The following is a 72,089-nucleotide window of genomic DNA, read 5'->3' as shown; positions in this document are numbered from 1 at the left end:
GGAAGACTTAATTCGTACCTGAGAATAAACATGCTTTAAAGTGTCAACCAAAAGGTTGGTGAGTTCATAGGTTTATCATAACAATCATTTCAATATGTTAATAGACCACAAGATTTCATAATCATAAACATAATACACTCGCAAGTATATGTAAAGCATTCTAAGTGGTTGAGCACTTGGTAACCATACTTAACATTTAATCAACGTCGCATATTCCCTTTATTATGAAATCTCACTACACCGTACCAAGTGTAGTCACCAATACGAAGTACTGTGCAACCGTTGAATACTGGTCGTCCAGTCCGGTTGGGGTTGTCAGGCCCGATAGATCTATCAACAGGATTCGCGTTTACAATACCCATGTAAATAGTAGTTACCAAGCTACAGGGAAATATGCCAGTGGTACAACTCAATGTAGAATATATTTTTAAGTACTTGTGTCTATTTTGTAAACATTTATAAAAGCAGCGCATGTATTCTCAGCCCAAAAATATATATTGCAAAAGCAATTAAAAAGGGAGCAAATGAAACTCACTTTTGCCTTGAAGGTATTTAATTCGACTTGGTCTCCGATAGATATCACGAACCTAACCATATATATAATATATCAACATATTTTCTTTTTAAGTAATCGTTACATATATATATACTTTTAATACTTTTAATATTTTCTTAGTCCGTAGTTAGCAGTCCGATGTTAGTGGTCCACAATTAGTTGCTTAAATAAAATAAATAAAGGCCCCATCGTATTCGTATTGATCAGAATTAATCTTGACCCATGGTACCATGTTGTCAAATGACGTGTTGCGTACATAAAGTACCGTGTTGTCAAATGACGTGTTGCGTACAATCATGAGGTCTTATGATTAATCTTCTCGTGTTGTTTACGGGTGGTCCTGAAATATATAAAATCAAATCATAAGTAATTATATATAAAATATCATATTAATTAGAAAAGATATGATTAATTTACTTTTTCTCCAAATATTTTCGTAGCTAAACTAGCTTCAGATACTCAATCTTGTTTTAGTCGTAGTTTCTTCATTACAACTCCGTTTTTGTTGGTTCAACTTGCCACTTCCTTGGATCGAGTCAAATTTTAAGAATATGAACTAAAAATACCTTAGTTTGTGTTCGAAATCATAGGTTATAGGTCAAACTTTGGTGAAACTTATGAAAGTGATCATTTTCCATCATAAAAACAACATTTAATGATCATTTTTCTAAAAATACTTACACTTTGAGTTAAACCATGAAATTTTTATGTGTTAACATATTCATAAGAAATATCATTTTTCCAGAACATGAACTTCTAATTCAAAGTTCAAGATGGTTTTTGATTATCCAACCCAAAACAGCCCCTGGTTGCACTCTGACGACGTAGATTCAGTTTTTAAGATGTTCTTTGTAAAACCAAGTTATATCTTGTTAGGTTAGCATATCATTATGATATATTACAGGTCTTGAAGTGTTTTAAAATTCAAGTTATAAGGATCTATTTAGTTTGCGAACAAGTTTGAAATCATTCAAACTATGTTCTTGTTGTTAAAATTGTATACCACAAAATAAGATAGCTATATGAATATGAATTGAATAAGATTATGAACAAGGTTACTACCTCAAGTTACTTGGACAAATTTACTACAAAAGATAAGAAATAATCTTGAAATCAAAGAGTGGTGGAGTTAGATCAAAAGGTTGGATGTAAACTTCTTCAAATGGGTGGTTATTTTGATATGTTCTTGAAAGAGTTTTCTTATGGTGTTTAAGGCTTGTAATTGAAGCTAAATGATGGGGAAAATGCTTGGAGATGATCAAGTATCAAGTTAGGAGTATTTTGAGAGATAAATGAGGGTGTAGATATGAGAAAATGGAGTGAAGAAATGGTGTTCATTTATAAAAACGTTTTTAGTTTATAAAGAAAGAAAAGGATTCCTAATTTTGTTTTCTTACTAATAATTCATACTACTTGACAAATCCTAGTTACCTCATATCTAGGGCAGTAATAATGTTGATTAGGATGTTAATTTGATGTGTATATACCAATAGTAAATACGTATAGAAGCTGGATATGATACGGGTACATATACCCTAGATATACGTATAGAAATCTTGAGGAAACGAAATGAGAATTCAAATATAGCTATCTTTTGTGAATATACTTATATTGTTTTATGTATTTAAGTCCTTAAAAAGTGATTAAATACATTATATATACGATACATGTATAAGCATTATAGATTATAAGTATATATATCAAAGAATGTTACGTATAGTTATCGTTTTGAAAACTTAAGTTAGTAGTTTCAAAATATACTTATAACTCATTGTCATTAGTACATAATGAGATGTTAAACCATCCATAAATCATGTTAAATATATATAAATACATATATATACACAAACGTATAATTATCGTATGTTATATAGTTCGTGATATCATCGGTCATATTGGACGGTCAAACGTTGTGTAAAACTCCTTTCAAAAACACAAGTCTCAACAATTTGGATTGCTTATCATGTTGTTATGGTTTAATTTATGTAAATATTAATCTCATAAGTATAATTTGGTCGGAAAATTCCGGGTCATTACAGTACCTACCCGTTAAAGAAATTTCGTCCCCGAAATTTGATAGAGGTTGTTATGGATAACAATAAGAAGGTTTTCATGACAAATATAAGGTGATAATGGAGTTTTATCATCATTTAGTAATGTAGATAAAATGATTCGATTATGCGAAGAATATAAATGAGACTATCGTAAAAGAGTGAGATGAGTAAAATATATTCGTCTTAACCGATGACGTAGTTATGATTGATTTTCGGGATTTAAGGGATTTAAAGAGAATCTAACGTAATAAGATTTGGTTCTTTGGTGATTAAGGAAATCAGGATCTTCTTTGATTATATGCAATAATCTGTTTCGATTGCTCTGTCGGATATTTCACTATAACTTCACCCCTTCGTTTCCTTATTTTCTACGACTCACACCTTCTATTCTTTCTCCCTTGATTCTTACTTTAAAGCATTCATCAATATGCTCCATACAGTCCTGATTCTTGATATACTCCTAACTTTTATATCTGTCATTCTTATTTTTCATCTACCAATAGAAGAATCTATTTACTTCTACTATACTCTTGTGTTTATAGTGTTTCTAATTCTCCCGTGTCTCTATATTGCTATCTGCATCGATATACACGGTTTGTAATTTCGGGGTTATTATCGGAGTTTATATTCTTCATTATTTTTCGGAGCTTCATGCTTTCGTTTTCTCTTCCCGACTTCGAGTCAAGCGAGTAATGGTCCGGAATTCGTAGATATGAAATTCAGAATGAACATAGCTAATGCCCTAAGAAGAAAATGGTAATAGAACAATTTTAATTTGTTAAATTACCAGAATACCCTGGAGATGACCGAGTCATCCAGAAAAATATTCTCTTGATATGTTTAGAGATTAGATAGAATGTAAGAGTCGTGTAAATGGCACATGATGACGGTACTGTGAATCATCATGCTTCATTAGAAACTCAGCATGACTTACTGTAATATAATGACGTTGATCAAGTGTCATTATATTATACTAATCCATGCTTCAGTTCCCAACACTACTTCAAAACATTCATATTTTAAACTCGAAGATTTCAGAATTTAGAAACTAACACAGTTTCTTTTATGTTGCAGATATTACGGAGAGATAAATGATCTCAGATAAGAATAGTTGTGAAAATATCGCCAGAAATATGGAGGATATTTATAATAGAACATACGAGAATATCTTAGAATTTCTAATATCAATGGATGATGAAGAAGATTTGTCTGTGAAAGTTTAGAATGAGAAATAAGATGTTTGCTAACGATTTCAGCAGGCACAGAATCATTTGGATTCTTTGAAGGCAAACTTATTCTTTGTGATTTGTCCACGGCTTTCTTCATAGTTTCGCATAATCCGCTTTTCGGTACTAAATTTTCTATCGAGCGTTCCTAACACTCCTTTCTTTATCATCAAACTTTTGGCCATTAAGATCATCTACTACATGCCGCTTCGTCAGCATTTTCAAAGTTAACTGATCTGGGTCATCGGTTATCAAACCGAGGTAGTTTCAGGAGAATTGTGTTTTTAGAATGATTAATCGCTGATGGTAATATTGTGGAATATAAAAGGTTCTCCAGTAACAATAAAGAGTACGCATATATATCGCGATTGTAATAAAGTTGTTTCGGATGAAAAGTCGGAGTTGACTTACTGGAGCTGTGACAAAATTAGCTACTTTGGAAATGGATTGCAAAACGATCTTCGGTAATAACAATGTCAAAGGAACTAGAACAGATACGTGTCAAACGTTTACTCAGTTTCCGAGGGTTTTTCAGGTGCATAACTATATGCATCAATCTTTTCTTCCGTAGATGAAGTGCGGTTGGTTTATCCTCTCGATTAATTTGTTTTTAAGAATCATGATAGATTTGAACGTTGATTGTAATCGTCGAGATACAATGAGGTTTAAGATGAAATCAAGTGGCAATCTTGAAGAAATGTTTAGTTTCATATGTTATAATCAATATTTTAATTCATTTTAATTGTTCAATGTCATTAGTCCACAGTCGATAGTCCACAGTAACAGTCCAATAATTCATATATAGTTTAATATATAATATACGAATTAATTAATACGTGTCGTGGCCCGTATACGTCTCAGACTCGATCACAACTCAAACTATATATATTATTGTAGAATCAACCTCAACCCTGTATAGAGAACTCGATCATTACTGCATATAGAGTGTCTATGGTGATTCCAAATAATATATATAGATGCGTCGATATGATATGTCAAAACATTGTATACGTGTCCCGATATTTAAAGTGCGTAAAATAATTACAGAAATTAAATGATGATAAATAAAAGTGCGATAATTAAATTGCGATAAATAAACTGCGATAAATAAAATGTAATCAGTTAGCTAGGAAGAGTTAGCTGGAACAGTTAGCGTAGATTCTTAACAAAATTTTTCATAGTTAATTTGTTTGTTTCTAACAGATTTTATTTTGTCATATGTTTTCTTCATATGCCACTTGTTGGATTCTGGGAAGTCAAAATCCAAATATGAAATTAAATGAAAATGGTTATTCTGCGGTGAACGGATACGTATTTCGGTGGTTGTAAGTAGGATAGTAAATGACTGTTGAATCAGCTTCGACGAATGTACAATGTAACTTATTAAGATGAAATCTAATAATTCCTCGGGTATTACCTACCCGTTAAAAAAAAATTTCACCATTATTATTTTGTACAAAAGAACTTTTAATTACAATCTTTATGAAAACATATATACATATATATTTTCTTCAGATGAAATCATGAATTTAATGAGTTAATATGATATTAATCTCATTTGCTTTTCGGTTTGAGCTAGAATAAGAAATCTCTAAAACTTTTTGAAACCACATATTCTTCGCAGAATATCAATGAAGTTATGGATCAATACTTCATCGTTCATTATTGTTGGTACTCCTTGGTATCAATGGTGCGTATGATGTTGATGTTTGTGGGACAGATTACGATGTCGAGACGTGTGATGCAGATGTTGTTTGTTAGTGGTGATGATGGTATTGTTGATGTTATTAATGGTGGTGCTGATTATGCTGCTGGTGCTGCTGCTGGTGTTTGCAACCTTCGCACCATGTTCTCCAAAGCCGTCACGCGAGCGCGAAGTTCGTTAACTTCTGCTAGTACACCGGGATGATTGGCGGTTGGAGCGAGCGAATGAACAAGATTTGTAATATGGGATAGTATATAATCGTGACGAGATACTCTAGAAATGAGAGAGAAAATGGTGTTTCGAATAGGTTCGCCGGTAAGTGCTTCAGGTTCATCGCCAAGAGGGCAATTTGGTGGAAGGAATGGATCACCTTCTTCTTGTCTCCAGTGATTTAGTATATTACGAACCCATCCCCAATTCATCCAGAATAGATGATGGGAAATTGGTTGATCCATTCCGATGACGCTGCTTTCGGAACCCGAATGGAAATTCATATCAGCATAACTGTCGGAATCTGAAGAATTCGAACTAGTTGCGGAATCCATCTTGTATAATGGGGAAAATGAATTTTTGGTATGGAATAGATTATAGGAGTTAGATTTCGTACTCTTCAATACATAATTTACATATGTATATATAATACCAAAATCCAGTAAATTACGGAGAATCTTTGAAAAGATATCAGTCAAAGTTCGCAATAACAGATATGCTATGATAAGAATTCGTCTAAACACTATTAATGCAGTAAATGCAGTAAAACGTGTCTAGACTTATGAATGATAAGCAGGTAATTTCCTAAAGATGATAAGCAGATGATTTCCGACTAGAAATGATAAGCAAAACTTTTGACATGTAGACACGGTCGAAGTCCAGACTCATTAATGCATCCTAACAACTACTAGTTAGACACACTAATGCAAGACCTGGTTCTCTATGACCACCACTCTGATACCAACTGAAAGGACCCGTCCTAATCCACCTGGACGAAGTCATCAACATTTGGTCCCATTGCGATGATCGGCTCCAAGTAATGTCCTTATATTGAGCAAATGCACAGCGGAAGACTTAATTCGTACCTGAGAATAAACATGCTTTAAAGTGTCAACCAAAAGGTTGGTGAGTTCATAGGTTTATCATAACAATCATTTCAATATGTTAATAGACCACACGATTTCATAATCATAAACATAATACACTCGCAAGTATATGTAAAGCATTCTAAGTGGTTGAGCACTTGGTAACCATACTTAACATTTAATCAACGTCGCATATTCCCTTTATTATGAAATCTCACTACACCGTACCAAGTGTAGTCACCAATACGAAGTACTGTGCAACCGTTGAATACTGGTCGTCCAGTCTGGTTGGGGTTATCAGGCCCGATAGATCTATCAACAGGATTTGCGTTTACAATACCCATGTAAATAGTAGTTACCAAGCTATAGGGAAATATGCCAGTGGTACAACTCAACGTAGAATATATTTTTAAGTACTTGTGTCTATTTTGTAAACATTTATAAAAGCAGCGCATGTATTCTCAGCCCAAAAATATATATTGCAAAAGCAATTAAAAAGGGAGCAAATGAAACTCACTTTTGCCTTGAAGGTATTTAATTCAACTTGGTCTCCGATAGATATCACGAACCTAACCATATATATAATATATCAACATATTTTCTTTTTAAGTAATCGTTACATATATATATATATATATATATATATATATATATATATATATATATATATATATATATATATATATATATATATATACTTTTAATACTTTTAATATTTTCTTAGTCCGTAGTTAGCAGTCCGATGTTAGTGGTCCACAATCAGTTGCTTAAATAAAATAAATAAAGACCCCATCGTATTCGTATTGATCAGAATTAATCTCGACCCATGGTACCATGTTGTCAAATGACGTGTTGCGTACATAAAGTACCGTGTTGTCAAATGACGTGTTGCGTACAATCATGAGGTCTTATGATTAATCTTCTCGTGTTGTTTACGGGTGGTCCTGAAATATATAAAATCAAATCATAAGTAATTATATATAAAATATCATATTAATTAGAAAAGATATGATTAATTTACTTTTTCTTCAAATATTTTCGTAGCTAAACTAGCTTCAGATACCCAATCTTGTTTTAGTCGTAGTTTCTTCATTACAACTCCGTTTTTGTTAGTTCAACTTGCCACTTCCTTGGATCGAGTCAAATTTTAAGAATATGAACTGAAAATACCTTAGTTTATATTCGAAATCATAAGTTATAGGTCAAACTTTGGTGAAACTTATGAAAGTGATCATTTTCCAGCATAAAAACAACATTTAATGATCATTTTTCTAAAAATACTTGCACTTTGAGTTAAATCATGAAATTTTTATGTGTTAACATATTCATAAGAAATATTATTTTTCCAGAACATGAACTTCCAATTCAAAGTTCTAGATGGTTTTTGATTATCCAACCCAAAACAGCCCCCGGTTGCATTCTGACGACGTAGATTCAGTTTTTAAGATGTTCTTTGTAAAACCAAGTTATATCTTGTTAGGTTAGCATATCATTATGATATATTACAGGTCTTGAAGTGTTTTAAAAGTCAAGTTATAAGGATCTATTTAGTTTTGCGAACAAGTTTGAAATCATTCAAACTATGTTCTTGTTGTTAAAATTTTATACCACAAAATAAGATAGCTATATGAATATGAATTGAATAAGATTATGAACAAGGTTACTACCTCAAGTTACTTGGACAAATTTACTGCAAAAGATAAGAAATAATCTTGGAATCAAAGAGTGGTGGAGTTAGATCAAAAGGTTGGAAGTAAACTTCTTCAAATGGGTGGTTATTTTGATATGTTCTTGAAAGAGTTTTCTTATGGTGTTTAAGGCTTGTAATTGAAGCTAAATGATGGGGAAAATGCTTGGAGATGATCAAGTATGAAGTTAAGAGTATTTTGAGAGATAAATGAGGGTGTAGATATGAGAAAATGGAGTGAAGAAATGGTGTTCATTTATAAAAACGTTTTTAGTTTATAAAGAAAGAAAAGGATTCCTAATTTTGTTTTCTTACTAATAATTCATACTACTTGACAAATCCTAGTTACCTCATATCTAGGGCAGTAATAATGTTTATTAGGATGTTGATTTGATGTGTATATACCAATAGTAAATACGTATAGAAGCTGGATATGATACGGGTACATATACCCTAGATATACGTATAGAAATCTTGAGGAAACGAAACGAGAATTCAAATATAGCTATATTTTGTGAATATACTTATTCTGTTTTATGTATTTAAGTCCTTAAAAAGTGATTAAATACATTATATATACGATACATGTATAAGCATTATAGATTATAAGTATATATATCAAAGAATGTTACGTATAGTTATCGTTTTGAAAACTTAAGTTAGTAGTTTCAAAATATACTTATAACTCATTGTCATTAGTACACAATGAGATGTTAAACCATCCTTAAATCATGTTAAATATATATAAATACATATATATACCCAAACGTATAATTATCGTATGTTATATAGTTCGTGATATCATCGGTCATATTGGACGGTCAAACGTTGTGTAAAACTCCTTTCAAAAACACAAGTCTCAACCATTTGGATTGCTTATCATGTTGGTATGGTTTAATTTATGTAAATATTAATCTCATAAGTATAATTTGGTCAGAAAATTCCGGGTCATTACACTTATTAAACTGTAACATGTTATGCATTTTGGTACTTATGTCCTATAAGTTTATGTCATTAGGACACGTTATATGACGGTCATATGAAATGTACCTTTATAGAATGTTTATTTTGTGAGTCGTGTGATAGTAGATCATAATAGGACTTAATATGACTGATTGATTTTTTTGTGTCCTAATTGTCATATTATTTCATAGGACATTCTAATTGTGAACCATAAGATAGTACTTTATAAGACTTTTAACTGCATAGTGTCATATTATATGTTAATTTAATAGAACACTTTATATAAAAGTCATATGAAATAAACTCTCATTGGACATTTATTTGTCATAGTCGTATTATAACATAAGCTAACAGGACATGTGATATTTATGTTGTATCATTGTAAATTTTAGGACACTTTAATTATTTAATATTATGGAGGAGTTTTGGGGATCCTAATTATCATATGATTTCTTAGGACACTTTAATTGTGAATCATCAAATTAAACTTTATAAGACATATAACGATTTAGTGTCGCACTATGTGTTAATTTAATAGGACACTTTATAAAAAAGTCCTATGAAATAAACTATCATAGGACATTTATTTTTCATAGTCGTATTATATCATAAGCTAATAGGACATGTGAAATATATATCATAAGCTAATAGGACATGTGAAATATATATCATATCATTATAAATTTTTAGGACACTTTGATTCTTTAATGTGACGGATGAGTTGTTGGGGTCCTAAAAATCATATTATTCCATAGGACACTTTAATTGCGAATCATAAAATGGAACTTTATAAGACATTTAACGGTTTAGTATCACATTATGTGTTTATTTAATGATTTTAAAAGAGTCATATAAAATAAAATATCATAGGACATTAGTTGTCATAGTCGTATTATATCATCAGTTAATAGGACATTTTATATTTATGTCGTATCATTTTAAATTTTTAGGACACTTTGATTCTTTAATGTGACGGATGAGTTGTTGGGGTCCTAATTTTCATATGATCTCATAGGACACTTTAATTGTGAATCATAACATGAAACTTTATAAGACATTTAATGGTTTAGTGTCCCATTATGTGTTTATTTAATAGGACACTTTATAAAAAATTCATATAAAATAAACTATCATAGGACATTTATTTGTCATAGTCGTATTATATCATAAGCTAATAGGACATGTGATATTTATGTCGTATCAAAGTAAATTTTTCAGGACACTTTGATTTTTTAATACGAAGGATGTTGTTGGGGTCCTAATTGCCATATCATTTCGTAGGACACTTTAATTGTGAATCATAAAATGGAACTTTATAAGAAATTTTACGGTATATTGTCGTGTTATGTGTTTATTGAATAGGACACTTTATAAAAAAGTCATAAGAAATAAACTATCATAGGACATTTATTTGTCATAGTCATATTAGATCATAAGCTAATAGGACATGTGATATTTATGTCGTATCATTGTCAATTTTTAGGACACTTTGATTCTTTAATGTGACGGATGAGTTATTGGGGTCCTAAGTATCATATGATTTCATAGGACACTTTAATTGTGAATCATAAAAGAGAACTTTATAAGACATTTAAGCGTTTGATGTCGCATTATGTGTTAATTAAATAGGACACCTTATATAAAAGTTATATAAAATATACTATCATAGGACATTTATTTGTCCTACTCCTATTATATCTTAAGCTAATAAGACATGTGATACTTATGTCGTATCATTGTAAATTTTTAGGACACTTTGATTCTTTAATATGACGGAGGAGTTTTTGAGGTCTTAATTATTATATGATTTTATAGGACACTTTAATTGTGAATCATTAAATGGGACTTTATAATACATTTAACGTATTGGTGTCGCATTATGTGTTAACTTAATAGGACACCATATATAAAAGTCATATTAAATATTCTATCATAGGACATTTATTTGTCCTAATCGTACTATATAGAAATATAATAAGAAATTTGGTATTTGGGTCATATCATTGTATGTTTTTAGGAGACGTTGATTGTTTAATAAGACGAATGAGTTTTTTGTGTCTTAACTATTATAAAATTGAGTTATAAGAATTGAAATTGGTGATTTTATGAACATTGCTAGAATAGTACATAGTATATATATAAAGCATTGCTAGTGGAGTGGTTTGTGTTTTATGTTTGTCAATAGTTTGACATGGGTTCAAATCTGGGCCTATTCGTTTTTTTTCTTCATAGATTACAAACACTAAATACAAGAACAAACTGGTCCAATCTACCATAAAACATACTTCTTCATGATCAAATTGTGTAAATTATTTTGTTAGAGTTACATGAAGTTTAATCTATTCCCCATTTCAGTTTGATGAGATACAATTTTATTAATATTAATAGTTATACATGATAAGAGCACTGGGTGTGGTGACGAGTCAGTTCAGTGTTAGTTCAGTGTCTTGCATATGACTAGGCGCTGACTGGACTGACACTAAAAACTGACACTGGTGGAAAAACAGGGGAATTGGGAAGAATGTCAGTTCAGTATCAGTTCAGTGTCTTGGAAAGAGAAAATATTGTATTTTATTATTTTTTAAAATTATTTTAATTATTTGATAAAATATGAATGATAAATAAAACAAAACTTGCACAAATATTAAAAGGCCTAGTTTATTGAAATTAAGAAACCTAGTACAACAAATACGATCGTTTAGAGACAAACACAATTATTGAAACATAAATAACAATAATTCAAACACAAATATGATTCGTCATTCTTCATCATCAAAGTCAGAGTATGAGTTTTCCAATGCCATTTCTCGACGAATCCTCTGCTTCTTTTTCTCGATTGCCCTCCTATCATGTTCATTCAAATTCTCCGTATCAATAGCCAAAATCCTCAACTGCGACTCCATCTTCATTTGAGAGTAGTACGATTTCTTTTCTCGAGACACATCTTCAAAGTGTTCCTTCATGGATGCGTGTAAAGACTCACGAGATGATGCGGCTGAATCACTTGAGGTCTTCCTTGATTTCCTTGAGTCAGTCTTCCTTGGTTTGCCGGGTGGACGTGGCAGTCGATCTCTGCCAAATAGCTCCTCATGTGGGTTTGTTTCAACTTCTTCATCTCGGTTCAAGTCAAAATCAGTTTCAGCTATAGTTTCATCAACAACCGGGTCAGGCACTCGCTTGTTTTGCCTACCAATAACAACGGGATCAGGATGTAGCCACTTTGGTTTGTCTTGCAAAAACTCCCACGCCTTATAACTTGGAAAAATCTTCCCCATCTCGAACCTAAACTGATCGTCACACCTAGTGCGAAAAATGTTATCATTTTCCACGCTCCTCCACGCTGCCTTCAAACGGTTCACAATACCATTATACTTATTGAAATCATTATTCAACTTGGTCCACTTCGAAGACAATGCATCTTTCGTACGAACACATGGTGGATTACGTTTGTTGTATTCTTCGACAATTTGGTACCAAAAGGTTTTCCCTATACGTACAAACGTTGTCAGCGTACATATATAATAAATATATAATATACACATACATATATAATAAATATAAACGCATACATATATAATAAATATAATAAAGGTAATAAATATAATAAATGTAATAAATAATGCGTAAATATATATATATATATATATATATATATATATATATATATATATATATATATATATATATATATATATATATATATATAATTTGTATATACCGGTCATTGAGCATCCTACAATCGAGTTCTCGGAAACATGTATCCAACATTGAGCCAAACGTAACTCGTCATCCGCATCCCACGTGGTTTGGTTGCGGCTCGAACCTTCTTCGTGCATCGGCTTCTTTCCTTTTCTTTGCTGACACTTCATCGGATTGATTGTTTGATTGATTATTTGAGTAATGTTGTGAGTCGCTTCTTCCTTGAGTGTTGTTAGCTTTCCAAGCCAAAAATTCGCGGTACTCATCTTGGGTTTGTGGCACTTGAGTTTGATTAATCGAACCATATTGATTACCTAACGAACCATATTGAGTACCACTTTCATTTTGCGTATTAACCCAAGCATTCGGATTGCTCTAATTCCAATTTTGGCCAAACGCATTGTTTGGATTCAAAGGGTGTTGTGGGTGATTGGTGTTGTTTGGATTCATATTGTAGAGTGTATGTTTTATTTGAAAGAGATTGTGTGAATAATGATTGTGTGAATAATGAAATGGGGTAAGGTGTATATATATAGATGAATGTTAAAAATGTATTTGAAAAAAAAAAAAAGGAAAGCAGCAACAAAACGGTCGAATTTTTCAAAAAATGGGACCCACTAACGGCTACAACTCAACGTCTTGGGCTCGACTTCGGGGGTGAAGACGCCGAACCGACGCCGGAGAGGTGTGGGTGACGGTCGGTGGTGGCGATGTCGGATTCCGACGCTGGGCTGCTGGTCTCCCACACCGCATGCTCTAAGAAGTTATCTTTTATAGAAGTTATTATAAATATAAATATAAATATTCTTGATATGTTAAAAAGATGATGAAGTTGGTTGTTGCTGTTTCGTTTTCTTTGTATCTCTGTATTTGATTTCTTGGTGTTTGGATGAGTATAGATTCCCAATGAACATATCTTAATTTCCATTGGCATCGGCCATCAAGTACGAAAAAAAGACTAGAACCAATTTTATTTATATTCACATAGCAGATGCTTCACATCACAAGGAGTTGTAATAACAAATCAAAATCAATATACAGAGAAATGTAATTTCTAATCATACTTCTTATATACAACACTGCAAAGTTTAGTACAACATGTATACTCGAGCCTTAACTAACAAAGCCATAAACATATGTAACACGATTAGTCAATACTCACATTCATCTCTACTTATTTTAAAAATTAAAATAGAAAATAAAAATAGAAATGCAAACATTTAATATTATGGCAACTTGCAATTATTACTGATTATACATGATCATCATATAGGTGCAGAACACGTAGTTTTAAAATGACCGCACCGACTACAATGCACAACCTGTTTAACGAGCCCTCTATCTTCTGATCGAATCCTCCTTTTTCTCAGTCTTCCAGGTGGCCGAAGTGATTTAGGCAGGTTAATAACAATTTACGTTACACCACTTTCACCTTGATTAACCATTTCTTTCCAAAGCGTTTTATCTGGAACTGGATGAATTGTTTGTGAATACGCTTTCCTGTAAGTTGTAACTCTAAAACAACTTTCAGTAAATCGATGAACGTTTTGTCTACACAAAAGAAGAGCTGCAACTGCAAGAGCACATGGTAGCCCGTAAAGCTGCCATCCTCTACACAAACAACAACGGTTCCTAATATCAACAATATTTGTTCCTTCATGCGAAATAACTTCAAATTCAGCCTCGTTCACTCTAAGAACCTGACAAGTTTGGGCTCGATAAAAAGAGGAAAAAAACATCATTATCGTGAGGATGTTAGATATGGATATGTACCTGGAGTTAATTGGACTGGTGTTGCTGGAGTAAATGGTTTAAATGATGGATCTATGTCAACAGAGGTGTTGATGTTGAATGATTGATTTAGAATGAACTCTGGTATCTCGCTACTGTTGCTTTGATTGAACCAACATTGGTCACAGGTTCGTTAGCTAAGGCACGTAGCTGAGCATGTACATCTACAAACATCATCAATCTTAGAAAATCAATTATTAGAATTTAGAAGAACCCCTACCAAACATAAGCTACTGGCCCAAATAATAAACACAAAGAAGATTACATGGTGCATCCGAGGTTGTTCCTGGCAGCGCAGATACTACCACTTACTGAGAATGCAGCTGAGGTCCTTTTCTTTTTATTACAAATATAGAGATGATCATATTGATTCCGCAATTAAATAGTAATTACAACATAAATTTGCAGATTGAGAAACACCCAAAGAAAGTTAACTCTTTAATAATCAATAAACAATCATATATACATTGGTTGTCACACACTAAGGTTCAACACCCTCGATTTACAAATCAATAGACTAAATGTCTAAATTTGACTTTCCAATTAAGTTGGACCATGCAGAAGACTTACAAATCTTTATCAAGTAGATTCGTTGCAGAATCGAAATAATCATGAACAATCTCCATATCATCTGCATTCAACAAAATGTCTGTTATTAGCATCTCATGTTTAGCCTACGTTTTACACTTCGTCCCATTTAACTCGTTGAAGACAAAACACGGTCCACCTTAAACCATACTTGATATAAGTAAAATCCACTTTACAGAATCCTATTTATATCTTAAAAATTAACATAGTAAAACTTATATAGAATCTGTCCATTACTTGACTTCAGAAACTAAATCTAAATCACAACTAAATAACAAAAAAGTAAAACAATCAGTAGAAGGTAAAACAAAGAGTAACAAATGCACTCACCATGAAGAGTAGATTGATCAGTGCCCCCAACTGACTGATTATAACCTACCACATTAGACACAACCTGATTAATTAGAAAAAATTAGTAAACAATGGAATCATCAATACACAATGGAATCATCAATACTATTTTAACGATCAGCACGCTGCAAAAAATACTTACTCGATACTTGACATGAAAATACAAAGGGGAAAACCCTCCCCACACCAACATGAGTTGGTTCACTAGGAACATTACCACTACAAATACCTCTTTGACGTTTTTTTCTGTTCGACATAATATAAATCAATACTAATAGAAAAGAACACAATAAATTAAACATTATAATTAAGCACATTTAGTAAGTGAACAACGGTTAAGAAGCAACAACAATAAAGCAACATACAAATAGAAAAACAATTAAAAAAAACAAAAAATAACGCATTAAAATAAGAACCAACAGTAAAAAAAACACAATACCTCACACACTATATAAAGCAGAACAAATGCTGAAGACCAACAAGTCAACAACGAGTGAACCTGTGGAAACAACACCCAGAAATCAGCAAGAGGAAAAAAAACATTCAAAAACAGAAAACTTAGAAAAAAACAAACAACATTTCTTTCAGTAAATATGTGCTTAATTTATACATTGTGTGACATATTTTTCAATCATATAGTTAGTCATGGTTTTGAACATATATTTTACATCTATTTAGTATATTTTTCTACGCTTGATATTTCAAGCTAAATAAGTTACCAACGTCACTTTTACTTTCATTTGTGTAAAAAGAAAATAACTTCAAAAGTCAACTTATATAAGAAAATTTTATATTATTTGGAACAACCATAGACACTCTATATGCAGTAATGTTGGAGTTAGCTATACAGGGTTGAGGTTGATTCCAAAAATATATATACTTTGAGTCGTATCTAGCCTGAGACGTGTATACACTGGGTCGTGAATTGGGTCAAGATAATATATATATCAATTTATTTCTGTACATCTAACTATGGACAACTAGTTGTAGGTTATTAACGAGGACAGCTGACTTAATAAACTTAAAACATTAAAACATATTAAAAATGTTGTAAATATATTTTGAACATACTTTGTTATATATGTACATATTTGTTATAGGTTCGTGAATCGACCAGTGGCCAAGTCTTACTTCCCGACGAAGTAAAAATCTGTGAAAGTGAGTTATAGTCCCACTTTTAAAATCTAATATTTTTGGGATGAGAATACATGCAGCTTTATAAATGTTTTACAAAATAGACACAAGTACATGAAACTACTTTCTATGGTTGAATGATCGAAGCCGAATATGCCCCTTTTTGCTTGGTAGCCTGAGAATTAGGGAACATCACTAATTTTGAGAATTAGTGTACGCCTAATTGACGCGAATCCTAAAGATAGATCTATTGGGCCTAACAAACCCCATCCAAAGTACCGGATTTTAGTACTTCGAGTTTATATCATGTCCAATGGATGTCCCTGTTGGAATTTAACAAGTTTGAGACTCTTAAAACTTTTAAGAATCATAAAAAACGGAAGCGTGTAATTACCAATTAAACTTGTTAATCTTTAAACCAATTTAAAGCTAAATCCCAATAGGATCAAGTTGTGAAATCATGCTTACAAATGAACAAGAAAGGAAGTGATTTATACCTCCTCAAAACCAAGTTTGAGGGCTGTTTTGGTTCAAGAAGGATGAAGGTGAAGATGAAAAACTCCAAACTTTTGTTGCACAAACACACCCTTGACTTAGTTAAAGCTTAGAGCTAGATAACCAAGCTTGAAACCCAATTCCTTTACACCTTATTTTCTGGACAGCATGAACTTCAAAGATGATGATGAATGTAAGCTCCAAAACTATGGAACCTCAAGAGATAATACCCAAACTCTTTACCAACACCTTATGCAATAGTTAGGATATATTGACACTTGATTAATATGAGATTAAAAGGGCAAAATGCTCCCTCTTCTTACCATATACAGCCACGGCCAGCAGGCCTTTTACAGCAGAAAAATGCTGTATTTTCTTAGTTGTCTATGGCTTGTATTGGTCTCTTTCTTTAGTCAAGTAAACTCTTGGTTTAAGGGAGACTTTATGCTTAGGGAATATGTTGTTTTAAGCAACCAAACAAGCATGGGAATCTCACCTAGGAGTCCCAAAATTTGCATGCTAATATCTTTTAAATAATAAGTATATATATATAAAACTTGACATATTTTTATATAAACTTGTTATTAAAGATCAATTTATAAATATATGTTACTTGTACTTTATAAACCAATTTATGAAGTATAACACAGCATAATTATTTATACATATAAATAATCAAATCCTTAATATATAAATTGTCCAAACAATTTATCTCAAGTGATAATATTTTAGAAAACCGATTTTCTAAAGTTCAAGTGTCGCGTATTTATTTAATGATCCATTCATTAAGAATAAATACGATTAAGGTGTCGGTAAGTTTGTTATTGGGTATGACCCGACTTGGATCATAACATATTAGCCACATTAATTTAATATGTCCCTCGGGCATATGAATTACCTTCAATCTCCCACTTGCACGAGAAACATAAGAAATTAATGCAAATGATGGATACCACCTAACGACCGTCCATCACCTCCAATATGTTATGACTTTTGCCATTCAATAACATCATCCCTTTCGAGTTCCCATCTCGAATATGAATAGGTGAATCTTTTCATTATATCCTTTCATCCTAGATGTCATGTTAAATCCAAGAGATACAGAGTGATCACTCCCTTATAGATTTAACTTTATCAGGCCTTAGACATCTGACTCTCAACGAATAAGAGGGACAAATTCCTTCTTGATTACATACATTCTAAATATACACCTTGCATTATACCTGAGCTCCTCCTTGTGAACTACCATATTTCAGAATAGCGAAGGAAAGAATCAAGACACAATACTTGGTGAATATCCGAACCCAATATGTATCTCAGGTCAGAGGATACAATGATATTCGCCTTTAATCAAGATTACATGTGCTCAATCACAAAGGCTCCATTTAGTAAATCTTGAGGGCGGGTCTTCCCATATTTGTATCCCATAAATATCTATGAACCTTGGTTGCAACCTTGCCCCACATTCATCCCGTGAATGTATACCAATCCAAGTTCATAATAGTCTAAACCTCACACTTGCTCCCATAAATGTGATCGACTACGGAATTTAGAATAATTACTTATTCATGGATAAGATATGCAAAATAGGAACATAACTCAAAATAACTTAATGCCACAATTATATTAATGAGTTTGAACAGATTTCGTTCCGTTAAAATACTTAAAACAGATCATGACCAATCACTAGAATATCGAAGCCCTAATGCACAAACATGTCCTGCATGTTTTGATCCATGTAAGAGCTTCGTGAGAGGATCCGCTATATTAAGATCTGTGTGAACTTTGCGAATACATATATTTCCCTTTTCAACTTCATCCCTTATGTAGTTGAATCTCCGCTCAATGTGACGGGTCTTTTGGTGAGCACGAGGTTCCTTGATTTGAGCAATCGCACCCTCGTTGTCACAAAAGATCTCAAGAGGGTCCTGAATGGAAGGGACTACTCCTAAGTCATTGATGAATCTCTTCATCCATGCAGCTTCCTGAGCTGCCAATGATGCGGCGATGTACTCCGACTCTGTAGTGGATAAAGCAACAACATCCTGTTTTGAACTCTTCCAAGAGACCGCACCTTCATTTAACGTGAAGACATAACCGGACTGTGATCGAGAATCATCTCGATCAGTTTGGAAACTCGCGTCCACGTAACCTTTTACAGTGAGTTCCTCCTCACCAGACCCGTATATAAGAAACATAACCTTAGTCCTCCTAAGGTATTTCAATATACTTTTAACAGCAATCCAATGACTGTTTCCTGGGTTATTCTGGTATCTACTTGTCAGGCTAAGAGCGCATGACACATCTGGTCTAGTGCATATCATTGCATACATGATTGACCCAATAGCAGATGCGTAAGGGACCTTCTTCATTCTCTCTTGTTCATCTTTCGTGGTAGGACACTGAGATGAACTGAGAGGCGTTCCTCTTTGAATAAGTACCAAACCTTTCTTAGAGTTGTCCATCTTGAACCTTTTCAAGATCTTTTCAATGTATGCACTTTGATTCAAACCTATCAGTTTCTTGGATCTATTCCTGTAGATCCCAATCCCCAAAACGTATTGTGCTTCTCCAAGATCCTTAATGGAGAAGCATTTACTTAGCCAAGTTTTAACTCCTTGCATTGCCGGAATATCATTTCCAAATAACAATATATCATCCACATATAGTACAAGGAACATGACAGTGCTCCCACTAGCTTTCTTATATACACAAGCTTCATCACCATTTTTAATGAAGCCAAATTTCTAGGCTTCTTCATTAAAACGATGATTCCACATTCTAGATGCTTATTTCAATCCGTAGATTGACTTCTTTAACTTGCATACCTTTTTAGGATATTTCGGATCAACAAAACCTTCAGGCTGAACCATATAGACATCTTCCACAAGATATCCATTTAGGAAAGCGGTCTTGACATCCATTTGCCATATTTTATAATCATAATGAGCAGCAATGGCAAACAATATCCTAATAGACTTTAGCATTGCCACAGGCGAAAAATTTTCATCATAGTCAACCCCTTGAGTTTGAGTGAAACCTTTTGCTACAAGTCTTGCTTTATATGTATCCAAGTTTCCATGTATGTCTGTTTTCATTTTGAAAAGCCATTTACAATCAACTAGCCTTGAGCCAGTAGGTTGTACAACCAGTTCCCAAACTTAGTTGTCATACATGGATTGCATCTCAGCGTTCATGGCTTCCTGCCATTTATCCTTATCAATCCTTGATAAAGCATCTTGGTAATTTGTTGGTTCATCCAAATCAATCACATAGCAACCATCCATGAGAAACCCATATCTCTCAGGAGGATTACTAATCCTACCAGATTTGCGAACGTCTTGTGTATTTTGATCATCCATTTTATCACTCTCAACATTTTCATGTTGAGTGCTAGTGTCAGCCAATTGTGTATCATCTACTTGATCTTGAACCTCTTCAAAATCTATCTTCCTTTCACTATTACCTTCCATTAGGAACTTAGTTTCAAGGAATTCCGCCTTTCGAGCAACAAATACATTTTGCTCGGTCGGATCATAGAAACAGTATCCCATATCATCCTTGGGATATCCTATGAAGATACACTTCGTGGATCGAGCATGCAACTTATTAGCATTATAGCGCTTTGGATAAGCTTCACATCCCCATACTTTCAAGTATGAAAGAGAAGGAGGTTTTCCAAACCACATCTCGTGATGAGTTCGTTCCACTTTCTTGGTTGGGGCCATATTTAAAATACGAGCCGCAGAGCATAGACAATAACCTCAAAATGATAGAGGTAACGAGCTTATTTCCATCATAGATCGAACCATATCCATTAGGGTTCGGTTCCTCCTTTCGGAAACTCCATTAAGTTGGGGTGTTCCTGGTGGAGTAAGTTGTAAGATAATCCCACAACTCCTAAGATGATCTTGCTGGTGGAGTAAGTTGTGAGATAATCCCACAACTCCTAAGATGATCTTGGAAAGCATCGCTTAGGTATTCACCTCCTCTATCGGTACGAAGTACCTTGATTGTCTTGTTGAGTTGATTTTGTACTTCGTTTTGATATTCTTTGAATGCTTCAAAAGTTTCATCCTTATGTCTCAACAAGTAGACATATCCGAAACGACTGAAGTCATCAATGAATGTAACAAAGTATCTTTCACCATTCCTAGTCATGGGATTAAAGGGTCCACATACATCCGAATGTATTAATCCCAATAAGTCTTTAGCCCTTTCATAGGTCCCTTTGAAAGGTGCTTTAGTCATTTTGCCTTGCAAACAAGATTCACATACATCAAATGAGTCCATCTCATTTGATTTCAAAAGTCCATTCTTTTAAAGTGTATGCATTCAGTTCTTGTCTATGTGACCAAGGCGACAATGTCATAAGTAGGAATCACTCAAATCCCTTTTGAGTTTCTTGGTGCTAGTATGGTATATTGAGCTACTAGATGATGTGTCATCATGAACCAATTCATAAATTCCATTTGAAGGCGAAGCCTTAAAATAGAATACATTATCTAAATAAACGTGGATATCATCATTAACAAAACTAAGATAAAAACCACAGTGTTTTAAATGGGAAACTGAAATAATGTTTCGACATAAATCCGGTGCATACAAAACATTGTTCAAAATAAGTTCCAAACCACTTGGAAGCTTTAATACAAAGTCTCCTTGAGCCTTCACTTGCACTTTGGCTCCATTACCCATAAAGAGACTTGATGTTCCCGTTTACTTGCTACTTCTTTTGAACCCCTGCAAAGAATTGCAAATGTGAGTTCCACATCCAGTGTCTAATACCCATGTATTAGAAGAAGTAATACTAAGCTCTATATATACCATATATATATTACCTAAGGTTTGCCCCGCATCCCTCTTTTCCTTCAGCTCCTTAAGGTAGACCGGGCAGTTGCGTTTCCAGTGACCCATTTCACCGCAACCGAAGCACGGGTCTTCCTTGGGGTTTGCTTGTCCAGCAACCTTTTGCTTCTTGTTCTTGTTTTTGGTTGGGGTAACCATCCTCCCCTTTCCCTTGCCTTGATGGGCGGGTCCTTTCCTCTTAGCCGCCTTTGGCTTAGAGGTGTTGTAACCTTTGGATCCACCATCATTGATCATTAGCACGGGTGAAGCCCTCTTACCCATGCTAGTTTCCGTCGTCCTAAGCATGCCATGAAGTTCGCCAATGGTCTTATCCATCCCATTCATATTGTAATTAATTACAAATTGGTCAAACCTCTTTGACAAGGAGTTTAGGATAAGATCTGTGGCTAGCTCATTAGATATGTTGAGATTAAGACGGTTTGCGCGATCAATGAGGCTTTTCATCTTAAGGACATAAGATGAAACAGATTGGGAGTCGTCCATACAACATGCATGAAGCGCTCGAACGGTCTCAAAGCGCTCGACACGTGCTTGTTGAAGGAACATCTCCTTCAATTGCGTGATCATGTCGTATGCAGTATGATGCTCGAAATCCTTTTGGAGTTCGGGTATCATAGTCCCAAGCATTAGGCAAGCGACTTGCACCGAATCGGTGCAATACTTATCCCAATAAGCCATGCCTTCCGTATCATCCTCGTCGGGTTGATCGGGAATGGGTCTTCCAACACATACGCCTTATCGTCAAGTTTGAGGATAATCCTAAGATTGCGGAACCAATCCATAAAGTTCGTATGGTTGAGTTTGTCTTTCTCGAGGAGAGACCTTAACGATAGGTTGTTCAAGTTAATAGGTGCGTTTTGCATGTTGTTGTTATTGGCGGCCATCTACAAAATTTAACAAAGTTCATTTAAGTATCGATTTTAAATTTAATAAACACTACCCTTTTAAATTTTAATTGACTTTATTAAATATTAGAATCCAACGGTAAATCAAATTTCGGTTAGGTGACCTTTATCCCGTTATTTGATTTAGTTAGGTAGTCATTTATATGACAATTGCAATCCTTTTGCAACTTCTAAATTATGGGATCATGCAATCCTTTTGCATGGTATATTTATCCCATCAATGCCTATTTGTTCATCATGCTTCGGTGACCCTAAGTTCATGATTCCCAAATCAAGTCGTCCTACTTGTGTAAACATGTAAAATTAACATACAAGTGGTTAGGTGACCTTTATCCCACAAGCATGCGAATTTTACCTTAACCATATTAGTTAGCTCATAACGGTTAGGTGACCTTTATCCCATTATGAGTTCCCTACTATGTTTAAGTGTCCCACAAAAGGATGGCGTTAAACTTGTTTACCTTGTCGATTAAGGGATTTTAAGTTTTCGTTAATTCTAGTTTAAGAAAACATTTATGCCATACACCAACATGCATTTAGTGTATGGTTCATTTGAAATCCATTTTCAAGTCTTGTAATTTTAGCCAATTACTTGATATAAACCATTTTATATATATGATCCTTATCATGTTCTTAATAACCGTTTATTAATGTCCTTTTAGCCGTTTTTAATTTGGCCATTTAAATTGACGTTTTGCATGTCGTTAATAATTTAACCAATTAAATTGTAGTTATGCTTGTTGTTAACTTGAGTGATAATTTGTTGTATTAACATACACAATCCACAATCATACAAGAAATTAAAACAACCACGCATGCAAAACAAATGTGTTCACAATCAAGCCAATTTGGTAGACATTTGTTTAGCCGAAAACAAATGTCACCGGTTAAGGGTTATAACACAAAGTAGGAGATTTCAAATCTCCCACTAAATCTTGCATCTTCCTTGTGTTCTTCAAGTCTTCATCATGCATCTTCATTTTTACAAAATATATATCCTAATACATTTTTATCTAGAAAATGAAAATACAACCTAATCTATTTTACATACCAAATATAAAATAAATTACATAACCAAATAAATAAATATTACAAACCAATTGAATGAATTAATATTACATAGCAAATGAATATTACAAATCAACCAAACATACAACCATAACATGCATTCAACACAAGGTCAAGGCTATGATTGTGAACATGAACATGCAACCAAATATGACCAAATGAAAGAGCCCAAAACCCACTTTTGGAACCCAAACAATTCGGCCTAATACATAAACCCATCCAAACCCATTGATTTTTGCAATCTACATTCATGCATGTTCATAGATTGCAAATATATTGGGTTTAAAACAACATTTCGAAGCATATTTCAACAACTTCGGCTCTAGATACCATTGTTGGAATTCAACAAGTTTGAGACTCTTAAAACTTTTAAGAATCATAATAAACGGAAGCGTATAATTACCAATTAAACTTCTTAATCTTTAAACCAATTTAAAGCTAAATCCCAATAGGATCAAGTTGTGAAATCATGCTTACAAATGAACAAGAAAGGAAGTGATTTATACCTCCTCAAAACCAAGTTTGAGGGCTGTTTTGGTTCAAGAAGGATGAAGGTGAAGATGAAAAACTCCAAACTTTTGTTGCACAAACACACCCTTGACTTAGTTAAAGCTTAGAGCTAGATAACCAAGCTTGAAACCCAATTCCTTTACACCTTATTTTCTGGACAGCAGGAACTTCAAAGATGATGATGAATGTAAGCTCCAAAACTATGGAACCTCAAGAGATAATACCCAAACTCTTTACCAACACCATATGCAATAGTTAGGATATATTGACACTTGATTAATATGAGATTAAAAGGGCAAAATGCTCCCTCTTCTTACCATATACAGCCACGGCCAGCAGGCCTTTTACAGCAGAAAAATGCTGTATTTTCTTAGTTGTTTATGGCTTGTATTGGTCTCTTTCTTTAGTCAAGTAAACTCTTGGTTTAAGGGAGACTTTATGCTTAGGGAATATGTTGTTTTAAGCAACCAAACAAGCATGGGAATCTCACCTAGGAGTCCCAAAATCTGCATGCTAATATCTTTTAAATAACAAGTATATATATATAAAACTTGACATATTTTTATATAAACTTGTTATTAAAGATCAATTTATAAATATAGGTTACTTGTACTTTATAAACCAATTTATGAAGTATAACACAACATAATTATTTATACATATAAATAATCAAATCCTTAATATATAAATTGTCTAAACAATTTATCTCAAGTGATAATATTTTAGAAAACCGATTTTCTAAAGTTCAAGTGTCGCGTATTTATTTAATGATCCATTCATTAAGAATAAATACGATTAAGGTGTCGGTAAGTTTGTTATTGGGTATGACCCGACTTGGATCATAACATATTAGCCATATTAATTTAATATGTCCCTCGGGCATATGAATTACCTTCAGTCCCGGAATGATGGGGATATTCTTATATGCATCTTGTTAATATCGGTTACCAGGTGTTCACCATATGAATGATTTTTATCTCTATGTATGGGATGTATATTGAAATATGAAATCTTGTGGTCTATAATTATGATTTGATAATATATAGGTTAAACCTATAACTCACCAACATTTTTGTTGACGTTTTAAGCATGTTTAGGTGATTATTAAGAGCTTCCGCTGTTGCATACTAAAATAAGGACAAGATTTGAAGTCCATGCTTGTATGATATTATGTAAAAACTGCATTCAAGAAACTTATTTTTGATGTAATATATTCTTATTGTAAACCATTATGTAATGGTCGTGTGTAAACGGTGTATTATAGATTATCATTATTTGATAATCTACGTAATGCTTTTTAAACCTTTATAGATAAAATAAAGGTTATAGTTGTTTTAAAAATGAATGCAGTCTTTGAAAAACGTCTCATATAGAGGTCAAAACCTCGCGATGAAATCAATTAATATGGAACATTTATAATCAATATGAATGGGACATTTCATGATGTGGACGTTGTTGGTAGTGGTGGTAATGGTACTATTGGTGTTGCTGATGGTGGTACTGTTGATGTCGGTGTTGCTTGCGATGCCTACAAGTTGCGCATCATACTCTCCAAAGCCACTACTCGAGCGTGATGCTCGTTGACTTCTTCTATTACACCGGGATGATTGGCAGTTCGGACAAGCGGATGAATAAGATTTGGAATAGTAAATATTAGGTAATCGTTGCGAGCTATTCTGGAAATGAGGGTGAAAATGGTGTTACAGGTTGGTTCGCCGGTAAGTACTTCAGGTTCTTCGCCCAGAGGGAAATGTGGTGGATGAAAGGGATCACCTTCTTCTTATCTCCAATGATTAAGTAGATTACGAACCCATCCCCAATTCATCCAGAATAGATGATGGCTAATTGGTTGATCCATTCCGGTTACGCTACTTTCGGAGCTTAGATAGAAATCCATATCGGAAGAGCTATCGGAATCTGAGAAATTTGAACTAGATGCGCGATCCATCTTGTATAATCAGGGAAATGATTTTTGATATGAAATAGATTATAGAACTTAGATTGGTATTCTTTAACACATAATTTACATATGTATATATAATACCAAAATCCCATAAATTACGGAGGTATCTTTGGAAGATGTCACGCAAAGTTTATATTAACATATATGCTAAGATATGAATTCGTCTGTACACTATCTATGCAATAAATGCAGGAAAATGTGTCTAGACTTAAGAATGATAAGTATGTAATTTTTGACAAGAAATGATAAGCAAAAATCGGCAAAAACAGATACGGTCATAGACCAGACTCACTAATGCATCCTAACAATTACCAGTTAAACACACTAATGCAAATTCTGGTTCCCTATGACCTCCAGCTCGGATACTAACTGTAACGACCCGTCAAAATCGCTATTGACACGGTACGTTATTCATTGATTTCATAGTGAGGTTTTGACCTCTACATGTTACGTTCTGTAAACATTGCATTCTTTTAAAAAGGCACACCGTAAATGAATATCTAATTCCAAGGTTTTTGACATCTGATGATTTCTACATATAGACAATCACCGTAAATAATAGTTTACAATATTACATCCGTTGATAATGCAGTCAAAATAAAATACATGGTGATGATTTTGTGAATGCAAAGTTTTCTCAAATAAAGCATGTATGACTCCATGAACATAGCTTGTATAACGTATAAGCAAACAACGGAAGACTTCTAGGGACCTGAGAATAAACATGCTAAAAGTGTCAACACAAAGGTTGGTGAGTTCATAGTTTTAATATTGCGAATAATCTGTATATAAAGGTGGATCACAAGATTTCAGTTATTTCATCCAAAACGTTTATCAAAATATTATATGAAATTGAGCACCCTGGTAACTAAACTTAACGTATATATAATAAGTACCCCTGTTTTAACATACACGTAACCAACGTGTACAATACACGTAAACCAACGTGTACTAAACTCAAATATCATACGTCTGTTTTATAGTTCAGGCTAGGGTCTCTATACCTGGAATGGACGGGGATGTCAAGCCCTATGGATCCATATACAACTACTCACGCCCACCAGTTCTTATAACCGGCAGTTACTAGTTACCAAAGCTAAGGGATTTTTGGTTCAAACTCAGTGTAGAATTAAGTATGTACTTGTGTCCATTGCGTTTAAAATAAAGTGCATGTATTCTCAGCCCAAAAATATAGATTGCAAAAGCAATTAAAAAAATCGATCTATAAACTCACATATCAATATTGTGGTTCAATATTGTAGGAAAAGTATGCAGCCACGACGGAGATGACAAATGAAAGGTTAGCCTTTGATTCACGATCAAAACCCCCAAGCAATACCCATAACCCATAATTTCCTTAGCTCTATCCCGCTCGAAAAGCAATTTTGAAAAAATAACTCGCTCATGACCTCGTTGTAATATTTTATGTATAATAATACTAATAATATTAATAATAATATCGGTAATACTAATAATATAATAAAAATAATAATAATATAAATATAAATATAAATATAATTACATATGGAGTAATTGAGAGAGAATGAATGAATTCAATCAGGCCAGAATTCGATCGATTTATATAGTAAATATAATAATATAATAATTAAAGAGAATCAAACGTGGGATTTAAAAGCCGCCCATGTTTTGTCATTTCTACCGACAGTTTTTACGGACCGGTATTTCGTACTCTGTTGCTAATAATTGACAGATAAAAGTATAAATAAAAAGAATTTAACTTTTTATAATTGAATACATATATTTATTTTGGTCTTAAGCTTTATAAAACTAGTTGTCAAAAGGTCCATTTATTTATAAAATTACTATATACGTTCGATATAGAGTGTACGTACTAGTCTGCTGATCATTCTGTGCCACCGTAAATTACTGAATTTGTTTAATTCAATCGAATTTTAATATTTTAAAAAGTTGTATTTATTAAATACTTTAGGGGTATTTTATGTAACTTATAATTAATAATTTCTATCATGTCGCTTTTATGTGAATAGTAAATTAATTAATTTCATTACATTTACTATTCATATGAATAGTAAATGAATTAATTTCGATTCAACTATTTAAGTTACATTGTTGTACATTGTGCTTTACATCTTGTACATCTATGATTTAATTGCGTTTCTTTTTATAAATTAAAAAATATACATCATAAAAAAAACGATCATATACATAAAAATTTTAATTTGAAATTGCATCATTCAATAGTAAATTTTTATCATTTCGTATATAAATATTATTCGCATGTTTCCGTATATATAATTATCACAAGTTATGACGTTCGTGAATCGTTAGACAAACAGGGTGGTCAACCGTTATATAAAACTCATTTACAAAAGTTATAAAACTTGTCAAAATGCATTGCTTATCATGACGAAAATATTAAATCATATAGAGAATTGGTTTAAATAAGTCGAAATTTTCCGGTCATCACACAAGCAAAGGCGACCGATTGAGTTTCAAGAGGGCGATATGGTGATGCTTAAAGTGTCTCCATGGAAGGGTGTGATTCGGTTCCGAAAGTGGCGAAAACTTGCTCATCGGTTTATTGGACCTTTTAAAATTTTGGCACGTATGGTGAAGTTGCTTATCGATTAGAGTTACCTAAAGACCTTGCGGGGATCTATAACACATTCCATGTTTCCTACCTTTGCAAGTGCCTTGCGGATGACTCGGCGTGGGTTCCATTGGACGAAATTACTATAAATGACAAATTGGAGTATGTGGAGGAACCAATAGCGATTCTTGATGAGAAAGTTAAGGTAATGCATAATAAGCGGGTTAGGCCCTTTAAGGTGCAATGGCGGCACCGGAAAGGGTCGGAGTTTACTTGGGAGACGAAAGAGTTTGTGCTGAATTATCTTCCCTCATTACACGTGGCTTGGATCGCGGGGACGCGATTGAAATGTCCCGTTCATATCAATTATAAACGTTCCATATTAATTGATTTCGTTGCGAGGTTTTGACCTCTATATGAGACGTTTTTCAAAGACTGCATTCGATTTTTAAAACAAACCATAACCTTTAAAATATTACGACGATTATCAAATAATGATAATCTAAAATATAGCGTTTTCACACGACCATTACATAATGGTTTACAATAATATTACACAACAATATATATGTCTTCGAATGCAGTTTTTAAACAATATTATACAAGCATGCTGACTCCAACTCATGTCCATAATTTAGCATGCAACAGCGGAAGCTCTTAATAATCACCTGAGAATAAACATGCTTTAAACGTCAACAAAAATGTTGGTGAGTTATAGGTTTAACCTATATATCAAATTTTAATAATAGACCACAAGATTTCATCTTTCAATAACATGCAATCTGCATAAAAATCATTCATATGGTTGAACACCTGGTAACCGACATTAAAAAATGCATCTAGAATATCCCCATATATAAATATTGAAGTACTAAAGTTGTTCAAATTCTCTGACTGTGGCGTGTCAAAGCCCATAGATCTATCTTTAGGATTCGCGTCAATTGGTGGCAATTATAATAAACACCAATTATTAGGCTACCAAGTTCAACAAGGGCGATATCCGGTATAACGATTCAACATAGAATGTAGTTTCAATACTTGTGTCTATTTTGTAAATTATTTTCAAAACTACATGTATTCTCATCCCAATAATATTAGATAGTAAAAATGGGACTATAACTCACTTTCACAGATTTTCACTTCGTCGGAAAATAAGACTTGGTGACGGGTCGATTCATGAACCTATAACAAATATGTACATATATATCAAAGAATGATCAAAATACATTCACAACATTTTTATTACGTTTTAACAATTTGAGTTTATTAAGTCAGCAGTCCTCGTTAGTAACCTACAACTAGTTGTTCACAGTTAGATGTACAGAAATAAATCAATACATATATTATCTCGAATCAATCCACGACCCAGTGTCTACAAGTCTCAGACTCGATCACAACTCAAAGTATATATGTTATTTTGGAATCAACCTCAACCCTATATAGATAACTCAAACATTACTGCAATTAGAGTGTCTATGGTTGTTCCAAATAATATATATAGATGGGTCGATATGATATGTCAAAACAATGTATACATGTCTATGGTATCCCAAGATTACATAATATATGTTAGAATACATGTATTATACAATATAAGTTGGTTAAGTTATGATTTGTATAGATTTGTTACAAATTTCACGTAACTACAACAAGCAAAATTATCCAATCTTGTTTTACCCATAACTTCTCCGTTTTAAATCTGCTTTAAGTGATTCAAGTTGCTATGGTTTCATATTGAACTTAAGTTTATGAATCTAAATAGAAAAAGTATAAGTTTATAGTCAGAAATACAGGTTACAAGTCATTTTTGTAAAGGTAGTCATTTCAGTCGAAAGAACGACGTCTAGATGACCATTTTGGAAAACATACTTCCACTTTGAGTTTAACCATGATTTTTGGATATAGTTTCATGTTCATAATAAAAATCATTTTTCCAGAAGAAAAGCTTTTAAATCAAAGTTTATCATAGTTTTTAATTATCCAAACCAAAACAGCCCCCGGTTTTACTACGACGGCGTATATCCGGTTTTACGGTGTTCTTCGTGTTTCCAGATTTTAAATCATTAAGTTAGCATATCATATAGATAAAGAACATGTGTTTAGTTGATTTTAAAAGTTAAGTTATAAGGATTAACTTTGTTTGCGAACAAGTTTAGAATATAGTAAACTATGTTCTAGTGATTACAAGTTTAAATCTTCGAATAAGATAGTTATATATATATGAATCGAATGATGTTATGAACATCATTACTACCTCAAGTTTAGTAGGTAAACCTACTGGAAGTGACAAGAAATGATCTAGCTTCAAAGGATCTTGGATGGCTTGAAAGTTCTTGAAGTAGGATCATGACACAAAAACAAGTTCAGGTAAGATTTTTACTCGAATTAAGATAGTTAATAGTTATAGAAATCGAATCAAAGTTTGAATATGAATATTACCTTGAATAAGAAAGATAACCTACTATAAATAACAAAGGTTTCTTGATCTTAGATGATTACTTGTAATGGATTAGAAAGCTTGGAAGTAAACTAGTAAACTTGAAAGGATTTTTGAAGTGTTCTTGAAGTGTTCTTCCTATGATGATTATAGCTTGATTCTTGAAGTAATTTTTGATGATGATGATGATTAGTTTACTGGAAAAATTCATTCATAATTGTGTGTAGGTGTTGAGAGAGAATTAGAAAGAGAATTGGAAGTGAAATGGATTGATTGGTGAGTGGTGAATGATGAGTGGTGAGTGGGGTTAAAAGGAGTTCTAGTTAGTTAACTTGTTCATGGTAGAAGTTAAATTTGATTAGTCATGCATGACATAATCAAGATTGGAATCCCATGCTAGTTCCTATTGGTATATACTCATAGTAAGTACGTCTAGAAGCTGTGTATAATACGGATACGAATACTGGATGACTACGAGTAGAATTGTTGATGAAAATGAATGGAAATGTAATTGTAAGCATTTTTGCTAAGTAGAATTACTTTGATATGTGTCTTGAAGTCTTTCAAAAGTGTACTAATACATCTTAATACACTACATGTATATTCATTTTAACTGAGTCGTTAATGTGACGACCCGGAAATTTTCGACCAAATTTAAACTTAATCTTAATATGATTCCGACACGATAAGCAAAGTCTGTAAAGTTGAGTCTCAAAAATTTTGAGCTGTTTTCATATATGCAATTACCCTTCGACTATCTTCGACGATTCACGAACAATTAATTGTAAATAGATATGTGTGTATATATATAGATAATAAATAGAAATATAAATAAAAAATTAATTATGTATAATAAAATAAAAATATGATATTATGATAAATATTATTTAAAACACATCTTTATAAATAAGTATATTAAATATATATTTTGTCATTTCGAATCTATTTAGTAAACGACAGTAACACTCAATTGTCATTCGTTCGATATTAAGCAAGTTAAAATTCGAACTTATGTGATTTAAAAATAAACTGTGATTCGAAAATGAGTCATATAATTTATAGGCTTATTCAATATGTATTTAGGAACTATTTGTTAAGTTTTAAAATTTTTCATATTTTATCTGAGATCGGGCGTGGACAGTGAGTTAAATTTTTTGTTTAATAATTATAAATAGTTAATGATCGAATTTTATACTATAATGACCAAAATAAGTAAATATATTTAATTTAAAAATATGAGATTTTTCTGAATACTTTTATCCGCCACTGATTAACCACGGAATACGAAATTTAATCCGAATAGGTGACGGCTAATATATTCACACGTTTGTTATTATTTTTATATTATTAATATTATTATATTATTATATTTCTATTCTATATCCGTAAATTGAATAATGATTGATTACTTTACTGTGTTTAATTGGTCACCATTCCATCTACTATCTATTATATATGTATGCTATTATTGCATTCACATACAAAAACAAGTAGTAATCCCATTTGAGAATATCTATCTCAATCTCATTCTTGTCTCTGTACTCGACCAAACCAACAACCCTTTGATTTAATTATCATTTTTAAATTTGATTGATTAGTACTCCTCATTTATATGTATCTTCCTTGATGAGATTTTTCTCTCCAAATAGGATACGATCTATACACCCATGTTAATTGTTTTGCCTTTCTGCTCGACACCACTCGAGAACCACGATTAAAAACATCATCACCTACTTCCTATTCGAGAATGTTTGTTGCTGCTATTTTATTGATATCGAATACCAAAACTATTATCAAACATCAAGAACACCATCGGCTACGTACCTCCTGCTACTGTTTCACTATCCAAAAACCAACTATTAAACTGCAACCTGCTATGCCGCTGTATTCCTTCTTGTTTCTTTCATAATCGACAATCTCCACCACTAAACCACAACTGGTCAGCTGTTTCCTATCACTGCTACTGCTATGAATTGTTGTGCAGCTTCAACTGCAGCTATTATGTTGTTGCTTCTGTCGAAAGAGCGGCATCTATGGCTGCTACTGTTGCTATTATTATTCATGACTCAAACCCCACCATATGCTTCCTTGATTCCGTTACTATAGTTGTTCAAAGAAGAAGAAATATAACCCGAGAATCATTCTACTGTTGTACTATTGTTTCATATCATTTATATCTCCACTTGTAACTATCAATATATACACACATGAATTCTTGAAACAAACAACCATCACTCTCATCGTTTCATGCCAACATCGATCACTCACTCCCACCATTTAACACCCTCTACTACCATTAGAATCACTAATTCCATCACCAAACCCGAACACCCTTGAGTTGCTTCGTTTTTTTGCTGCTCGTATTTACTACTCCTGTTTGAAGCAAAGTCCAAAACAAAACATCTATCAATATTCCATCTACTGAGCTTATATTTTTTTTCCACAGAATAAAACAACAAATATAATTGCGGTAAGTACTTCGTTCATATTCATTCATATTCATACAATATTAGAATTCGAAATCAATCAATTCATGTTTGGTTACCACAATCTGAGTTCGAATATGTTCTTTATATATGAATCCTACACTTCGTACTCAATTTTGTTTTAAGAATTAACAACAACTAAAATTACAACTATGTAGCAGAAGCATTAAATATATATATATATATATATATATATATATATATATATATATATATATATATATATATATATATATATATATATATATATATATATATATATATATATATATATATATATATATATATTCGAAAAACTCCATGATTGAACTTAAATGGTGAACTTTTGATTGAGCACGATTTAGATCACGATCCCTTCTCAAAATAGGTTCCAGATCCATCATTTAACACTCGTGGATTATTTTCATAACAAAAAACATCGAATCCCATTCGAATTTGAATCACGAAATTTTGGTTGACTTTTTATCACAAAATTTGATTGACAAATTCGAGTTGAATATAGCAAATTAGAACCTGATAATTTCCAGAAAGAATCACGAAATTAATTCTAAAATATCTGAATTTTTACCTTTCGCTAAATCGTTTCGAATCGTTCTGGAGACAAAAACTTTGAATGATGAGCTCAAACGAAGAACACGATTAAATTGAAGATAAATCTGTTGATGTTATTCAGATGTGTTGATGTACGAGGGTAAGAATCAGATTATACATCAAGATTCTTAACCCAATTTATATTAATCAACTTCATTGACGAATTTGTGAATTTGAGCTCCTGTTGAAAATCAATCGATATAGCTTGAAAATGGATCTTGATTTGTGCCTGTTATGATGATGAGATGATGATGGATGATGATCGATGGTAAGAAGAGAGGAAATCAAAGCTCATGGTTTTACGATACTGTCGAATGCTCAGTTCGATACCCTATTATTCCCAACACAAACACAACAGAAAGGAACACATATAATACTGGATTATTTGATGGGCTATTTTAGTGGATCCATTTATCAAAACAAATGGGTTATATTCTTGGACTCCTTAAGCATTAATGGACTTACTTAATATTTAAGGTATAATTACTATTAGTACTATTATTATTATTATTGTTTTTATTATTATTATTATTATTAGTAATATAAGTATTTTTATTATTATCGTTATTATTTTTATTAAAATTATCATTATAATTGGAATTAACATTATTATTAAAATTTTCATTTAAAATTACCATTTTTATTAAACGTATCATTATTATAGTTATTATTAATATTATTATTATTATTATTATTATTATTATTATTATTATTATTATTATTATTATTATTATCAGTATTATTATTATTATCATCATTACTAAAAGTATCATTATTTTTAAATTTATCATTTTTATTATTAAAATTATTAAAATTATTAAAATTATTATTATTATTATTAAAATTATTATTATTATTATTATTATTATTATTATTAGAATTATTTTTAATCATTATTATTATTATTATCATTATTATTATTGTCACTATTTTAGTATTAAAAATATTACTTTAATAAATAAAGGATATTTAAGTAAAAATATATTATACATCTATATTAATATTAAATACTATTTTGTTTTAATAAAATGTTATTATAATTAAGTTACAAATAATATATAAATATATTTTAATTTGAATCATATATATAAATAGTAAATCTTAATACATAACTAAATATATATAAATTGTTTAATTACGATTATGTGTATTAATATACATAAATAATATAGGTTCGTGAATCCGAGGCCAACCTTGCACTTGTTCAATGCCGTCATATGTATTTTTACTACGAAATATAGTATTGTGAGTTTCATTTGCTCCATTTTTAAATGCTTTTGTAATATATATTTTTGGGACTGAGAATACATGCGCTGCTTTATAAATGTTTTACGAAATAGACACAAGTAATCGAAAACTACATTCTATGGCTAGATTATTAAACCGAATATTCCCCTTTTTAGTCTGGTAATCTAAGAATTAGGGAACAGACACCCTAATTGACACGAATCCTAAAGATAGATCTATTGAGCCCAACAAGCCCCATCCAAAGTACCAGATACTTTAGTACTTCGAATTTATGATGTCCGAAGGGAGTACCGGAATGATGGGGATATTCTATATGCATCTTGTTAAGGTCGGTTACTAGGTGTTCACCATATAAATGATATTTTTGTCTCTATGCATGGGACGTATATTTATGAGAACTGAAAATGAAAATCTTGTAGTCTATTAAAATGATGGAAATGATTATTTATGTTAAACTAATGAACTCACCAACCTTTTGGTTGACACTTTAAAGCATGTTTATTCTCAGGTATGAAAGAAATCTTCCGATGTGTATTTGCTCATTTTAGAGATATTACTTGGAGTCATTCATGACATATTTCAAATGACATTGCATTCGAGTCGTTGAGTTCATCAAGATTATTATTAAGTCAATTATAGTTAGATATATTATGAAATGGTATGCATGCCGTCAAGTTTCGATGAAATGAAAGTTTGTCTTTTAAAAACGAATGCAATGTTTGTAAAATGTATCATATAGAGGTCAAGTACCTTGCGATCTAATCATATGTTATTGTATTCGTCCTTATGGATTGGGACGGGTCATCTCATGTGGTATCAGAGCGGTGGTCTTAGCAAACCAGGTCTTGCATTAGTGTGTCTAACTGATATTTTTTAGGATGCATTAGTGAGTCTGGACTTCGACCGTGTCTGCATGTCAAAAGTTTTGCTTATCATTTCTAGTCAAAAATCATCTACTTATCATCCGTAGGAAAATTACCTACTTATCATTCTTAGTCTAGACACATCTTACTGCATTAATTGCATGAATAGTGTATAGACCAAAATTCATATCTTAGCGTATCTGTTACTGTAAACTTTTCCTGACATATTCCGTAAATTCCTCCGTAATGTACAAAATCTTTTGTTCTATATATATAGATATTCTATATAATTAGAATACCATCCGATAGCCGAAAATCATTTCATATAGAAAAATTCTTTATTTAATCGTACGAAATGGAACTCGTCACTAGTTCAAGTTCCTCGGATTCCGATATGGAGTTTCACTCGAGCTCCGAAAGCAGCATCACCAGAATGAATCAACCAATCATCCATCCCCAATTCATCTGATGGGTTCGTAGTCTACTTAATCACTGAAAACAAGAAGAAGGTGATCCTTTCCACCCACCTTATTGCCCTCTCAACGAGGAATCTGAAGCACTTACCGGCGAACCTATCCGAAACACCATTTTCAGCCTCATTTCCAGAGTATCTCGTCACGATTATATACTATACCAAATTCTAGATCTTATTTATTCGCTCGTCCGAACCGACAATCACCCAGGTGTAATAGAAGAAGTCAACGAGCTTCACGCCCGGGTAATAGTTTTAGAGAATATGGTGCAAAGGTTACAAGCACCAGCAACAGTACCGGTAGCAACAGTACCACCAACAGCAACATCCGCATCCCACACCTCAACATCACAATCTGTACCTCGAGCATCAACATCGTACTTACCATAGATACCAAGGAGCACTAATAAGAATCAACGATGAAGTATTGATTCATAACTTCATTGGAGAATTATTAGACGGCGATTATATAATCTCTAAAGTCTTAGAGATTATTTAGTTTAGCTCAAACCAAAAAGCAAATGAGATTAATATCATATTAACTCATAAATCCATGATTACATCTGAAGAAAATATACATGTATATATATTTTCATAAGGATTGTAATTAAAAATTCTTTTGTACAAAATGTTAATGGTGAAAATATTTTAACGGGTAGGTAATACCTTAGAAATATTTAGATTTCACATTAATAAGTTACACTGTACATTCTTCGAATCTGATTCAACAGTCATTTACTATCCTACTTACATCCATCGATATACGTATTCGTTCACCACAGAATAACCATTTTCATTCAATTTCATATCTGGATTTTGACTTATCAGAATCCAACAAGTGGCATAATGAAGAAAACATTGGAGAAAATAAAATTTGTTAGAAACAAACAAATTAACTATGAGAAATTCTGTTAAGAATCCAAGCTAACAAAGTCTTAGCTAACTGTTCCTAGCTAATTGTTAATTCCTTATTACATTTATTTATCGCAATTTAATTATCGCAATTTATTTATTGCAATTTAAATTCTCGCAATTTTATTTATTGTCATTTATTTTCTGTTATTTATTTTACGCATTTTAAATATCGGGACACGTATACAAGGTTTTGACATATCATATCGACGCATCTATATATATTATTTGGAATAACCATAGACACTCTATATGCAGTAATGTTCGAGTTAGATATACAGGGTTGAGGTTGATTCTTAAATAATCTATATACTTTGAGTTGTGATCGAGTCTGAGACATGTACACGGGTCACGATACATATTAATTAATTCGACTATTATATATTAAACTATATATGAATTATTGGACTGTTAATTGTGGACTATCGATTGTGGACTAAAAAAATTTGGATAATTAAAATGAATTAAAATATTGATTATAACATATGAAACTAAACAATTCTTCAAGTTTGCCACTTAATTTCATCTTAAACCTCATTTGTATCTTGACAATTACAAACTGCATTCAAACTTTTCATGATCCTTGAAAACACCTCAATCGATGGGATGAACCAACCGCACTTCATCTACGGAAGGAAAGATTGATGCATATAGTCATGCACCTGAAAACACTCGGAACCTGAGTAAATGTTTAACACGTATCTGTGCTAGCTCCTTTGGCGTTGTTATTACCGAAAATAACTTTCCAATCCCTTTCCAAAGTAGTCAAATCTGTCACAGTTTCAGCAAATCAATTTCGACTTTTCATTTCAATAAACTCTATTATAACCTTGATATATAAGTTGCCTTTCGTCATCGTTACCGGGAAACCATTTATATTCCACCACATTAGCAGTAAACTTACCAGCAACTTCATTACTCATTGGCTTAAATCTATCCGAAGAACCATTATATTGGTTCGTTAAAACCTATTCATATACTCATTCACATCTTATAACGAGAATTACCACATCAATTACCGAGAATTAACAATCAATATTTTGAAATCTCGCAGCATGTCTACATCAACAGTTATATGTATACATATAACCTTTATCTCTTAAAATTATGATCTTCCATTCTGAAACTCTGAAAAGCACCCAGTCTACGAATCAATACTCTAAATTTAGAAATTGCTGATGAGGCAGCAAAAACTTTAAATGACCTTAATCCTCAGAAGTTTGATGATAAAGAATAGTATGTTGGAAAAACTCAGAAAAGTTGGAACTGAAAAACGAATTGAGCAAACCATGATGGAGGCCATGGACAAAACACAAAGGCTAAATCTGCCTTCAAAGAATCCAAATGATTAAATTGCCTGCTGAAGTCTTTAACGAATATCTTGCTCCTTACTCTAAACCCTTACGGACAATATTCTTCATCATCCTCTGATCTTAGATATTCTAGGATATTATCATATCTTTCATTAAAAATATCCTCGATATTTCTGAAGATATTTTCATAACTAATCTTATCTGAAATCATTTATCTCTTCGCGCTATCAGTATTACATCATATAAGAAACTGCTAGTTTCTATATTCTGTAAACTATCGAGTTTAAACTATGAATGCTTTTGAAGTAATGTTGGAAATTGATGCATGAGTTAGTATAATATAATGACACTTGATCAACGTGATTATATTATAGTAAGTTATGCTGAGTTTCTAATGAAACATGATGATTCACAGACTATAACGTCATCATGTGCCATGTTACACGACTCTTACATTCTATCTAATCTATAGACATATCAAGAACATATTTTCTTGACAGTTCTATCTTTTCTCTTGAATTCTGGTAATTTAACCTGTTAAGATCGTGCTATTACAATTTCTATCTTAGAACATTAGTCGTGATCATTCGAAACTTCATATCTACGAATTCTGGACCATTATTCGCTTGACTTAAAGTCAGGAAGAGAAAATAAAAGTATGGAACTCTAAAATACAAAGGAAATGAAGAGAGTGAATTTATAGCGGAAATATCTGACAGAACACTCGAGGAAGATGATCGTATTTAATTAAAGAGATCTTAATTTCCCTATAAACTGAAGAATCTGATCTTATTTAGATCACGAAGATATTCTTTTAAATCCCTGAAATTCCAGAAATCAACCATGATTATGTCACCGGTTAAGTCAAACCCGCATTTAATCATTTCATTCTTTTGTGATAACTTCATTCGTACTCTTTGAATAGTCGAATTGTTTTATCCATATTACTCAATGATGATAAAACTCTATTTATCAACTCATATTCGTCATGAAAATATTTTTATTGTTAGCCATGACCACCTCACTCAAATTTCAGGACAAAATTTCTTTAACGGGTAGGTACTGTGACTACCCTAAAAATTTTCGACCAATTTTAAACTTAATCTTTATATGATTCTGACACGATAAGCAAAGTCTGTAAAGTTGAGTCTCAAAAATTTTGAGCTATTTTCATATATGCAATTACCCTTCAACTATCTTCGACGATTCATGAACAATTAATTGTAAATAGATATGTGTGTATATATATAGATAATAAATAGAAATATAATTTGAAGTATTATATGTGTTGTTATTAAAATTAATTATGTATAATACAATAAAAATATGATATTATGATAAATATTATTTAAAACACATCTATATAAATAATGTATATTAAATATATATTTTGTCATTTCGAATCTATTTAATAAACGACAGTAACACTCAATTGTCATTCGATCGATATTAAGCAAGTTAAAATTTGAACTTATGTGATTTAAAAATAAACGGTGATTCGAAAATGAGTTATATAATTTATAGGCTTATTCAATATGTATTTAGGAACTATTTGTTAAGTTTTAAAATTTTTTATATTTTATCTGAGATCGGGCGTGGACAGTGAGTTAAATTTTTTTTTAATAATTTTAAATAGTTAATGATCGAATTTTATACTATAATGATCAAAATAAATAAATATATTTAATTTAAAAATATGGGATTTTTCTGAACACTTTTATCCGCCACTGATTAACCACGGAATATGAAATTTAATCCGAATAGGTGACGGCTAATATATTCACACGTTTGTTATTATTTTTATATTATTAGTATTATTATATTATATATTTCTATTCTATATCCGTAAATTGAATAGTGATTGATTACTTTACTGTGTTTAATTGGTCACCATTCCATCCACTATCTATTATATATGTATGCTATTATTGCATTCACATACAAAAACAAGTACTAATCCCATTTGAGAATATCTATCTCAATCTCTTTCTTGTCTCTGTACTCGACCAAACCAACAACCCTTTGATTTTATTATCATTTTTAAATTTGATTGATTAGTACTCCTCATTTATATGTATCTTCCTTGATGAGATTTTTATCTCCAAATAGGATACGATCTATACACCCATGTTAATTGTTTTGCCTTTCTGCTCGACACCACTCGAGAACCACGATTAAAAACATCATCACCTACTTCCTATTCGAGACTGTTTGTTGCTACTATCTTATTAATATTGAATACCAAAACTATTATCAAACATCAAGAACACCATCGGCTACGTACCTCCTGCTACTGTTTCACTATCCAAAAACTAACTATTAAACTGCAACCTGCTATGCCGATGTATTCCTTCTTGTTTCTGTTACAATCGACAATCTCCACCACTAAACCACAACTGGTCAGCTGTTTCCTATCACTTCTACTGCTATGAACTGTTGTGCAGCTTCAACTGCAGCTGTTATGTTGTTGCTTCTGTCGAAAGAGCGGCATCTATGGCTGCTGCTGTTGCTATTATTTTTCGTGACTCAAACCCCACCATATGCTTCCTTGATTCCGCTACTATAGTTGTTCGAAGAAGAAGAAAGATAACCCGAGAATCATTCTACTGTTGTACTATTGTTTCAAATTATTTATATCTCCATTTGTAACTATCAATTTATACACACATGAATTCTTGAAACAAACAACCATCACTCTCGTTGTTTCATGCCAACATCGATCACTCACTCCCACTATTTAACACCCTCTACTACCATTAGAATCACTAATTCCATCACCAAACCCAAACACCCTTGAGTTGCTTCGTTTTTTTGCTGCTCGTATTTACTACTCCTGTTTGAAGCAAAGTCCAAAACAAAACATCTATCAATAATCCATCTACTGAGCTTATATTTTTTTTCCACAGATCAAAACAACAAATTTAATTGCGGTAAGTACTTCATTCATATTCATACAATATTTGAATTCGAAATCAATCAATTCATGTTTGGTTACCACAATCTGGGTTCGAATATGTTCTTTATATATGAATCCTACACCTCGTACTCAATTTTGTTTTAAGAATTAACAACAACTAAAATTACAACTATATAGCAGAAGCGTTAATATATATATATATATATATATATATATATATATATATATATATATATATATATATATATATATATATATATATATATATATATATATATATATATATATATTTTGAAAAGCAAGAAGGACTTATATTAAACAATCACGAATAGTACATGGTTGACTGGGCAACCTTAATAACACGATACACCACGAAAGAGATAAAGAAAACAAATTACACCGCCTTAAGATAATTGCAAAGATTGCAACTAACAGAAAGAGATAAAACTAAGGGTGTGAGAACCATTGAAGCCAATCCATAATATGACCCTTGCAACGTCGTGAAATCCAATCATATGAAAGAACTTGAACCTCGTTGAATAAAGATGGGACCGTCTCGAGCTTATTCTTGAACACCTTTGCATTTCTATTCTTCCATAGAATGTAACAAACCACCCAACAAACTGCTTGCCATTGGTTCTTTTTGTGATCCTGTGCTACATAGCCAAAAGTACCATTAAAAATATCCTCAAACTCGAATATAGCCGAATTATACCCCCACCATTTAAGTACTTTAGCCCATATGTCTTTTGCCACTTGACAAGAAAAAAATATATGCTCCACCGTCTCAATGTCACCATCACAAATCGGGCATCTCACGCTGTTCAAGTCGATGCCCCGTTTATCTAACTCGAATCTTACCGGTATACGACCTAATCTCGCCTCCCAAATAAACACCTCCACTTTTTTTGGAACCAAACCATTTCGCAACGACTCAATTGAATTAACTGCACGTGGTAGAATGACTTTGTCGACAAGTACCGAACAGTCCTTGACCGTATATATACCCTTCGAATTAAGATTCCAGCTCCAACAGTCTTTTGTGTCTTCGATCAGCTGCAAGTTCCGAACAGTATCACGCAACTCATTTAGTTCACTGTTCGTACGGCCCATAGGTGGATAGGCCCAATTGCTGAACCCATCTCCCTTAAATTCTTCGATTTTGCTACTGATGTTGATATCTTTGTCAATCTCAAGCCTGTATAATCTTTTGAATCTGTCTTTGACGCTTGCGTTCCCCACCCAAATGTCATCCCAAAAAGAAGTAATTTTACCGTCCCCGATTAAGCGTATGAAAGAATTAGAGAAAGAAATCCCTAACCCATCCACATGTTTTCCTGCATCATAAATAGAATTCCAAAGGCTAGCGTTTGGTTTTCGTGCAAGTCCGTTACCAAGCACAAGACCTCCATTAGAACCATAAATGCTATGAATAACAGTGACCCACAAAGTGTTAGTTTCGGTTTTAAACCTCCACCACCACTTACAAAGAAGAGCTAAATTTTTACTTTTTAAGGACATGATATTTAAACCTCCTTCTTCGTGAGGAAGAAGGATTTTTTCCCACTTAACCCATGACATTTTAGAATTAGAACCCGTCTCGCCCCAAAAAAATTTCCGTCTCACACTCTCGAGAGAATTTAGCACACAAGTAGGGGCACAAAAGAGCGAGAAGTAATAGAGAGATAGGCTAGAGAGAACCGACTTAACTAAAGTTAACCGTCCACCGAAAGAAATCATTTTTGCTCTCCAATCCGCTAACCTCTTGTTAAATTTCTCGATCACCAGGAACCAATCATTCAATTTCTTCATCCTATTACCCACGGGAATACCCAAATACATGAAAGGAAATTGACCGGCAAGACACGAACACCAAGACGCAAGAGCTTCCACGTTATCATTACTAATTCCTATCCCAAATAATTGACTTTTATTATAATTAACCTTCAACCCCGAAGCCCGTTCAAAGCATTCCAACAAGTACATTAATTTTCGCGCATTACGTCTACTCCATTCGCCAAAAAACTCGTATCATCCGCATATTGAAAATGAGAGATGACGACTTTATCTCTACACACCTCCACCCCTTTATACATCCCTCTCTCTACCGCCAATTTCGTTAGGATATTAAGTCCCTCCGCTGCAATAATAAAGAGAAAAGGCGACAAGGGATCACCTTGGTGAACGCCCCTTTTAAGATTAAACTCACTTGTCGGAGACCCGTTTATGAGAATGGAGATTGTAGTCGATTTAACACACGAGGAAATCCACTTGCACCATTTGGTACCGAACCCCATACATTTCATAACTTCATGAAGATAATCCCAATTAAGCTAATCAAAGGCTTTCTCGAAGTCTACCTTAAAAATTAGGCCGTGCTTTTTCTTTCGTTTAAGATCTTCGACCACTTCATTTGCAACTAACGCACCGTCAAGAATATATCTACCCCCAAGAAACGCACTTTGTTCCATCCCTACAAGACGAGGCATCACTCTACAAATTCTCAAGGACAACATCTTCGCGATAATTTTATAATAACTGCAAATAAGACTAATCGGGCGATAATCACTAAAACTCGGCGGATCCGATTTCTTCGGAATAAGGGAAACAAAAGAAGCATTGCAACCCTTTGAAAACTCGCCAAAAACCCAAAACCAGTTGATTGCACCTACCAAATCATCTTTGATTATGGACCAAAACTTTTTGAAAAAACCAAAGTTGAACCCATCCGGTCCCGGGGCCTTCGAACTAACACAGCATTTTATCGATTCCCAAATTTCCTCTTCCGTGAAGGGAGCTTCTAAGAGCTCGTTGTCCGCTGATGTAATCGATTCAGAAAACAGCTCTTCAAGGCTTGGTCCATCCGAATTATGTACCTCGAATATGCTCTTAAAATGGTTGAAAGCAACTTCTTTGATTGTATTAGGATTTTCACACCAAGATCCATTAACATTAATCCCCCGGATGTTGTTTTTATTATATTTTCTCTTTAAGGAATTATGAAAATATTTTGAGTTTTCATCTCCATCGATCATCCATCGAACGCGAGCTTTCTGTTTTAGCATCCCTGTCTTGATTTTTTCCTTTTCCATCCATGTTTTTCTCGAGTTTAGCCATTTAGCTCGCTCTTCATCATTTAAACAACATACTTCAGCTTTCAATTCAAGATCTGTTACCACCTTTTTAACCGACTCATTCTCGCAATCAATCTTACCAAAGTGAACTTTACTCCATTCTTTAAGGTCCCCTTTTCATCTTTTTAACTTGTTACGAAAAACGCAATCTTTCCGATTTCCCCCCATTGGACCAGACCACGAGTCGGCAATAACCTTGTCTATACCCTCAACCCCGAACCAATCATCATAGATTTTAAACGGTTTAGGCCCAAAATCCACCTCACCATCCGACATTAAAATAGGGCAATGATCCGATACACTTCTATCTAAAGCCACCACTTTTAGATCGTTCCAAAAGCTAAGAAAGTCGTCCGAAACCAAGAATCTATCTAGCTTACTCATTTTCAACCCATCATCACTAACCCTAGTAAATTTTCTACCACCCAAAGGAATGTCCACTAAACTATTTCTATTAATAAACTCGTTAAACCTCTTAGCCCAATTATCAAAAAATTCACAATTCAATCTTTCTGACTTATCTCTAACCTCGTTAAAGTCCCCACAAATGACCCACGACACACCATCAATACACAAAATCTTGTTAAGCGAATCCCAAAATTTACATTTATTGGCGTCATCATGTGGACCGTACACATTGACAATAATCGATTCATTACCCGACTGTTTCCATTTCCCCCGTATAGCAATAAAAAAGTCACCAATTAGCTCACTAGAAACCTCGAAGATGTTTTTATCCCAAATTAATAATTGTCCACCCGACTTACCAACCATTTCTTTTTGAACATACCCACAATCATTAGAACCCCAAAGCCTGAATATCCAATTGTCGACAAGGTTATGACATTTCGTTTCTTGCAATGCTAAGATAGAGGGCCTTTCTACGACACATAAGCTTTTAACATCACCAAATTTACTTTCTTTCCCGGACCCGAACCCATGAATGTTTAAGGAGATAATCTTCATTAATAAAAAGAAGATACGAACAGAGAAAAAAGACACTTACATATCTTTCTTGGTCCATTTTAGACCAAGATTGGTGCCGAATTCCTATACTCCAATACTGCTTTCCGATATCAATTGGTTCTCCTCCTTTTTCTTACTATTCTTAGACGACGATGACTTCTTACTCATTTTCGATCTTCTACTACCACATGTCACACAATTAATCCCATTTGGATCCTCAATGCCTTTCCCTTTCCTAGTCAATTTTTTCGCATGTAAAATTTTTGATGAAGCTTTCCAGTTGTCGATGGAATTCCAGCAGCAATTGGATGAATCAGAAGCGTAAACAACCCCTTTACTTGCTTTTTTAGGCAAATAGTTGTTAGCGGTATCCATAACATTCAACGAGGATGAATCACCTGAAATCTTAGCCTTCTCCACCCCGTCACCACCGGAATTCTTAACTGGACTGTTACATTCTTCTTCATCCGATGAGCAATCGGTATCACCGAGGTCCTCTATCACCACATTATCACTTGGATCGGCCGACCTAATGACATTAAAATTATTTTGATTATTAGTCCCATCAACGCTAATCACCTTTGTTGGATTATCACGAGTTACTGGGCCGGATTTATCAGCATGGAAGTTGGTCCCAATTAAATTGAAGTGAGTTGGCCCAACATTGGTACCCGAATAACAACCCTCAGGATTTACTTTTTTACCCGAGATGTTTGGGTTGCCAAGCAAACTATCCGTCTTCACCTTGGTATCTGTAGTCTTGGACTGGGAGAGATTTACAGCTGCAGGTGATTCTTTCACGTTGGACAATAAAGCATCATCATTATTATCTTTATCAAAAGGTTGCTTAATTACCATGCAGGAAGACCCATCATCTTCCACTTGCACTGGTAAGCCGCCATGACCGCCACCAATCTCCTGACCTTTTTTCGATCGAAACTCCCCATCTTCAAGTTCATCGGAAGCGTCATCACCGGACAGAGAATCCAGAATTTCTTCCTTGTCTTCTGAACTGTCCCAATCCGACTGTGAAACATTTTCCAAATCAAGTTCTACTTTATCATCACTTTCAAGAATACCAACATGTTTGCACCATATGCCTGCCACCAATTTAACTATTCCATTGATGCGTTCATCATTCTTAGTATGAATCAGGACTTTACCCGAAACTAGATTTTGATTACCATGGATAATATTGCAATTTTTGAACTCCAGGGCTGGCCCCCACCACTCCGCAATTGATTTAAAGGTACTACAATACCAGTATTTGAATGGAACCCCTATGATCTCGACCCACGTTAATCTACCCGAATTGACTGAACAGCCATCCCACAGTTTTAACTCCTTAAAACACTTTTTCACCGGCGAATTAACATCACTTACAATATTTTTGGCCATGACACTGTTGGCACATATCAGTAACACATGTAGGCCACCAATATACTTAATATGAATACCATCAAATCCGTTAGCCAGCCCTATCGTGGTAATAAGGTTAAGTGCACCAAAGTTTTTCAGTTCACCAACGATAATACAATCTTCCATCCCAACCAATGGAGAGTTATCTTCAACCTCCAACGTACGAAACCTTTCAGCTGCTTCTGATTCCCAGGCCTTTCTCGATCTAGATTTGGTCACCAATGTTCTTAAATCTTCCATAGGTTTAGGTTCATTGAATAACCTAGATTTAGGTTCACCAAAAACCTCATTAAGAGCAGGAAAATCATCTCCACAACTAGTGCCCATCTTTGTTGACCCCTTCGGTATCCAGACAGCACCACCAGTATTACCTTTTGATCCATTACCTTGAAAAACAGGTCTGGTATTGAAATGATTTGAGTTAGGGTTTTTCGAACGATTGACGGCTCAAAAAACCCTAATTAGTCTTGAATCGAACTTTATGCCTTCTAGTCGACGAAGAAGCTGAGCCTCATCTCCAACACCATGGAACCTAGAAAAAGCGAACTTGAGTCCATTTCTTAGTCGTTTGCTTGCCAAGTAGATGTCCCTAAGATCGCCGAATTGCTTGAAGACCCGCCAAAGATCAGAAATAGCCCAATGATCACCGAAATTAAAAAACATAAATGAAGACAAACGATGCCCGAAAAACTTTGTTGTCGTCGGAACCCTAGGGTTTCCCTCTCCACGATCTCTCTGCCCCGTCGTACTGAACCTGTGTGAATGACTCTCTCTCCTCTCACTCTCTCTCCTCACACTCTCTCTCACACACATATTTGCACAATTTCTTACTCTGAATGTTCAAGGTCCTTTACAACTAATTATGTCCTTTTTTGATGCTTCGTCAATCCAAAAAAGTAGATTGATGTCTGATCCGTAATTGAATCGCAATGACTAATCCTTAGTCAATTCTCTGGACTCGATTTTCTAGTGATAACGGTTGAAGATGAAAGGAATCGAATCAAGTGTAAGGCTGGATCAGAACGAAAACGAATTCTTCCAGAGGTTTAATTTGAAATGGAAACGCTAGCTACGGTTGAGATCTATCTATAATCAATTTAGGCGAAAAGTTTTTTGGATTTTTGTAGGTTTCTTTAAAAATTGATAAATCTAGCTGGGTTTTGAAAATACAAATTAGAAGAGATGAATTAAATCTATAACATGAGCGATTGATCTGGGTCAAATAATAATTGAATTATAAGCAAAAACCTCGGTGAAATTGAAACAAAAATTGGATTAGAAAGAGGCCCTGAATTTGGAATTAAGGGTTAATAAAGGAATAAAAAGAAGAAAAAAAAAAGAAACTTACTTTGAAGATTTGTGGGTTTGACGGATCGTTGAACTGAAATCCGATGCAGATCGCAGATCATTGAACTGAATGGATGTTATATATATATATATATATATATATATATATATATATATATATATATATATATATATATATATATATATATATATATATATTCGAAAAACACCACGATTGAACTTAAATGGTGAACTTTTGATCGAGCATGGGACGTATATTTATGAGAACTGAAAATAAAATGATGGAAATGATTATTTATGTTAAACTAATGAACTCACCAACCTTTTGGTTGACACTTTAAAGCATGTTTATTCTCAGGTATGAAAGAAATCTTCCGCTGTGCATTTGCTCATTTTAGAGATATTACTTGGAGTCATTCATGACATATTTCAAAAGACATTGCATTCGAGTCGTTGAGTTCATCAAGATTATTATTAAGTCAATTATAGTTGGATATATTATGAAATGGTATGCATGCCGTCAACTTCGATGAAATGAAAGTTTGCCTTTTAAAAATGAATGCAATGTTTATAAAATGTATCATATAGAGGTTAAGTACTTCGCGATGTAATCATATGTTATTGTATTCATCCTTATGGATTGGGACGGGTCATCTCAGTTAAGTCATCGTTAGTCATTACATGTAAGTGTTGTTTTTGAAAGCTTTAAGTTAACGATCTCATTTAATGTTGTTGAAAGCTTTAAATAAAATTTTAACACATTTTTAATAAAGCAATATTAACCCAAACAAAAAAATGTTGCATTTGATCCCAGCCAGGGGCTCTGCCCCTTGGACCCCACCAGGGGTTGCCACCCCTTAGACCACGCTATCAGGGGTGCTGCCCCCGACCCCGTCATAATCAAGATAAGTTCAAACAAGTGTGCACTCCACACTTTCCCAAACTTGTTCGATATTTATCAAGGTTATTTTGGTTAACAAATTAATCCCATTACACTTAAATAATATTGGTGACACAAATCACCAACAACGAATATATCATAATATGATACATATGTATTTAGTAAGGCGTTGCTATAACGATAATCATTATATATCATTTCGAGTTTCATAATTCAATAGTCTCATTTTATGTATATAACTCATTGTTAATATACATAGTGAGATACTTAATTTTCATAATATCATGTTAGCTATATACATATCCATATATATATATATATCATCATATAGTTTTTACAAGTTTTAACGTTCGTGAATCGCCGGTCAACTTGGGTGGTCAATTGTCTACATGAAACCTATTTCAATTAATCAAGTCTTAACAAGTTTGATTGCTTAACATGTTGGAAACATTTAATCATGTAAATATCAACTTCATTTAATATATATAAACATGGAAAAGTTCGGGTCACTACAGTACCTACCCATTAAATAAATTTCGTCCCGAAATTTTTAAGCAGTTGGAGGTGTTGACGCATCTTCTGGAAATAGGTGCGGGTATTTCAGCTTCATTTGATCTTCATGCTCCCAGGTGAACTCGGGTCCTCTACGAGCATTTCATCGAACCTTAACAATTGCTATTTTGTTTTGCTTAAGTCCTTTAACCTCACGATCCATTATCTCGACTGGTTCTTCAATGAATTGAAGTTTTTCATTGATTTGGATTTCGTCTAAAGAAATAGTGAGATCTTCTTTGGCTAAGCATTTCTTCAGATTCGATACGTGAAAAGTATCATGTACACCGGCGATCTATAATCTTGAATGGTCCAATGTACCTTGGATTTAGTTTCCCCCGTTTACCAAATCGAACAACGCCTTTCCAAGGTGAAACATTAAGCATGACCATGTCACCAATTTCAAATTCTATATCTTTTCTTTTACTATCTGCTTAGCTCTTTTGTCGACTTTGGGCGGTTTTCAATCGTTGTTGAATTTGAATGATTTTCTCGGTAGTTTCTTGAATTATCTCCGGACCCGTAATTTGTCTATCTCTGACTTCACTCCAACAAATTGGAGACCTGCACTTTCTACCATAAAGTGCTTCAAACGGCGTCATCTCAATACTCGAATGGTAACTGTTGTTGTAGGAAAATTCTGCTAACGGTAGATGTCGATCCCAACTTTTTCTGAAATCAATAACACATGCTCGTAGCATGTCTTCAAGGGTCTGTATCGTCCTTTCACTTTGCCTATCAATTTGTAGATGATAGGCAGTACTCATGTCTAGACGAGTTCCCAATGCTTGCTGTAATGTCTGCCAAAATCTTGAAACAAATCTGTCATCCCTATTAGAGATAATAGAGACTGGTATTCTATGTCTGGAGACAACTTCCTTCAAGTATAAACTGTAACATCCCGCGTTTTCCGTTAAATTTAATTTTAACACCGTCTTTTTTTTCTAAAACATAATCTTTCGTATTTAAATTCGTAGTTTCCGTTGACTAACGTTCATAATAATTCCGTCATTTAATTATAACATCTCTCGTTAACTTGCGTTTTAAAAATATTCGATCGGTTAAATCCCGCACCCGCTTCTAAACTCGAGGGACTAAAATTGACACGGGGCAAACTAGTTGACTAGGTCAACTAGTCCACCCCAATCACCACCATTCAATCACCTCCATCTCTCTCTCTTTCTCTCTAGCAAGAACACACACACAAACACCCAATTCAATCATTCATCATCTAAATTCGATCTAGGAGGCTTACAACAAAACAAATTACATATTTGGAATCCTCTCTTCATCCTCTACAATTTGATACCAACTTCATCTCGTTTGGGTAACATTTCTAAAACTCTAGATTTCTCTAAATTCGTGTTTTTGACTTGAAATGGTGTTAGTTAGTGTCTATGGCTCGTGTATAACATGAATATATGTTTTGTTTGCTCGATTCGTTGTTTTGAGTAACTAGTTTGAACATTTGAAATGGGTGTGCTAAATCTTTGATTTTGGATGAGTTAATGTTGTTAAATTGTTAAAGTTCATGTTTTAATTGTGTTACTAGTATCACTAGCTTCGTTTTGATGCGTAGGTTGATTAAAGAAACTTCAAAAACATGAATATAGATTTTTGCGGATTTTGGTTAGGGTTTGATAGACTTAAAACGAGCTTTTGATGTTTCGAATGCCATGAAATGTTATTAGTAAGTGTTTAGTTGTAATGTATGCTTCATTACCTTCAAAACGGCATATCGTATGTGTAAATTGGATTCCCGAATCATAAAATATGTTTTACGAACTTGAAACTTTGAAAATAAACCTTTCTTGATCAATTGACGAGTTTTCGGTTATTGTAAATGATGTTTTTGATTGATGACATGTGGTTAGTTGTATTCCTCGTCAAAATACCTTTTCGACGATATATGATAGGCATTATAAGTGTTTGCGGGTCAAGAGTTGGGTTGGAAAATGTTTTGGTTCGTGCATACTTTGAAAAACTGACCAGAAATCTCTGCCCAGATGGTGGCGCGGCGCGCCCCATCCCCGCGCGGCGCGCGGATTGGCCTGGCCAGATTCTGCTTTGTTTGGCGCATTTCACGCGAAATGTTTGACTAGCTATCGACCTCCGATTCACATGAAACTTGTTTTAATATACTTTTATATGAATATTTAGCATAGAAAAATAGTTCGGGACCCGACCCGAACGCGTTGACTTTTTCGTTGACTTTGACCAAGTTTGACTTTTAGTCAAACTTAACCAAACTTTTATACAATCATTCTAACATGCTTTTATACTTGTTTCTTGTATGAAACTTGACAACGTGATTCACATGCTATACTTAATCGAGTCGTAACGAGCCATAGGACTAATTGAACACATTTCGCCCGACCTTGTGTCGTAACCGGTTAATTGATACAACTTACTTGTTTAGGTCAAGGCTAAGCAACTTTCATGCACACGTTTACTTTGTGAAGTACTTTTATACTCGTGCACTCGAGGTGAGATCATAGTCCCACTTTTTACTCTTTTGAACTTACTTTTGGGATGAGAAAACATAAACGATTCTTTTGAACTAAGTGAACACAAGAACGGGAAAACAAACATTCTACATACGAGTTTAGAACGAAAATCCTCAATCCGATTATCATTAGTTACATCAGATGGTGTAAGCGAGAACTTATGTTATATGGCCATATGGGTTTGACAAACCCTCATTCAAACGGTTCGCTACCGTTTACGAATGAAATATATTTTCGGGAACAGTGTTGTTCTAGCACTAATTGATGGGGTATTCAATGGACGGAACGTTAAGCTTTGATAATTGGGTGCTCGTGAATATTAACTTTTAGAATGTACTACTATTATTCAACTTTGCAAATCTTGTGGTTCGACTTACTTTACTTTTACTCACTTACTTACTTAAACCTATGATTTCACCAACGTTTTTGCGTTGACAGATTCTTCTATGTTTTCTCAGGTTTTCACATGGCTATTTGTTACACGCTTCCGCACTCTTTGATTACTTGATTGGAGTCTACCATGCATGCATACGCTAGGGATAGCATTTTTGGATTCAAACTTTTGTCTACTTACTTACGCTATTTATAGCAACTGTGGTTTCAAACAAATTATGTCGCAAGTTATTTCATTCATACTTTATAACTTTGTAAACTTAAACTTATTGTCGATCCGTTTGTTAAACTAAACTTTGTACCTTTCAAATGAACGCGACATAATTTTGGTCAAACGAGTCTCATATAGGGACTACGACCACGCAACGGGACCTAAGTTAACGACGCCGTCAATAACGGTTTTGGTCGGGTCGTTACATAAACGTGCCAATTTTTCCATTTTATCATCTTCTCTCCTTGGCAGAAAGTGTGCTGACTTGGTGAGACGATCAGCTATTACCCAAATAGTATCATAACCACTTGCAGTCCTTGGCAATTTAGTAATGAAATCCATGGTAATGTTTTCCCATTTCCATTCCGGGATTTCGGGTTGTTGAAGTAGACCTGATGGTTTCTGATGTTCATCTTTGACCTTAGAACACGTCAAACATTCTCCTACGTATCTAGCAATATCGGCTTTCATACCCGGCCACCAAAAGTGTTTCTTGAGATCTTTGGACATCTTTCCCGCTCCGGGATGTATTGAGTATCTGGTTTTATGTGCTTCCCTAAGTACCATTTCTCTTACATCTCCAAACTTTGGTACCCAAATTCTTTCATCCCTATACCAGGTTCCGTCTTCCCGAATATTAAGATGTTTCTCCGATCCTTTGGGTATTTCATTCTTCAAATTTCCTTCTTTTAAAACTCCCTGTTGCGCCTCCTTTATTTGAGTAGTAAGGTTAGTGTGAATAATTATATTCATAGCTTTTACCCGTATAGGTTCTCTGTCCTCTCTACTCAAACCGTCAGCTACCACATTCGCCTTCCCCGGGTGGTAACGAATCTCGAAATCGTAATCATTCAATAACTAAATCCACCTACGCTGCCTCATGTTCAGTTGTTTCTGATTAAATATGTGTTGGAGACTTTTGTGATCGGTATATATAATACTTTTGACCCCATATAAGTAGTGCCTCCAAGTATTTAATGCAAAAACAACAGCGCCCAATTCCAAATCATGTGTCGTATAATTCTGCTCGTGAATCTTCAATTGTCTAGACGCATAAGCAATTACCTTCATTCATTGCATTAATACACAACCGAGGCCTTGCTTTGAGGCGTCACAATATATCACAAAATCATCGTTCCCTTCAGGCAATGACAATATAGGTATCGTAGTTAACTTTTTCTTCAATAATTGAAATGCTTTCTCCTGCTCATCCTTCCATTCAAATTTCTTCCCTTTATGCGTTAATGCAGTCAAGGATTTTGCTATTTTGGAAAAATCTTGGATGAACCTTCTGTAGTAACCAGCCAGTCCTAAAAATGGGCGTATATGCTTCAGAGTTTTCGGGGTTTCCCACTTTTCAACGGTTTCAATCTTTGCTGGATCTACTTGAATACCTTCTATGTTCACTATGTGACCGAGGAATTAAACTTCTTCCAACTAAAATGCACACTTTGAAAGTTTTGCGTATAGTTGTTCCTTCCTCAATAATTCTAGCACTTTTCTCAAATGTTCTTCGTGCTCTTGATCATTCTTTGAGTAAATCAGTATGTCATCGATGAAAACAATGACAAATTTGTCAAGATATGGCCCACACATTCGGTTCATGAGGTCCATGAACATAGCTGGTGCGTTAGTCAATCCAAACTGCATAACCATAAACTCGTAATGACCGTAACACATTCTGAAAGCAGTCTTTGGAATATCATCCTCCTTCACACGCATTTGATGATACCCGGAACATAAATCGATCTTTGAATAAACCGACGAGCCTTGTAGTTGATCAAATAAATTGTCGATTCTTAGTAGTGGATAACGGTTCTTGATGGTAAGTTTGTTCAACTCTCGGTAGTCGATACACAATCTGAATGTACCATCCTTCTTTTTGACAAACAAAATAGGAGCTCCCCACAGTGATGTGCTTGGTCGTATAAAACCACGCTCTAAAAGTTCTTGTAATTGGCTTTGGAGTTCCTTCATTTCACTGGATGCAAGTCTGTATGGAGCACGAGCTATTGGTGTAGCTCCTGGTACGAGATCTATTTGAAATTCAACAGATCGGTGTAGAGGTAGTCCCGGTAATTCTTTCGGAAATACATCAGGAAATTCTTTTGCGATGGGAACATCACTGATGTTCTTTTCTTCAGGTTTGACTTCTTCGATGTGTGCTAGAATGACATAGCAACCTTTTCTTATTAGTTTTTGTGCCTTCAAACTACTAATAAGATTTAACTTCGCGTTATTCTTTTCTCCTTACACCATTAAAGGTTTTCCTTTTTCGCGCATAATGCGAATCGCATTTTTGTAACAAACGACCTCTGCTCTCACCTTTTTCAACCAGTCCATGTCAATTATTACGTCAAAACTCCCTAACTCAACTGGTATTAAGTCAATCTTAAACGTTTTATCAACCACTTTAATTTCTCTATCCCGACATACTTTATCTGCTGTAATTAGTTTACCGTTTGCTAATTCAAGTAAAAATTTATTATCCAAAGGCATTAATGGACAATTTAATTTGGCACAAAAATCTCTACTCATATAGCTTCTATCCGAACCCGAATCAAATAAAACATAAGCAGATTTATCGTCAATAAGAAACGTACCCGTAACAAGCTCCGGGTCTTCCTGCGCTTCTGTCGAATTAATGTTGAAGACTCGTCCACGGCCTTGCCCATTATTATTCCCTTGATTAGGGCATGCTTTGCTGAAATGGCCCGGCTTTCCGCATCCGTAACAAATAATGGAATTATTTGTTCTGTTATTTTTATATGCCTTTGGTCCATAGACATCACACTTCGTTACACTATGTCTGGTTCTATTACACTTGGTACACACTACTACACAGAACTTATCTGGATGATACCCTCCACACCTTAGACATTTATTGTTTTGGTTGTTGTTGCCATTGTTGTTATTGATTTGGTTATTATTACGATTGTTATTGTTGTTAGGACGGTTATTGTGGTTGTTGTTGTAGTTAGGATAGTTGCTGTTGCGTTTGTTTTTGCGAAGATTGTAGTTGTGATTGCTATGTTGGTTGTTGAAGCGATAGTTACTGTTGTTTTGTTGGTGACTCTTGTCACTGTTTTCTTCCCACTTCCTCTTGACTTGTTTCGTGTTGGCTTCTTCTGCCGCCTGCTCTTTAATTCTTCCCTCAATCTGATTTATGAGTTTATGAGCCATTCGACTTGCTTTTTGTATGGAGGCGGCCTCGTGTGAACTCACATCTTCTTGAATCCTTTCTGGTAACCCTTTTACAAATGCGTCAATTTTCTCTTCTTCATCTTCGAACGCTCCCAGACATAATATGGACAACTCTGTGAATCGTCGTTCGTATGTGGTAATATCAAATCCTTGTGTTTGTAACCCTCTAAGCTCTACCTTGAGCTTATTAACCTCGTTTCTGGGACGGTACTGCTCGTTCATCAAATGTTTGAATGCTGACCACGGTAGTGCGTAAGCAACATCTTGTCCCACCTGCTCGAGGTAGGTGTTCCACCATGTTAACGCAGTACATGTGAAGGTATGCATAGATTACTTTAATTTGTCTTCTTCAGTACATTTACTTATGGCAAACACCGATTCAACCTTTTCAGTCCACCATTTTAATCCGATTAGTGTAGTGACCCGAACTTTTCCATGTTTATATATATTAATTGAGATTGATATTTACATGATTAAATGTTTCCAACATGTTAAGCAATCAAACTTGTTAAGACTTGATTAATTGAAATATGTTTCATATAGACAATTGACCACCCAAGTTGACCGGTGATTCACGAACGTTAAAACTTGTAAAAACTATATGATGACATATATATGGATATATATATATATAGTTAACATGATACTATGATAAGTAAACATATCATTAAGTATATTAACAATGAACTACATATGTAAAAACAAGACTACTAACTTAATGATTTTTAAACGAGACATATATGTAACGATTATCGTTGTAAAGACATTTAATGTATATATATCATATTAAGAGATATTCATACATGATAATATCATGATAATATAATAATTTAAAATCTCATTTGATATTATAAACATTGGGTTAACAACATTTAACAAGATCGTTAACCTAAAGGTTTCAAAACAACACTTACATGTAACGACTAACGATGACTTAACGACTCAGTTAAAATGCATATACATGTAGTGTTTTAAGATGTATTTATAAACTTTTGAAAGACTTCAATACACTTATCAAAATACTTCTACTTAACAAAAATGCTTACAATTACATCCTCGTTCAGTTTCATCAACAATTCTACTCGTATGCACCCGTATTCGTACTCGTACAATACACAGCTTTTAGATGTATGTACTATTGGTATATACACTCAAATGATCAGCTCTTAGCAGCCCATGTGAGTCACCTAACACATGTGGGAACCATCATTTGGCAACTAGCATGAAATATCTCATAAAATTACAAAAATATGAGTAATCATTCATGACTTATTTACATGAAAACAAAATTACATATCCTTTATATCTAATCCATACACCAACGACCAAAAACACCTACAAACACTTTCATTCTTCAATTTTCTTCATCTAATTGATCTCTCTCAAGTTCTATCTTCAAGTTCTAAGTGTTCTTCATATATTCTACAAGTTCTAGTTACATAAAATCAAGAATACTTTCAAGTTTGCTAGCTCACTTCCAATCTTGTAAGGTGATCATCCAACCTCAAGAAATCTTTGTTTCTTACAGTAGGTTATCATTCTAATACAAGGTAATAATCATATTCAAACTTTGGTTCAATTTCTATAACTATAACAATCTTATTTCAAGTGATGATCTTACTTGAACTTGTTTTCGTGTCATGATTCTGCTTCAAGAACTTCGAGCCATCCAAGGATCCGTTGAAGCTAGATCCATTTTTCTCTTTTCCAGTAGGTTTATCCAAGGAACTTAAGGTAGTAATGATGTTCATAACATCATTCGATTCATATATATAAGGCTATCTTATTCGAAGGTTTAAACTTGTATTCACTAGAACATAGTTTAGTTAATTCTAAACTTGTTCGCAAACAAAAGTTAATCCTTCTAACTTGACTTTTAAAATAAACTAAACACATGTTCTATATCTATATGATATGCTAACTTAATGATTTAAAACCTGGAAACACGAAAAACACTGTAAAACCGGATTTACGCCGTCGTAGTAACACCGCGGGCTGTTTTGGGTTACTTAATTAAAAACTATGATAAACTTTGATTTAAAAGTTGTTATTCTGAGAAAATGATTTTTATTATGAACATGAAACTATATCCAAAAATTATGGTTAAACTCAAAGTGGAAGTATGTTTTTCTAAAATGGTCATCTAGACGTCGTTCTTTCGACTGAAATGACTACCTTTACAAAAATGACTTGTAACTTATTTTTTCGACTATAAACCTATACTTTTTCTGTTTAGATTCATAAAATAGAGTTCAATATGAAACCATAGCAATTTGATTCACTCAAAACGGATTTAAAATGAAGAAGTTATGGGTAAAACAAGATTGGATAATTTTTCTCATTTTAGCTACCTGAAAATTGGTAACAAATCTATTCCAACCATAACTTAATCAACTTGTATTGTATATTATATAATCTTGAGATACCATAGACACGTATACAATGTTTCGACCTATCTTGTTGACACATCTATATATATTTCGGAACAACCAGACACTCTATATGTGAATGTTGGAGTTAGCTATACAGGGTTGAGGTTGATTCCAAAATATATATATAGTTTGAGTTGTGATCAATACTGAGATACGTATACACTGGGTCGTGGATTGATTCAAGATAATATTTATCGATTTATTTCTGTACATCTAACTGTGGACAACTAGTTGTAGGTTACTAACGAGGACAGCTGACTTAATAAACTTAAAACATCAAAATATATTAAAAGTGTTGTAAATATATTTTGAACATACTTTGATATATATGTATATATTGTTATAGGTTCGTGAATCAACCAGTGGCCAAGTCTTACTTCCCGACGAAGTAAAAATATGTGAAAGTGAGTTATAGTCCCACTTTTAAAATCTAATATTTTTGGGATGAGAATACATGCAGGTTTTATAAATGATTTACAAAATAGACACAAGTACGTGAAACTACATTCTATGGTTGAATTATCGAAATCGAATATGCCCCTTTTTATTAAGTCTGGTAATCTAAGAATTAGGGAACATACACCCTAATTGATGCGAATTCTAAAGATAGATCTATTGGGCCTAACAAACCCCATCCAAAGTACCGGATGCTTTCGTACTTCGAAATTTATATCATATCCGAAGGGTGTCCCGGAAAGATGGGGATATTCTTATATATGCATCTTGTTAATGTCGGTTACCAGGTGTTCACCATATGAATGATTTTTATCTCTATGTATGGGATGTGTATTAAAATATGAAATCTTGTGGTCTATTATTATGATTTGATATATATAGGTTAAACCTATAACTCACCAACATTTTTGTTGACGTTTTAAGCATGTTTATTATCAGGTGATTATTAAGAGCTTCCGATGTCGCATACTTAAATAAGGACGAGATTTGGAGTCCATGCTTGTATGATATTGTGTAAAAACTGCATTCAAGAAACTTATTTTGTTGTAACATATTTGTATTGTAAACCATTATGTAATGGTCGTGTGTAAACAGGATATTTTAGATTATCATTATTTGATAATCTACGTAAAGCTTTTTAAACCTTTATTGATGAAATAAAGGTTATGGTTTGTTTTAAAATGAATGCAGTATTTGAAAAACGTCTCATATAGAGGTCAAAACCTCGCAACGAAATCAATTAATATGGAACGTTTTTAATCAATAAGAACGGGACATTTCAGTTGGTATCCGAGCGTTGGTCTTAGATAACCAGAATTTTGCATTAGTGTGTCTTATCGAGTTTGTTAGGATGCATTAGTGAGTCTGGACTTCGACCGTGTTTACTTGAAAAATGATTGCTTAACAAATTTTGTTGGAAACTATATATTTTTAAAATGTGAATATTATGTGATATATTAATCTCTTAACGCGTTTGATATTATGTGATAGATGTCTACCTCTAGAACAAGTCCCATTGACTCACCTAATAATAATGAAGAGTCAAATGTAAATTAGAATGATTCGTGGACTGATTCACAAGTTCCCGAAGAGGAACCGGAAGAAGAGTCGGAACCGGAAGAAGAATCGGAACCGGAAGAAGAATCGGAACCGGATGAAGAAATAGAACCGGTGGGGGAAATAATAAAACGGTTAAGTAAAAGAAAATCCTCAACCAACCGACCAAGGTTAATTATGGTCAATGGTGTTTCCGCCAAGGAAGCAAAATATTGGGAGGATTACCAATTCTCCGATGAATCGGATTCCGACGAGAATTCCGATGATGTTATAGAAATTACCCCAACTGAATTTAAAAAGGCAAAAGAAAATAATAAGGGAAAGGGTATAAAAATAGAGAAATCTAATTCCAACCTCGATGAACTTTATATGTATCGTCAACCCCCGAAGTCCTTAAGTTGTAACAATGACCCGGGAACCTCTAAACCACCAGGTTTTTCTAAAACAATGTGGAAAACGATGGCTTGTATTAGGGGAACATCATATATCCCTAGAAACTTGGCAAAACGAACCAAAACCGAAGAAGAAGAAACAAGCGAGTCGGAATAAGATAGTTGTATTCGCGTGGTGTAATATATGTAATATAGTGTGCTTATGCTTTAAGATATATGTAAAAATTGCTTGTATTAATAAGTATTTTTTTTATGAATCTAACTCTTGTCTATTTTACAGTATAAAAACACAAAATGGATAGACAACCCAATATTTTAAGAGACCTACTCGGAGACATGATTGATGAAATCTTGTCTAGAGTCGGTCAGAATTCTTCGGCATAACTATTTAAGGCGAGATCAGTTTGTAAGACATTCGAAGAACGTTCCAAGAATGCCTTGGTTTATAAAAGGCTTTCGTTCGAAAGATGGGGGATATCACATTGGGAAATCCATAAGTTACGATGTGTTTACTTTGACGCATATATTGCGGGGAACCCAAATGCTATTTTACGCAATGGGTTAAGAAATTATTTTGACTAAATATATCCGAATATTGGACTTCGTGATTTAGAAAAAGCGGCTAACATGCAACATAAAGAAGCATGTTATGCTTACGGATTAGTAATGTTCGCTTCTCACCAAAGTGAGAACAAGAACATCGGGCTACAACTATTAAACAAAACGTTCCCACAAGTGACGGAGTCGGTAATTGGGGTAAGAAATGAGGTTTTTAGATTGTTACGGGACTGTTGGACATTACGTAACCCTCGTCCCTTTGACGACGTTACAACACGCTGTCTTATCAACGGCCATAACGGTTATGTTCCACAAGACCAAGGATGGGAAGTAATCCTAGTAAAACCAGAATGCATGACTTGTTTCTGGACGTATGAATTACGTGTCTTTATTGCCTTTGCTGAACGACTTGTGTACTAGCTAGGATTATCTTCACAACCATCTTGTATCAAATTTATTGTGTGCTATATTTCATGCTATATGTAAAATAAGCGGTATTGTAAGTTTGTAAAATATTGTGAAAAAGTTTGAACGCGAAATATTATTATAATCAGTTTTTCATATAGAATTGTAGTAGTTGAATTGTATATTAGCTACTAAGTATGAACTTAACGGGTAGGTACTACCTGAATTTAAACTTATAAAATGCTAATATGAAGAAAAAGCTTTTATAAATGAGTTCATATTATGCTACGAAATACTATTAACTACTCTTAATATTCTGTATGATTAACTTGTTCCATTTGACTATTTTGAAGGAAATGGCACCGACTACTCGACACACCGTGAATATGAATGAAGAGGAATTCCGTACTTTTCTAGCTTCAAACATAGCCGCAGTACAGGCTGCGCTACATACCAACAATAACCTTGGATCTAGCAGTACAGGAAATCGTGTAGGATGCACCTACAAAGAATTCACTACCTGCAAACCTTTGGAATTTGATGGAACCGAAGGACCGATCGGATTGAAACGGTGGACCGAGAAGGTCAAATCGGTGTTTGCCATAAGTAAGTGTACTGAAGAGGACACAGTGAAGTACGCTACGCATACCTTCACAGGTTCTGCGTTAACATGGTGGAATACCTATCTAGAGCAAGTGGGACAAGACGATGCGTACGCACTACCGTGGTCAGCATTCAAGCACTTGATGAACGAGAAGTACCGTCCCAGAACCGAGGTCAATAAGCTCAAGACAGAACTTAGAGGGTTACGAACCCAAGGATTTGATATTACCACGTACGAAAGACGATTCACAGAATTGTGCCTATTGTGTCCGGGAGCATTCGAAGATGAGGAAGAGAAGATCGACGCATTTGTGAAAGGATTACCGGAAAGAATCCAAGAAGATATAAGTTCACACGAGCCCGCCTCCATACAACAGGCATGTAGAATGGCTCACAAACTAGTGAACCAGATTGAAGAAAGAATTAAAGAACATACTGCTGAAGAGGCCAATGTGAAGCAAGTCAAAAGAAAATGGCAGAAAAATGGTGATAAGAATCACCAATACAACAACAACAGCAATTACAACAATAATCGCAACAATTATCCCAACAATCGCAACATCAATCGCAACTACAACAAACGGCCCAACAACAACAACAACAACAACAACAACAACGGCAACTATACCAATCATCCCAATAACAATAACAACCGCAACAACAACAACAATCAGAAGCAGCTATGCCAAAGGTGTGAAAAGTATCACTTGGGGTTCTGCATCAAATTGTGCAACAAGTGTAAAAGAAATGGTTATAGCACGGCGAAGTGTGAGGTCTACGGACCAGGGGTTAATAGAATGAAAGAAACAAATGGTGTCGGAACGAGTAATGGCGGAGCAAGTAGTGTCGGAGCAAGTTATGCCAATGTAGTTTGTTATAAATGTGGAAAACCGGGCCACATTATTAGAAATTGCCTGAACCAGGAGAACACGAATGGACAAGGCCGCGGAAGAGTTTTCAATATTAATGCGGCAGAGGCACAGGAAGACCCGGAGCTTGTTACGGGTACGTTTCTTATTGACAATAAATCTTCTTACGTTTTATTTGATTTGGGTGCGGATAGAAGCTATATGAGTAGAGATTTTTGTGCTAAATTAAGTTGTCCATTGACGCCTTTGGATAGTAAATTTTTACTCGAATTAGCAAATGGTAAATTAATTTCAGCAGATAATATATGTCGGAATCAAGAAATTAAACTGGTTAGCGAAACATTTAAGATTGATTTGATACCAGTAGAGTTAGGGAGTTTTGATGTGATAATCGGTATGGACTGGTTGAAAGAAGTGAAAGCAGAGATCGTTTGCTACAAAAATGCAATTCGCATTATACGAGAAAAAGGAAAACCCTTAATGGTGTACGGAGAAAAGGGCAACACGAAGCTACATCTTATTAGTAATTTGAAGGCACAAAAACTAATAAGAAAAGGTTGCTATGCTGTTCTAGCACACGTCGAGAAAGTACAAACTGAAGAAAAGAGCATCAATGATGTTCCCATTGCAAAAGAATTTCCCGATGTATTTCTGAAAGAATTACCGGGATTACCCCCACATCGATCCGTTGAATTTAAAATAGATCTTGTACCAGGAGCTGCACCAATAGCTCGTGCTCCTTACAGACTCGCACCCAGCGAGATGAAGGGAACTGCAAAGCCAATTACAAGAACTTTTAGAGTGTGGTTTCATTCGACCAAGCACATCACCGTGGGGAGCTCCTATTTTGTTTGTCAAGAAGAAAGATGGTACATTCAGGTTGTGTATCGACTACCGAGAGTTGAACAAACTTACCATCAAGAACCGCTACCTACTACCGAGAATCGACGACTTATTTGATCAACTATAAGGCTCGTCTGTTTATTCAAAGATTGACTTACGTTCCGGGTATCATCAAATGCAGTGAAAGAAGATAATATTCCAAAGACTGCTTTCAGAACACGTTACGTTCATTACGAGTTTATGGTCATGCCGTTTGGTTTAACTAATGCACCAGCTGTGTTCATGGACCTTATGAACCGAGTGTGTGGACCATACCTTGACAAGTTTGTCATTGTTTTCATTGATGACATACTTATTTACTCAAAGAATGACCAAGAACACGGTGAACATTTGAGAAAGGTGTTAGAAGTATTGAGGAAGGAAGAATTGTACGCTAAGTTTTCAAAGTGTGCATTTTGGTTGGAAGAAGTTCAATTCCTCGGTCACATAGTGAACAAAGAAGGTATTAAGGTGGATCCGGCAAAGATAGAAACTGTTAAAAAGTGGGAAACCCCGAAAACTCCGAAACACATACGCCAGTTTTTAGGACTAGCTGGTTACTACAGAAGGTTCATCCAAGACTTTTCCAGAATAGCAAAACCCTTGACTGCATTAACGCATAAAGGGAAGAAATTTGAATGGAATGATGAACAAGAGAAAGTGTTTCAGTTATTGAAGAAAAAGCTAACTACTACACCTATATTGTCATTGCCTGAAGGGAATGATGATTTTGTGATTTATTGTGACGCATCAAAGCAAGGTCTCGGTTGTGTATTAATGCAACGAATGAAGGTGATTGCTTATGCGTCTAGACAATTGAAGATTCACGAACAAAATTATACGACGCATGATTTGGAATTAGGCGCGGTTGTGTTTGCATTAAAGACTTGGAGGCACTACTTATATGGGGTCAAAAGTATTATATATACCGACCACAAAAGTCTTCAACACATATTTAATCAGAAACAACTGAATATGAGGCAGCGTAGGTGGATTGAATTATTGAATGATTACAACTTTGAGATTCGTTACCACCCGGGGAAGGCAAATGTGGTAGCCGACGCCTTGAGCAAGAAGGACAGAGAACCCATTCGAGTAAAATCTATGAATATAAAGATTCACAATAACCTTACTACTCAAATAAAGGAGGCGCAACAAGGAGTTTTAAAAGAGGGAAATTTAAAGGATGAAATACCCAAAGGATCGGAGAAGCATCTTAATATTCGGGAAGACGGAACCCGGTATAGGGCTGAAAGGATTTGGGTACCAAAATTTGGAGATATGAGAGAAATGGTACATAGAGAAGCTCATAAAACCAGATACTCAATACATCCTGGAATGGGGAAGATGTACAAGGATCTCAAGAAACATTTTTGGTGGCCGGGTATGAAAGCCGATGTTGCTAAATACGTAGGAGAATGTTTGACATGTTCTAAGGTCAAAGCTGAGCATTAGAAACCATCAGCTCTACTTCAACAACCCGAAATCCCGGAATGGAAATGGGAAAACATTACCATGGATTTCATCACTAAATTGCCAAGGACTGTAAGTGGTTTTGATACTATTTGGGTAATAGTTGATCGTCTCACCAAATCAGCACACTTCCTGCCAATAAGAGAAGATGACAAGATGGAGAAGTTAGCACGACTGTATTTGAAGGTAGTCGTTTCCAGACATGGAATACCAATCTCTATTATCTCTGATAGGGATGGCAGATTTATTTCAAGATTCTGGCAGACATTACAGCAAGCATTAGGAACTCGTCTAGACATGAGTACTGCCTATCATCCACAAACTGATGGGTAGAGCGAAAGGACGATACAAACGCTTGAAGACATGCTACGAGCATGTGTTATTGATTTCGGAAACAGTTGGGATCGACATCTACCGTTAGCAGAATTTTCCTACAACAACAACTACCATTCAAGCATTGAGATGGCGCCGTTTGAAGCACTTTATGGTAGAAAGTGCAGGTCTCCGATTTGTTGGAGTGAAGTGGGGGATAGACAGATTACGGGTCCGGAGATTATACAAGAAACTACCGAGAAGATCATCCAAATTCAACAACGGTTGAAAACCGCCCAAAGTCGACAAAAGAGCTACGCTGACTTTAAAAGAAAAGATATAGAATTTGAAATTGGAGAGATGGTCATGCTTAAAGTTTCACCTTGGAAAATCTTTTTCGATTTGGTAAACGAGGGAAATTAAATCCAAGGTATATTGGACCATTCAAGATTATTGATCGTGTTGGACCAGTAGCTTACCGACTTGAGTTACCTCAACAACTCGCAGCTGTACATAACACTTTTCATGTCTCGAATTTAAAGAAATGTTTTGCTAAAGAAGATCTCACTATTCCGTTAGATGAAATCCAAATCAACGAAAAACTTCAATTCATCGAAGAACCCATCGAAATAATGGATCGTGAGGTTAAAAGACTTAAGCAAAACAAGATACCAATTGTTAAGGTTCGATGGAATGCTCGTAGAGGACCCGAGTTCACCTGGGAGCATGAAGATCAGATGAAGAAGAAATACCCGCATCTATTTCCAGAAGATTCGTCAACACCTTCAACAGCTTAAAATTTCGGGACGAAATTTATTTAACAGGTAGGTACTGTAGTGACCCGAACTTTTCCATGTTTATATATATTAATTGAGATTGATATTTACATGATTAAATGTTTCCAACATGTTAAGCAATCAAACTTGTTAAGACTTGATTAATTGAAATATGTTTCAAATAGACAATTGACCACCCAAGTTGACCGGTGATTCACGAACGTTAAAACTTGTAAAAACTATATGATGACATATATATGGATATATATGGATATATATATATATATATATATATATAGTTAACATGATACTATGATAAGTAAACATATCATTAAGTATATTAACAATGAACTACATATGTAAAAACAAGACTACTAACTTAATGATTTTTAAACGAGACATATATGTAACGATTATCGTTGTAAAGGCATTTAATGTATATATATCATATTAAGAGATATTCATACATGATAATATCATGATAATATAATAATTTAAAATCTCATTTGATATTATAAACATTGGGTTAACAACATTTAACAAGATCGTTAACCTAAAGGTTTCAAAACAACACTTACATGTAACGACTAACGATGACTTAACGACTCAGTTAAAATGTATATACATGTAGTGTTTTAATATGTATTTATAAACTTTTGAAAGACTTCAATACACTTATCAAAATACTTCTACTTAACAAAAATGCTTAAAATTACATCCTCGTTCAGTTTCATCAACAATTCTACTCGTATGCACCCGTATTCGTACTTGTACAATACACAGCTTTTAGATGTATGTACTATTGGTATATACACTCCAATGATTAGCTCTTAGCAGCCCATGTGAGTCACCTAACACATGTGGGAACCATCATTTGGCAACTAGCATGAAATATCTCATAAAATTACAAAAATATGAGTAATCATTCATGACTTATTTACATGAAAACAAAATTACATATCCTTTATATCTAATCCATACACCAACGACCAAAAACACCTAAAAACACTTTCATTCTTCAATTTTCTTCATCTAATTGATCTCTCTCAAGTTCTATCTTCAAGTTCTAAGTGTTCTTCATATATTCTACAAGTTCTAGTTACATAAAATCAAGAATACTTTCAAGTTTGCTAGCTCACTTCAAATCTTGTAAGGTGATCATCCAACCTCAAGAAATCTTTGTTTCTTATAGTAGGTTATCATTCTAATACAAGGTAATAATCATATTCAAACTTTGGTTCAATTTCTATAACTATAACAATCTTATTTCAAGTGATGATCTTACTTGAACTTGTTTTCGTGTCATGATTCTGCTTCACGAACTTCGAGCCATCCAAGGATCCATTGAAGCTAGAACCATTTTTCACTTTTCCAGTAGGTTTATCCAAGGAACTTAAGGTAGTCATGATGTTCATAACATCATTCGATTCATATATATAAAGCTATCTTATTCGAAGGTTTAAACTTGTAATCACTAGAACATAGTTTAGTTAATTCTAAACTTGTTCGCAAACAAAAGTTAATCCTTCTAACTAGACTTTTAAAATCAACTAAACACATGTTCTATATCTATATGATATGCTAACTTAATGATTTAAAACCTGGAAACACGAAAAACACCGTAAAACCGGATTTACGCCGTCGTAGTAACACCGCGGGCTGTTTTGGGTTAGTTAATTAAAAACTATGATAAACTTTGATTTAAAAGTTGTTATTCTGAGAAAATGATTTTTATTATGAACATGAAACTATATCCAAAAATTATGGTTAAACTCAAAGTGGAAGTATGTTTTCTAAAATGGTCATCTAGACGTCGTTCTTTCGACTGAAATGACTACCTTTACAAAAACGACTTGTAACTTATTTTTTCGACTATAAACCTATACTTTTTCTGTTTAGATTCATAAAATAGAGTTCAATATGAAACCATAGCAATTTTATTCACTCAAAACGGATTTAAAATGAAGAAGTTATGGGTAAAACAAGATTGGATAATTTTTCTCATTTTAGCTACGTGAAAATTGGTAACAAATCTATTCCAACCATAACTTAATCAACTTGTATTGTATATTATGTAATCTTGAGATACTATAGACACGTATACAATGTTTCGACCTATCACGTCGACACATCTATATATATTTCGAAACAACCATAGACACTCTATATGTGAATGTTGGAGTTAGCTATACAGGGTTGAGGTTGATTCCAAAATATATATAGTTTGAGTTGTGATCAATACTGAGATACGTATACACTGGGTCGTGGATTGATTCAAGATAATATTTATCGATTTATTTCTGTACATCTAACTGTGGACAACTAGTTGTAGGTTACTAACGAGGACAGCTGACTTAATAAACTTAAAACATCAAAATATATTAAAAGTGTTGTAAATATATTTTGAACATACTTTGATATATATGTATATATTGTTATAGGTTCGTGAATCAACCAGTGGCCAAGTCTTACTTCCCGACGAAGTAAAAATCTGTGAAAGTGAGTTATAGTCCCACTTTTAAAATCTAATATTTTTGGGATGAGAATACATGCAGGTTTTATAAATGATTTACAAAATAGACACAAGTACGTGAAACTACATTCTATGGTTGAATTATCGAAATCGAATATGCCCCTTTTTATTAAGTCTGGTAATCTAAGAATTAGGGAACAGACACCCTAATTGACGCGAATCCTAAAGATAGATCTATTGGGCCTAACAAACCCCATCCAAAGTACCGGATGCTTTAGTACTTCGAAATTTATATCATATCCGAAGGTTGTCCCGGAATGATGGGGATATTCTTATATATGCATCTTGTTAATGTCGGTTACCAGGTGTTCACCATATGAATGATTTTTATCTCTATGTATGGGATGTGTATTGAAATATGAAATCTTGTAGTCTATTATTATGATTTGATATATATAGGTTAAACCTATAACTCACCAACATTTTTGTTGACGTTTTAAGCATGTTTATTCTCAGGTGATTATTAAGAGCTTCCGATGTCGCATACTTAAATAAGGACGAGATTTGGAGTCCATGCTTGTATGATATTGTGTAAAAACTGCATTCAAGAAACTTATTTTGTTGTAACATATTTGAATTGTAAACCATTATGTAATGGTCGTGTGTAAACAGGATATTTTAGATTATCATTATTTGATAATCTACGTAAAGCTTTTTAAACCTTTATTGATGAAATAAAGGTTATGGTTTGTTTTAAAATGAATGCAGTCTTTGAAAAACGTCTCATATAGAGGTCAAAACCTAGCAACGAAATCAATTAATATGGAACATTTTTAATCAATAAGAACGAGACATTTCAATTGGACCCTCAGTTCCATCGAATTCCAGAGGTTTGCAGGCAGTGAATTCTTTGTAGGAGCATCCTACACGATTTCTTGTGGAATTAGTTCCACTGCTAGAACCAGAGTTATTGTTGTTATTTTGCATTGCAGTCTGCACTGCGGCTATGTTCGCAGCAAGGAAAACACGGAAGTCTTCCTAGCTCATGTTCAAGTTTTGACGAGTAGTCGGTGCCATTTCCTTCAAAAATAGAATTCAACTAAGTATTTTGTAGTCAATAGTATTTTGTAGCATAATATGAACTTATTTATAAAAGCTTTTTCTTCATATTAACATTTTATAATTTTCCATTCGGGTAGTACTTACCCGTTAAGTTCATACTTAGTAGCTAATATACAATTCAACTACTACAATTCTATATGAAAAACTGATTACAATAATATTTCGCATTCAAACTTATATACAATATTTTACAAATTTACAATACTGCTATTTTACATATAGTATAAAATATAGCACACAATATCTTTGATACAAGACAATTGTGAAGACAATTCTAGTTAATACGTAAGTCGTTCAGCAAAAGCAATAAAGACACGTAATTCATAAGTCCATAAACAATTCATTCATTCTGGTTTTATTAATACAATCTCCCATCCTTGATCTTGTGGAACGTAACCGTTGTGGCCGTTGACAAGACAGCATGTAGTAATGTTTTCAAAAGGACGGGGGTTACGTAATGTCCAACAGCCCCGTAATAATCTAAAAACCTTGTTTCTCACCCCAACTACTGAATCCGTCACTTGTGGGAAGGTTTAATTTAAAAGTTGTAATCTGATGTTCTTTTTTCTCACTTTGGTGAGAAGCGAACATCACTAACCCGTAAGCATAACATGCTTTTTTATGTTGCATGTTAGAAGCTCTTTCTTGAGACGACTCGTCCTAATCCATAAGGACGAATACAATAACATATGATTACGTCGCGAGGTACTTGACCTCTATATGATACATTTTACAAACATTGCATTCGTTTTTAAAAGACAAACTTTCTTTAAATCGAAAGTTGACGACATGCATACCATTTCATAATACATCCAACTATAGTTGACTTAATAATAATCTTGATGAACTCAACAACTCGAATGCAACGTCTTTTGAAATATGCCATGAATGACTCCAAGTAATATCTTTAAAATGAGAAAATGCACAGGGAAAGATTCCTTTCATACCTGAGAATAAACATGCTTTCAAGTGTCAACCAAAAGGTTGGTGAGTTCATAGGTTCATCATAAGCAATAAAATTCATCATTTTGATAGACCACAAGATTTAAATACAGTACACCTATTTCGTGTACAAAACCATTTTTCCATAAATCTTAGTAACTGTACACATATCTCGTGCACAAAAATAGCATACACATATGAAAGGACCCGTTCATATATATTATAAACGATTCACAATAGTTGATTACATCGCGAGGTGTTTGACCTCTATATGATACATTTTACAAACATT

General features: G+C 33.8%; 1 protein-coding gene across 1 annotated transcript; it reads right to left on the bottom strand.

Annotated features, from left to right (window-relative positions):
• Nucleotides 1-44,784: 44,784 nt before the first annotated feature.
• On the bottom strand, nucleotides 44,785-46,551 carry LOC139888640 (uncharacterized). The gene is made up of 2 exons (XM_071871635.1): nucleotides 45,781-46,551; nucleotides 44,785-45,438 (listed from the first exon to the last, which is right to left on the bottom strand). The coding sequence occupies exons 1-2, from the start codon at nucleotides 46,549-46,551 to the stop codon at nucleotides 44,785-44,787; spliced, it is 1,425 nt and encodes a 474-aa protein (XP_071727736.1).
• Nucleotides 46,552-72,089: the final 25,538 nt, after the last annotated feature.

The sequence above is a fragment of the Rutidosis leptorrhynchoides genome, chromosome 2 (genome assembly GCF_046630445.1).
Source record: "Rutidosis leptorrhynchoides isolate AG116_Rl617_1_P2 chromosome 2, CSIRO_AGI_Rlap_v1, whole genome shotgun sequence".
Taxonomy (NCBI): domain Eukaryota; kingdom Viridiplantae; phylum Streptophyta; class Magnoliopsida; order Asterales; family Asteraceae; genus Rutidosis; species Rutidosis leptorrhynchoides.
This window is presented reverse-complemented; position numbering and strand designations above follow the sequence as displayed.

Bases quoted from the DNA above. Each gene is read 5' to 3' on its own strand.
- LOC139888640 (XM_071871635.1), bottom strand. From the start codon at position 46,551: ATGAAGATTATCTCCTTAAACATTCATGGGTTCGGGTCCGGGAAAGAA. The intron at 45,439-45,780 runs GTTATTGCCGAC...AATTCCTTAAAG, and splicing joins GGGTTGAGGGTATAGACAAG to AGAAAATATAATAAAAACAA.